The sequence below is a fragment of the Punica granatum genome, chromosome 2 (assembly GCF_007655135.1).
Source record: "Punica granatum isolate Tunisia-2019 chromosome 2, ASM765513v2, whole genome shotgun sequence".
Lineage (NCBI taxonomy): Eukaryota > Viridiplantae > Streptophyta > Magnoliopsida > Myrtales > Lythraceae > Punica > Punica granatum.
This window is the reverse complement of record NC_045128.1, coordinates 43768074-43838188: the sequence shown is the minus strand read 5'-3', so window position 1 is coordinate 43838188 and position 70115 is coordinate 43768074. Positions and strand designations below refer to the sequence as shown.

The 70115-nt window shown below is 38.3% G+C and overlaps 7 protein-coding genes across 9 annotated transcripts in view; 2 read left to right on the top strand and 5 right to left on the bottom strand.

The window, feature by feature from the left end:
- The window catches only part of LOC116195160, a 4451-nt gene extending 2312 nt beyond the window's left edge, over positions 1–2139 (top strand). Inside the window, exon 5 of the mRNA XM_031524142.1 lies at positions 125–2139. Coding sequence (XP_031380002.1) covers positions 125–1581 — 1457 coding nt within the window. The 3' untranslated portion in view covers positions 1582–2139. The remainder of the gene's footprint in view (positions 1–124) is intronic.
- A 14494-nt stretch (positions 2140–16633) lies between these two features.
- Positions 16634–18932, bottom strand: LOC116193635 (gibberellin 20 oxidase 2). The gene is made up of 3 exons (XM_031522378.1): positions 18072–18932; positions 17389–17710; positions 16634–17261 (listed from the first exon to the last, which is right to left on the bottom strand). The coding sequence occupies exons 1-3, from the start codon at positions 18641–18643 to the stop codon at positions 16974–16976; spliced, it is 1182 nt and encodes a 393-aa protein (XP_031378238.1). The 5' UTR covers positions 18644–18932; the 3' UTR covers positions 16634–16973.
- A 10576-nt stretch (positions 18933–29508) lies between these two features.
- On the bottom strand, positions 29509–36280 carry LOC116196475 (phosphoglucomutase, chloroplastic). 2 transcript variants are annotated; one of them, XM_031526215.1, is made up of 22 exons: positions 35679–36274; positions 35489–35554; positions 35035–35079; positions 34860–34952; positions 34675–34727; positions 33989–34040; positions 33797–33865; positions 33496–33564; positions 32960–33082; positions 32818–32870; positions 32577–32655; positions 32414–32478; positions 32265–32332; positions 31900–32018; positions 31731–31805; positions 31532–31647; positions 30804–30945; positions 30623–30704; positions 30499–30545; positions 30301–30378; positions 30094–30199; positions 29509–30007 (listed from the first exon to the last, which is right to left on the bottom strand). In XM_031526215.1, the coding sequence occupies exons 1-22, from the start codon at positions 35886–35888 to the stop codon at positions 29940–29942; spliced, it is 1878 nt and encodes a 625-aa protein (XP_031382075.1). In that variant the 5' UTR covers positions 35889–36274; the 3' UTR covers positions 29509–29939. The 2 variants fall into 2 exon arrangements, 1 of the variants encoding a protein (XP_031382075.1); XR_004154832.1 differs by lacking the exon at positions 30499–30545 and having other exon boundaries at positions 35679–36280.
- A 2804-nt stretch (positions 36281–39084) lies between these two features.
- Positions 39085–41672, top strand: LOC116194250. Its single transcript, XM_031523011.1, has 7 exons — positions 39085–39458; positions 39599–39630; positions 39976–40073; positions 40177–40259; positions 40781–40858; positions 40932–41027; positions 41221–41672. The coding sequence occupies exons 1-7, from the start codon at positions 39375–39377 to the stop codon at positions 41509–41511; spliced, it is 762 nt and encodes a 253-aa protein (XP_031378871.1). The 5' UTR covers positions 39085–39374; the 3' UTR covers positions 41512–41672.
- A 3253-nt stretch (positions 41673–44925) lies between these two features.
- LOC116197782 (MADS-box protein AGL42-like) lies at positions 44926–52389 on the bottom strand. Of its 2 annotated transcripts, XM_031528027.1 has the most exons (9): positions 52160–52366; positions 51855–51918; positions 51551–51750; positions 50347–50428; positions 47767–47828; positions 47568–47667; positions 46054–46095; positions 45908–45949; positions 44926–45461 (listed from the first exon to the last, which is right to left on the bottom strand). In XM_031528027.1, exons 3-9 carry the CDS (start codon positions 51730–51732, stop codon positions 45306–45308), a joined length of 666 nt encoding a protein of 221 aa, XP_031383887.1. In that variant the 5' UTR covers positions 51733–51750; positions 51855–51918; positions 52160–52366; the 3' UTR covers positions 44926–45305. The 2 variants fall into 2 exon arrangements, with proteins under 2 accessions (XP_031383887.1, XP_031383888.1); XM_031528028.1 differs by having other exon boundaries at positions 45320–45456; positions 51855–52389.
- A 2672-nt stretch (positions 52390–55061) lies between these two features.
- LOC116198030 (MADS-box protein AGL42-like) lies at positions 55062–61981 on the bottom strand. Its single transcript, XM_031528337.1, has 8 exons — positions 61553–61981; positions 61247–61446; positions 60239–60320; positions 57686–57747; positions 57487–57586; positions 55978–56019; positions 55832–55873; positions 55062–55381 (listed from the first exon to the last, which is right to left on the bottom strand). The coding sequence occupies exons 2-8, from the start codon at positions 61426–61428 to the stop codon at positions 55232–55234; spliced, it is 660 nt and encodes a 219-aa protein (XP_031384197.1). The 5' UTR covers positions 61429–61446; positions 61553–61981; the 3' UTR covers positions 55062–55231.
- A 2111-nt stretch (positions 61982–64092) lies between these two features.
- Positions 64093–66369, bottom strand: LOC116197022 (molybdenum cofactor sulfurase). The gene has a single exon (XM_031527018.1). The coding sequence runs from the start codon at positions 66142–66144 to the stop codon at positions 64261–64263; it is 1884 nt and encodes a 627-aa protein (XP_031382878.1). The 5' UTR covers positions 66145–66369; the 3' UTR covers positions 64093–64260.
- Between the last annotated feature and the right edge of the window lie 3746 nt (positions 66370–70115).

Here is a 70115-nt window from a genome sequence, read left to right as displayed (position 1 = left end):
TCAGTCGATTGAAAGGATTAGCTATATGTTTATAGTAAAAGTATCTCGAGTTCTTAGAACTTACGTCTATATAGTATATATATCATATATACACCAGACATTGAAGTAAATTGTCATGTTGCAGCGGTTCCTCCATGGGAGTTCCAGGACCCTACTGACTACTATGTGGGCTGCTTGAGGGTCCCGCCCCCTACCCTCCCAAGCCTGTTTGAGCTCTCGTGGTACCTCCAGGAGCCGCCGCCTGAGGAGCTTCGATTTCCTCTACGAAGAGATGTCTATCGAGACCTGCCTCAAGGCAAAGAAACCTTCTTCATCACTTCCCATGAGCCATTGGACTGTCGAGCCTTCACATTCGACATACTAAGCCCTATCATCCGCAACGACCCTGGAATAAGCATTCCCACTGCCTCGAGCCGAGACTCATTTATCGGGCTATGGGATGATTGCATCAATCGGGTTGTATCCAAGTTCTGCCCCATTGAGATTGTTATGATCCGCAAGCCGTCAAGCTTGATTTCCGAGACACTGCAAGACCAATGGCCCAACGTGACAGGATTCTTGCGAAACTTCTGTTTGTGGAGAGGGGAGGAGACGGATCAACTTAGGGATAGCTACATCGAGCCATCTACATCAATCATTGGAAAGTTGTTATGGACTTTCGCGGATCTTCCCTACATTTTGGGCTACTATGCAGTGGCGTACATGGTGACATTCTGCGCATTGAGCCGATCACAGGATCGCATCATTAGAACTGACCTATACTCCCTCGATCTCACCTTGCCATCTGATAGGATGAAGGCACTAATCCCATGCTATCGTATAGCTGGCCTACTAGCCCTGCTAGGCGATCGCTGCTTCAACAATATGGCAAGTTACAAGCTCTCCCCTTATAGCGATTTTGAGAGGATTGACTTGGGTAACGGGAACATCATCGAGATGACACCCAACACTGTCACGAGAGTATTCACATCAAAGCGGAAGTGGGCTGCAGTTAAGGAAATATACGACTTCCTCAACCAGCGAGTGCCACATGCAGAGTTCATAGTCCAATCATCAGAGAAGGATCTAGCTCACGTGTTCAAGCCGAGAGGGATCAAGTCTAAGCCTGTGAGCTTTGAGCAGCTAGTGGAGGCCCTAATGTACGTGACAAAGGCACTGGTGGCGCTCCATGACTTGTGCTTTATGCACCGGGACTTAAGTTGGGATAAGGTGGTGAGGCGGGTTGACAATGAGGGTGAGTGGGTGGTCTGTGGGTTCGACGAGGCAGTGGCATCCCCACAGATATACCCTCGTGGGGGGGAGCTGGTGGCTCGCGGAGCACACGCACCTGAGATGGGGCGAGGCCTGCACAATGTGAAGGTGGACGTATGGGGAGTTGGGTACCTAGTGAAGACGTGTGGGCTGGATGGCGGGGTCCCGAAGCTGCTGAGGGAGCTTCAGAATCGGTGCTTGGACCTTAATCCTGAGCATCGTCCCACTGCTGCTGACTGCTACCACCATCTCCTCCAGTTGCAGTCAGCTTTCCACACGACGGCGGCACCTAGTGGTGTAGGGGGCAGCAGTGGCGGTGGAACATACTGATGATAAGATGGATGCAACGGTCTGGAAGATTTTGCCTTGACTAGCTATACTTGGGCTTTAGCTCTGCCCTAGCTAGCTTCCTAATCGAGAAGCGAAACGGTGATAAATTCTTTAGGGCTTTTCTACTACTTATCTCAAAGGCTGAAGGATCAACACACTCAACTCGCCATATCTGCACATAAATAGCCGGAAGGCGGAAGGTATATATATATATGTTACTACTCTTTATGAGTTTCTGTCGAGAGTAAATCATCATGCAGGTAACACACAGAAGATGTGCTTCCAACTTATTTAGGAAATTAATTTGCTTTGTTACTGGGCAGTATTGTTCAAAATTAATTGTTTTAGGTCACTTTGGAGGCTTTTGGATGATAGAAAGTAAATTTCATTTGCATGTTTGGTGGAGTTAAGAGTTTTAACCAATTTTGGCTTCAAATGTACGAGGATGGAAATTTTTTTGTGGATCTATTGTGTTTTTCGGATAAAAGTAGAGCTAGATGCATCTAATTTTTTAGTGAGATCATAGGTGTCAAATTTATAAATTGAGATTAATTTTTATTCCGACATTGCTTTGCCTTTAGCCTTGAGATGTTTCAAGTAAACTTCAAAGTATTGCACTGCCTGTGAAATCAGAGGTAGGTAGATTAGAGTTTTGATTAGTTAAAATATTGTCGAACAACGGGGAAGATTGCCCTTCTTTATCTGTTATTATAATATATATATATATATATGGTAAATTACATTGGTAGGCTAAAAAATTTTAATAATGTATTAGACTGATTCAAAAAGTTTTTTTTGCTACTTGATGGTACAAAATGTTTCAAAGTTGTAACATGATAGTACAGACCGTCATCTCGCCATTGATGTCGTCAAACTGACGCTGATGGTGCAAAATTAGTTTTTGTGAGGCGGTACATGATGGTATAAAATGTTTTGAAGTTGTAATTTAATAGTACAAAATGTTTTACGTAAGTTATGTGATGGTATAAAATTTACAGTCTTGTAAATAACGATTTAACGGCGTCAATGACGAGACGACGGTTTGTATTATCATGTTATACTTTTAAAATATTTTATACCATCAAGTAACAAATTTTTTTTTTAAAATCACCAGTGTAATTAATCTATATATATGGATTTGCTAAACTAAAACGCATACATATATACATATAGATGCGCTGTAGAATAGATGTATGTACATGATAATTTTGATTTGAAATAATAGAAAAGAAGAAAGAATGGAGGGAAATTTGATGGGAGAAGGGGTCAGGGTCAGGGTCAAAACAGGTCATGGCCAGGGGTCAGGGTCACGTCCGTCAGGAGGGGAGGGGAGGGGAAGGATGAAAATGGCGGCGGTGGCAGGAGCTGCTTACTGGCGGATGCCTTGCCTGTGTGTGCAGATGCAGATTGGGAAAGGGACCTCACAATCACTCGTTTTCGGTCACATCAAAGCCAATGTTCAAACTTGCTGTCCAACAGTGCTTTTCTGTTTTTAGGGTTCCGCTGGGAATATCTCCAAAAAAAAAAATGCGGGTAATTTTTGTGATAAGTATCAAAATGAACTTGCAATTATGAAAAATTGCAGTTAATTTAATTAACCTGCAACCCATGAAAAATTGCAGGTAATTTAATTAACTTTCAATAAAGAACTTGTATTAAAGTTTCATGTTTTATGATTTTCAACTATTTTATTTTCCTAAATATATATTAAGTTCTCTTATTGACGGTGGATCGGGGAGGAAAATTCTACTGCGAACATTTGTTCATCTAGTAGGGGTGTAAGGGAAAACCCAAAAGCCTAAAATTCGGGGGGAAAAAAAACCCTAATATGACTCAAACCAAAAAATCTGTTCATGAATTTGGTCAGGTTTTTTCTTTGTATTCGATTCTCAGGTTTTAGGGAAGTACTCGACGGGGAGCGACCTTACCCAAATTTATATATAATTAATATTATTAGTGATAATATTCATATTATATTATTACAATCTACACCAATTAAATAAATCGAAAACAAATAATACACTATACTCCATAATCCCTAGAATAATCCTATATTTAATTTTGGTTCTATCATATCGGGCCATCTCTAAATATATATTATGATCAAAATTCTTTTTTATTTTGTACTATTTTAAAATGCTTTTGAATTGTACTATCTAATTCATTTTTTTCTTTTCTTTTTGGTAGGAATAACTCTTATCCCTTAACTCTTGTTTGATACGCAGAAACGAAATGGAATAGATTTTATAGAATGAAATGTTAATGGTACTGAGAGATTATAATTCTTTTGTTAATATGTCAATATGAAGTAATATGATGATAACACTGGATATATTTACCAAACTATCACCATGTTAACGAGGCTTGGTGTAGTGACATAAGTCACCGACATAAGTATTGAATTTGATTATCATAAGTTTGATTTTCATGCCCCTTTGTTTAGTTTTTGGCTATTCTTATACCATCGTATAAGCCTTTCTTTTTTATATATATATATATATATATGATACACAATGTAGTTGAAATAAGAGTGACTTTATTTATCTTTTTCAGGAGAATGACCTTTCCTTCAAATTGAGGAGAAAATGTTATCATGAGAGAATGTCCGTTTTTAATTCATGTAAGTGATACCAAATGAGGAAGCCGTTCCCCTTCCTCATTTCGAAGTGGATCTAAGATCATATTTGGTATGTTGCAATGGAGTGAAGTTACTACTGTGAAATGAAATAATATTTTGAGGAAAAATAGTGATTTCTTTTAGCATTGCAATAAATGAATTTATTTATCAACATGAATGTATTTGTAAATATAAAAACTTAAGAGAAAATGTGTGATGATTGAATAAAAAAATTAATTAAGATGATGGAATAAGTATTTCCTATCTTGGAATTATGCCCATTTCAATAAGTTAAAAAGAATAATCATGAGAAAGTGTTCTTTTCAATTCATAAAAGTTATTAAATAAGGAAATGCTGTTGGACGAGAGAATGATCATTTCATGTCGTTCTACGCCATTCAAGTGTATGACTCAACTAAGGGAGAATGAGAAATGAAAAGAATTTTGAAGCTCTTCGTAGTTACATTATTTGGCCTAGTTGATGTATTACTAATTAAGGTGTTCTTTAACTTAGCCAAAAAAAAGAAAGGGTCGTCTTTACAAATTTTTTCTTCCAATTATACAAAGCTCATTATCTTCTTTTTTTTTCCAATTATAAGAGAGATCCATCGTCTAATACGATAAAATGAAAATCTTAAATATATCTAATAAGTTATAATTTGATCTGTTGAAATATATGTGTGTATGTACATGTATATATATGGGTATATTTAGATTTTGATAATGTTTTTCGGAATATTATATAGTCGATGAACTAAATACATTATACAATATTGTTTATTAATTACTATGCGAGAAGTTCAAATTTTAACATATAGAACCCTAATACAGCCTAATTAATAAGGTTGAACTCGAGCTCACTTTCTTTATGTATGAGCGGTAGTCGTTGCTAGCCTATTCATACATAACTAAGAAGCATTTGTCAGTCATTTCGATATATAATTAAGAGCTTCTGGGGCATTTATCTGCGCGAGAAAACAGGAAAAAGAGAGAAGTTCTTTATTATATTCCAAGGATAAAATAAGCCTTTTAATTAAAGGAAGGAGAATTAGGCAGACATAATATATCTGATAGAACCTTCATTGCCTTTGTGCGACATCCTTCAAGAAATCAATAGCAAATGTGAGACATCCTTCGAGAAATTATTCGCAAATGATTATGCAATTAATTAAATATTAATTAATATGGCCAAAAAAAATTAATTAAAGATATGTAAGATTACGGTCTTGTTGTCATCCTGCGGTCTAGGGTTTCTGGTGGAGACAAAGAGGAGCATGATTAATCATGCACTCGGCCTCCTCCAAGGATTGTCAAAGGTAAGGTACAATGTGGTGTCGTGGATATATTCTCCACCATCACCTCCCCAATGCTAGAAAGATATGAATCTTCATGTTGGAGTACTACATATTATATTCGTGTCAATTTTTATCGTTACGTAAAATATTTCAATTCCAAATATATAATAATAATTACTTTTTGTACTGCGAATATTGTTAGTTAAGTTTCGGTTGGTTGTCATGCCACCATCCCTATAATTTTGCAATGTGTAGTAGTTGCCAATCAAAAGCTTGTCATCAAGCATTTTGATGTGTTGAATCTCAGTAATCACAAAGTCATTACATATATTCACCACTAATTTTTTTTAGTTAGAATGGAGACATGTAAGTCTAATATAATGAAATAGAAATCCTAATAACTAATAAAAAATATAAATATAACTTAAAATTTGAAATCTATTACTTATCGAAAGAGGCGTGTGTCATTGCGCTGCATCATCTTTTGATATATTCACTACTAATTTCAATAGCAGAAGATCCTTTCTTAATTAGCCCCAGTCCAATTTGGAGGTTTGATTGATAAATTAATTGTATATATAAAAAAAAAACCGGTATATATTGATATATCGATCTATTATGTCAATATATATATTATAATTAATTATTAAAAAGAGGAAGATGCTGTGTGTCTCAGTGGTGGAGGGCTGGGCCGGGAGACTCTAGCCCTGACTGCATGACACCCACCAGAAAAACACAACAAATATTTTTATTTTATTCATTCATTCTAACTTTCAAGCACCACTCACGAGTCACAGGGAAAAAGGATTGGGGCCCGCAGCAACTCTGTCCTCTCCCTTGTTGCTTTGTGGGTGTTGTGGGCCCCCGGCCTCCCCCTCCCCCAAAACAAATCCCAATGTTCATTCATCGTTCCTCTCTCTCTATTTCCTCCGTCGTGTTTCAAAATTTTATCAATACTAACAATTATATTACCATATATTAATTAGTAATATTACAGAAAAATAATTAAGCACTAATTATGCTCTCTCTTCTCTCATTATTTTTCTTTTTTCTTTAGCTCAGAATTATATACTCTAGAGTTAATGGAACAGAACATGGCAGGAAGACCTGCATCACAAAGAGGCCCACATTCCCACTGGCCCACCACCTCAAATCTAACGAAGCCCAATTAGAAGACAAACTAGGCCCGCATGCCCAAAAAGAAAGCACGGAGGCCCCGAAAAGGATAACACAAACAAGTACGGGGACACAATAGTATACTCTAGATCAGATCAGACCACTCCACTCCCCATCCCTTCCAATAAAACACCCTCATCATCAACTAAAAAAAAAAAAAAAGTGTAGTACAGTAGCGTATATCTTCATTTGGTAACCGAGAGGTCCGAAAGTTGATACTTATTGTGGGACTACCTGTACCTATTTATTAAGATATTGGGAATTCTATTTTATTTTATTAGACTTACGGACCTCTTTTATAACCGAAAAATCTCTTCATCAATGAGTTATTAGCTTAATTGGTAATGCACTAGTATTCGAGTTACAGGATTCCAGCCTCCTTGGGGGCAAATAAGGCAAGGAAGATTCCCTATTTATTGTCTAATCCGCTTACCATAAATAGCACTCTGACTATAGGTAAGAATACTACAAGAAGATACTGCATAATCATTTGCCCAATAAATAGGAATAATCAAGCCAAGAGAAGATATCATATTAGATGCTGGCACAACAACCTCTTGACTCACCTATAGATTACTAATATACTTAAAATTAGTTGTTTTAAATCGGTTGATTACTTTTTTTAAAATGTGTAATTTATTAATATTTATTTTTTTATATCTTCAAGAACTCAAGAAATAGAGGTTCTTCTCTCTTTATTATAGTATAAAGTGCTGCTGCTGCTACCGCTACTACTATCATCATCATCATTATTATTATTTATTTTATTGGTGATGAGCTCTATAGTCTAAACAAGACGGTCTGGACCAGGGCCAGGGTAAGATTAACTCTCAGGCCTATAGAGGCCTAATACTGACTAGGCTCATTATGGGCTCGATTTTTGGCCCACACGGCACCTTTCAATTCACTAGCCCATCCCATATCGGGATAGTTTTTATATGACTATGTTTGCACGAAATTATATTTATTTAGGTTATCAATGAATTAATAACCCAATAGGGTTGGCTTGGTGATTAAAGGGGAAATTTCAGGTTCAAATTACATCTCGAACGCCATGCGGGAGAATATTCCCTATTGGACTACATGTATGGCATGTGACCGGACTTACTTGTTTCGTGGATTTACAGAGTGTTCACGTGAACCGTGAAATTAACTGGGCGAAATCTGGATACCCTTGTTATCAAAATAATAATAATTATTATTATTCAAATATGGAAGAGATTAATATCGATGCCTTCTAAATTTTCAATGGCAAAGAGCCTCGGAGTAATAGGAAGGAAAAAAAAAATCTGAAATTGAACGTTGGAATAAGGGCGAAAGGAAAGAAAGTTGAGAGAATAGGAATGTGAAAGGAGAAAGGAAAGAGAGTGTGGCTAGTGGGTAGTTATTATAAGGATATTTACCCTTATATCCTTAATTTAATGACTCTAATTAGTTAAAATATATATTGCATAATAATCTATATATACACACATTGCATGGGTAATTTAGGAAAGAAAAGTGGGACGTTTTTCGACCTTTATAATAATAAAGATTTCCCAAATGTTTTAATAACAAAGAAATTTTTATTCCTTCAGCATGCATGCCACTATATTCTCTCATTTTTTGACAATAAAATCTGGGAAATAACTCTTTAAATAACCGAAATTACTCTTGGGTAATTGTAGATGATGATTCATGGGTGAGTACGTAATTGATGGTCACAAATTAATTGTTTCTCAATGAAATATAAGTAAGCTATGTAGCCTACGGTATTGTGTAAGTGTTGTGTTGTGTTTCGCATATATATTTTGATAAGTGTTTCACGTATATATTATATGCGTAAGAAAGCACCTCAGCTAGCTTAATTAACAAAAATTAATTATGGTAAAATTTGATTTGGACATCCAACATGCAATTGTTATTTAAAAGAAAAATCAGACTCTTCCAGTCCTTTTCCTATCGTCAATAGATTAATATATATTTAATTCAATAAGCGCTACTGACCAGCTTGCGGTAGCTATTATCACTGAAAGTGGGATTACTACTTAAATATATATTATTTTCATCCCAACAACTTAACGAATATCAATTAATATTGATAAAACAACCGATACTTATTGCTTCATTCATATTAGAAATACTTGAATTTCTCATTATCCTATTTGACCTTTAGGCACGCATTAACAAAAATACTTATGTTGAAATAATTAATATAGGGCTAGCACTCTTGTAATTTTGTGTGTGCGTATAATTACGTACAACATTTAATATTGTTTTGTCTTTTTTTATAAAGGAATCTCATGGACTTAATAAAAGAAAATTGAATCGAAGGACACGAAAATTTTTATTTGAGATACTTTAATTTAAAATCTCTGAGTTACTAATAAATGCGTTTGCTTGGCACTACACCGCCTTCTCTACTTTTAATTAAGATCTTGATTTGTATTTTTATATGTAGTAGGGGGTTGTTATTGACGTGGCGAGAGCTCTAATAATTAATGGTTTTTGTCCAATATGTATATTTTTATTAAGAAAATCTTATGGTAAGACATGACAGTTTTCGTCAGTATGTTTTATATGTGTGTGAGTTTTCTGGAAACGTGATGGATGAGGAGGGGAAATTCGTCGGCTTCAACGCTCCCAAAATGTTTCATCATCAACACAGAGTGCATTGGCCAGAGCAAAAGACAAAGAAATGGAAGAAATTTAGATTTCCCTACAGAGTTTTGAATTAATTAAATAATTAATAATTCACCCTTCCTTTTCTTTCTTACTTCCTTCTTTTTTTATTTCATTTTATTAATCTTTAGACATCCTGGCACGTAATTAAGGGGATAGGATCTTATGCATGATATACTTCTTTAATTATATATATATATATGAAATTTTAAATACATTTATTAAACATAACACAACTTACTCCCATCGTGCTATTTTTGTCCTCACCTTTCAGCACGATTACTTGGAGGATTGCATGCCATTTTCTTCGGATTTGCCAAAGTATATTCATATATCATGATAAACAAATTGGATTTTTACCCGAGGAATTAGAAGATTATATAAATTAGCCATATATCAGTTATAACACTCATAACGTCTACATAATAAATCATATATTGCGATATAAAAATTTTACGAAATATCATACAGAACAACTAGTGATGTTTTAAATTACAATATCTTTTTATATTGACCAGATTTTTATAGCAAAATCTAGTGGTTATAAAATTGACTAAAACTAGAATTTTGAAAGAAAGTGGTGGGGTGCGTTTTTTATGTTACCATCTCACGGATCAAGGGAAAGAATTCATGTTTCTCGGTGAACAAATCCAATATAAAAAACCGAGCAATGTTTGTCAACAACACAAAGGACAAAACCTTTTCCCTAATCGCAAAAAAAAAAGGAAAAAAAAAAGCAGTCCCAGTAGCAGTGATATATAATTATATATATATAAATAGCACTTTATGTATATATTATACTATTTCATGTTCGAAAATTTAATAAATTTCTATTTATTTAGGATTAATTGAATCAGTTTATTAAAGAAAAAAGTTTTAATCTTTAAGGATTTTCTTCATTTGGCAGATTTTTAAATTAAATTTATCAATGAATGACACATCTCTATATGTTTATCGTCGAAACCCACTGAATTTAAATAATCTTATTCGAACTGAATTGATCTACGTAATCATATATCTTTTCCGAGTGGATTTTCAAATATATGGAAAGTGGACATTTCGTGAAATGTCAGTAGCTGATTGGCTACTCAGCCTGCTCTCAAGGTACACTTTCTTTTCTTAATTAATTATATAATTTTTAATTGTAGGTAGGTCAAACAAACAACGCATCCTCCAAAATACGCTGCATCCCCTTAGTTTCGCAATCAAAATTTTTAAATTTTAATTTTAATTCTACTCATTACGTAATAAAAATTAACAATACAATTATTACTTTTTTTTAAAATTTTTTTAATTATTAAATTTAAATTTTAATACTAAATTCTCTCAATTATTAATTACTTTTTACATAATTAAACAATACAATAATTATTTTCTCTCAACTATTCATTACTTTTTTACACTTTTTTTCATAATTTAACAATATAATCATTACAACACAATTAAAATCAAAACGTAACTCTACTTAACTCTAAAACCAAACACGCCATTAATTTTTTGAAGTTTAGGTTTTATGTAGAGTCCAGCGATGAGGAGATAAAGTTATTTATTCCAACTTCAAGTATAATGATACAATTAACAATTAGATCGGGCTGGCAAGAGAAACGCATTTCATGCCGAGTTTTTGCACTGATTACATATAATCTCATATTGAAAAATGACGGGGTCGGGGATTCTTTTTATTTGCTTCCGGAAACTTTTGACATGTAAAGCATTCAAGAGACAGTTTTGGGGAGAGCTATAGCTTAGCTAGCAGATGCAATATAGTAAACTCCACCATGGGTCCATGTCCTCCATATGATGAATACATTCACCATAAAAAAAAAAAAAGATACAAATCTTGGATAGCGACTGATTGATCACGCAAGTGAAGGTTTTCTTTTGTCTCCTTGTGAAATCTTTTTGTTTATTAAGCTGTTACCTCCGATTTCAATTTGATCAAGAGATTTGGTAATAATGAGATATAGATACAAATCTTTGCACTAACCACACGTGTTTCTCTGTACGAAGAGTATCATCACTTCCATTAAAATTGTTCTGGCAACACTGACATACATACATACATATATATATATATATATATATATTTTATCTCTTGTCCCATGTTGCCATATTCTGCCCCCACTTATAAAATCAATTGGCAACCAATTACCATGTGTTATTTCATGTGGTAATAATCATTGTAGCTAGCCTTTGAGTCATAATTAAGAATTAAAAAGAATGCTATTTAACACCCAAAAAAAAAATAGAATGCTTGTTATTTAGTTTTTAGATATATATTTTCTAATCATATTGAATCACTTAATGAATTGTGACCTGACTGATTTGTCTCGTTAATTTGTAGAGTGTTCACGTGAATCATGAAATCAATTGGACGAATTCGAAACACTTTTATTATTAAAAAAAAATCATGCATGACTTATTTATATAAATGCTCTTCCGTATCAAAGGGTATCCAATGACAATTGGATTTCATCATTCCATCTGTCATTTTAAAATATTTAAGTATAAATATGTCTATAGTATATGTGCCACTTTTCTAAGCCGTACGTCGTGCCTCATTACTGAGTGGCTGTTTGACTTGCCATACCTTAGTTAAGGATTTTGCTAATATGACTTCGTATCATCGTGATACGGATCTCCTCATCGTTGGATGCGCGTGAGTCTCACGACCCATTACACAATTCAACGAAAGGGAGACTCCGTGTTACGATGACACGAAGTCATATTAAAATGTTTTCCAAGTTAATTTATTATATCAATAGTGTTATAGCTATGTCCTTTTTATGATATTTTTTTATTGTGAGTTAAGCGGTTTGATGCATGTTTCACTTAAATAAGGTCTCGGTTTCGAATTTTGTGAACATAAAAAATTTGTACTGAAAAAATTTTATTTTTTAGTGAGCCGACCCAAGTCTACTGGATTAAAGGTATCCATTTTCAGATTTGATGATGCACATCAGAAAAATGTCCTTTCTTGGTGATAATATATATCCCAGTAATTATTTGAGAGCAAAACGGCCTAGCTAGCTCTATATATGGTGTCCAAATGAACCCAATATATAATATTACTCACACCCTTCTCAAATTGTCAAAAAGACAAATTAATTATACCTATCGGTATATCGACCAATTCCGATTAGGATTTTGTTTGTCTTTTTTAATATATTTGATTGATATTTATATAGAAATAGAGGAATTATATATTTTACGATTGGGGCCGTGGGATGACATGAAAAACAACAAATAGATCCACGTGAAGTCGGGGTTGAGTTGGAAGAGAGTACGGGAAATTGGACTGTCATTGTCCTTACTTGTGGCGGCTATGCTTGTATTTTCATACCCACAAGACAACACAAACCCAACCTTACGTAATTAACCCCAACACAACCCTTTCTATCTCATCTCATACACAACACATATATAGATTCTTTTTTCTCGTGTATCACACAATGAATCAACCTTTTCAAAAATTAATTATGTCATCAATTGTATATTAGGCCCAGCACCCCTTTCCAATGACATAACTTGGTACAGATACATTAATAATGTTACAGGGTTAGAGAAACATATTTTGTAAAAGAACATCTAGCTACTTGGCATGCGATTTGCAAAGCCTATAGTTACTTCCCTGATTTATTCTTTCTTAAGGTTTTCAAAGTATAAATTATTCGTGTGTGAGCATAACCTATCAATCACATTGTGCATGTACATTTTCTCCCGGATACTGTATATATTAACTTGTGGAATTACTGTTTGATTTTTTACGAAGGATGTCTTCATACCTATAATAAAAACACAGCTGTAAAATTTTGATTGGACTATATTCATTCCAGAAACACAGCTGTACAATTTTGTGGCATCTACTTATAATTTTTTCCTATAGAATTCTAACCTCCAACGCCTGCCCTTGATTGATCGATTACCCACATGTGTCACGTGAACTTCAACGCCCACACCCAATAAGAACTTAGAACCACGAACTGGATTTCTTCTTCCACATTTCAGTGGAGGGTAGATAATTGACTAGCTATGAGTCGAACTCTCTCTTTCGTACTCGCACTTACTGACAGACCATGAGGCAAGCTTCTTCTTCTACACTTGGCTAAACTCATCATGAGTTCACACATTCAGACTAAACATGAGGAGCACTTTGTCTACTCCTGATAATAGATTGAATAAGGCGAGATAGGTTACACGAATGTATAATTTGTTTTGATACCGTGTAAATTTTTTATTAAAATTATAAGAGATTGAGCCTATATTAATTTCAAATGCTCGAGTTTTTTCGTGGTGAACATTGACACTATCACTTGTATCTGCTGTGAAAATTTTATAAGAGGTCATTGTTGTCGTTCGAGAGGCAGGGAATTAGGACTTATCGTGGGTTGTCAGATGAAGTTAACGTGTCGACTGTGGAGGAGGAGCTTTGTGTTTTTGGCCATGGCTAGTCGATGGATGAGACGGCGGAAAATGACAATAATGAATATTAATGGTCTCAGAACCGTGCGCTGAATTCTGACGGTCGATTTCATTCATGTGTACTGCATATGTAAATCCCAACTTTAATAACCCTAAAGGCCCCCTTATTTCATTAAAAAAAATTAAGAAGCCTTTTTTTGTCTTTCCAAAATATAACTAAAATGAAAATTTGTTTGAAATTAAAGCCTATATTTTCAAACTAGCTTTGTTTATAGTCACATGTAACTTCTGTTCACTTTTTTGCTAGATAAATAGTTTTCTTAATTTCAAACAAAAAAATTCTTTTAAAAAATACAAAAAGGAAAAAAGTTGGGAAAAAAAAACAAAAGATGATCGAAAAGGATACGAGGGCCAGCGGTCAGGGATGAGGTCGACGTGCTGATCACCAAGATAGGGGATTTACATAATCGTCTAATGAAGAGACTGATGACAAAATCCCGACATCCACTGCCTAAGTAAGCTCATGCATCCTCAACAAGAGAAATATTCACATGAGCGCCTATCCTTTTTGAAAAAAAAATAAGAAAAAGGAAACATACAGTTTTCAAATTAGAAATAAATTTTAATTTTTTACCTTTTTTAGTGTGTTACATAAATTTAAAATCTATGTGTCACTCGTGTAAATATTTCTCCATCAACATGCCGCCCTGTCTACTCTCTCTTCCTCTCCCTCTATTATTTTGTATTTTTTTATCATTTTAATATTTCTCTAAATTATTTTACTTTTAACAATTAAAAAAAGGAACATGAAGCTAATGAAAAAACCGATGGAAACTGGGAAACTAAACGAAATATTGACAATTGTTATAACTCAACTGAATTAGTCGGAATCTAATTGAGTTTCCGGATATTAGGGTTCACACGAAAAAATAATTTTACAAGTATGTGCTTTAATTTTAATCAATTTGGTTTTTTGCTATATTTAGGAGAAAGATTAAAATTGGAGTTTTTTCTTTAAAATTAACCCTTCAACTTATGAACGCTCAACCCTTTAATCAATAATATATATATATATATATATATATATATATACCGAAACTAAGGATGTGGTTGTGCCACATTATACAAATTTCATAACCCTCGCTTCATAGTTATCACCTTTTCGACTATTCAAATAACTAATATCATCAATGAAATTACGATCACATTTGATGATTATATTGAAATTAAAAAAAAATTGTCTGACTTGTAAGGAAATATTAAAATCTTTTAAGAAATTCCTAATTAACAAATGAATTTTTTTTGGGGTAAATGATTAACAAATGACTATTAAATAAAAACAATCTCAAAAAAATATTTTCATAAATAAAAAAGTTTATCACAACTATTAAGTAAATTAAATTTTATTAATATTTCACATGCTCGTGTAAGGCGCAGACCTAAAACTTAGTTTTCTGGCCAGACCTACACTTAGCTGATATGTATTGGCCAGAGCAAGTGATCAGTTTAGCATAGCATGAGGTCTGCACGCCCTAGTAGCTTTCCCTCAAACTATGTATTTCCCTTTTCTCCTTTTTTCTCTCTATTGGGTTATTAATTATTTTCTCCTTTGTGATTTTATTATTATTAAAAAGAAAAAAGAAAAAGAGCCATTAGAACGGTACACGGGGGGGGGGGGGGGGGGAGAGAGAGAGAGAGAGAGAGAGGAATGTTGGTGCATTATAAGACAAAGGTTGCGACAAAGTCCCAAGTATTCCTTGGCATTCTATATTGCAGTATACAATCCAAATCTCCAGATATATATATATACAACCCATAGCAGCATAAATGCTATATATATATATATATATATATATATTATTAGTTATAAACGAATGAAAACAATAATAAAAACAAAGGAAATTAAGAACAAGACTACATTACAAAGAGAGACCTAGCAATCCCTCTGAATCATTCAATTAGTGGGCCATATGTTTCACTATTTTATTTGGACATAAGTGAAGGGTTTGTCGAGCTATATCCCCGGTTGGTCCCACCTCCCGCCCTGCATGCACCTCATACAAAAATTGAAGAGACATATCGTCAGTTGAGTTTATTCAATTACACTACGACGACGATTCAGTTGTAGTAATTTATAATTAGCTAGATAATGAGATCAATCATACTTAGGAAATAAGTTACTTCTACGTTCATCCATATCGATACCTATAAATCGAAAGGGACTAATTTATTAATCACTTAGTATGTTTTCAATATAATCTTTCTTTTGTGCTTCATTCTCCTTATGCCTTGAGGGATACAATAATGGTTTAAATAACAACCTGACTCCACGAGAATTGTTTTTCTCTTTTTATACCTTTCTTGTTAATAATATAAAATCTTCAGGTTGCATTTAATTAGTGTATATGTGATTTTCCGGGATTATATACATCAAATGTTCCAGCATATTTTCTTAACAAAAAACGAATATATATGAAATGGATGCAGGTATATATATGCTTGTATAAGTTACGGAAATAATTTATTTTTAGTAACTAATATCCGGATCTCCACTCTTAATCTAAGCCAGTTGCTGAGCAATAATTAATAGTGAAAAGCCAGCTTTTACCCCCACTAAATAAAGTTTACTCAATTCGAAGATATAATTTGTTAAGAGTTGTTATTTTATTTTGAAAAATCAATGAGGAAATCATGATTTTTTTTGTGAAAACCATGAATTTATTATATAAAATTGGGCACAATTATCTTATTAATTTGAGTTTTTGAATTAGAATATGCCTGACCTACTTATAAGCGCAACGAAAATTTTACGCTATTTTGATTAGCATTGACTCACTTAACACGACTTCGTTGTCAATATTAGAGAAGGCGGATCTGTATATGTATGAAAATGTGTATATATATATAGTCGTTGTATATATATGGGGAAATCAACTAAACCCTTTAACTTCTACGTAGAATAATATGAAAAGAGAAGAGAAAAATTACAAAACTTAGCTAACCGAGCTATACGTCGTCCAAGCTCCTATTTATATATATGTAGCTCTCCTTCATTACGGACGACTCCTCGGTCTGTCGTTCCTTATATAATCTTATCCCCTGTGCTGCTATAACCTCTTCATCTCAACATCATCAGTTGTATCTGATCTCTCTCTCTCTCTCCATGATGCATGGAGCAAGCGGAACGTGGTCCATGACTTTCCATGTATGGAATGAAACCTTTAATGAACTGAGAGAGCTTTCTCAGATATTTTGTGTTGGTCAATCCAATTTGTGAAGACTTGGAGAGTGTTCATGTCGGCTCTGTATTGTTTCTGAGTGAACTCGAGAAACATAGCCCATGTAAAATCTGGGTATACCCGAGGGCATGCCGGATTCACCAGTTCGCTCGGTGGTCTCACCACTTTATCAACCTTTGGGCACAGGAAAAAGGCCAGCGACTTCCTCGGGGTCTCACTATTTACCACTGCCCTGTGCAGGCAGCTCTTGTATATCCCATTCGAAAGCGCCTGGAGATAAAATGCGTGAAATTATATAGTTAAGATTGAATATGGATTGCCGGCCTCAGCAAGTTCATTACATTGTGGCAAACGGAATTAATCATATTATGATAACTTTGGTAAAGGGAAGGCGTACCATGAAAGTGTCGCCGATGTTGACGACGAATGCATTAAAATTGGGGCTAATGGACCGCCACTGATTGTCCACAAAGACTTGGAGCCCGCCAACATGGTCCTGGTGGAGGATGGTCAAGGATGTAGGATCACAGTGGGGCCCCGTGCCCAGGGTCTGGTCCGGCTTCTGGCAGGGTGGATAGTAATTGAGCCTCATGATCGAATCGTTATCCTCGAAGAACCCCCGGAAATAAGCTCGATCCACCCCCAAGCTCATCCCAAGCAACTCCATTATCCCCAGCGACAGGCGGCTCATTGCCTCGCAGTAGTCCTGATATACCGTCCTGCAAGAATATGCGATGATCAATGCTGTGGCCTTACAAAAACTGTACTTTCTGTAAAATTTTCACTTGAACCTGCACAGACTTGAACCCATTTATAATTCAAAAACTTAAGCTGATAGGATACTGAACCCAAGCCTCGTATAAGCTTGTGATTTCTATTTTAATTTTTTTATGTGGGATAACGTATCTCCACACTTTCACCTGCCGTATCAATCTACTGCTATATATGTGCGGTTATATAATACGTACGCACACCTTCAACATGAATAGCACATGGTGTACTCATTTTTTCATCATCCTCACAATATTTATAATTAAAACTGATGCCTTGGAGGGTCACATAATTAAGTTAATCGCTTACCCAAACTGCAGGAAATCTTTGCCCATGGTGTTCAGAAAGTAATCCTCGACGACATTAGATGAGCTTCTCTCGGCGGAATAGCGGAAGGAGAGGGTCTCCTTCCAAGGTAGCTTGGAGGAGAATCTTCCAGTGAAACTACTGGCGTACCCGCAATGCTCACCAACCTTCCTCTGAGCCCTTTGTTTCTCGCCAAGCGGCAACCCGAAGAAACCATCCATGTAGCGGTGTGCGTTGGAGATGAGCTGCCCGTCAACCCCATGATTAACCACGAGGAAGAAGCCATGCTTCTTGCATGCTTCGCCAACAAGCCTGGAAGCTTCCACGGACGCGACGGGGTCCCCGGAGAGGAAGCCGCCTATATCAATCAGGGGAACCAGAAGTTCTGGGGCATAAGGGGAAGGTTTCTCATCATCGGGCCAAACGAACTGCTTCGGGATGACTGACTGGTACTGGAGGACCGACGCATCGAATGCTACGGGGTTCTGGTGGTGGTCATCTTTGTCCTGGTCATGAGGCGGTCGGTCTTGGTGAGACATCGACGATGCTTTATTGGCGACACGGTCTATTGCCATTGCATGAATTGGCCGAGCTAGGAGGGGAGCAGTATAAGTAGTCCTAGTGGAGAGGATCAGATGCAAGCTGTAGATGAAGTTTGGGCGGTGAGTTTGGGGGGAAGAGGATCAGTGGCATAAGTTTGGGAGTTATGATAAAAGAAAAGCCAAGGCCGTTCATTGGCGAGATGAGGGAACAAATGTTGGAATCTTTTTATAGCCCCTTTCCCAGTCCCAGCTGCTAGGATAAAAGAGGGGTAACTTTTGCAAATAAGGACCACTATACTACTATACCTATACATACATACATATATATATATATATATGTATATACGTGTAAAAAAATCATATACAAGGTGAGTGGGTGCTAGTCAATTTGGAAATTCGAAATTTCCATTGATTCTAGGAGAGTTGTCTTTTCTGTAAATTGCCAAAAAAGCTCTTCCCAATGGCAATTTGGCATTTCATGGGGGCATATATTTAACAATTTGTAATGTTATCTGCGCATTATGAATCGATGAAACTCTAGCTAGTGAAACAATATCATTCGTGATCATCAATTCCAAAGCAGGAGGAGGGGGTGAATTGGAAAATCGAGAAAATATTTCAAACTAGATCGGGGATTGAAAAAGAAGCAAAAGGGCAAATTAATTAAAATTGCTGATCATGGAAAATTGGGAACTCCAAATTACCAAACACGGTGTACAAAAAGTCAGACAAGAAGGAGAGGGGGGGGGATTGGTGTTGTGTGTTATTTGGTTTAGAATTATAAGAAGAAAGTGAGAGGAACTAATGAATCAAAGACTAATTAAATGAGTAAATAAGCAATTTCGTTCATAACTTTCGCAAGTTGTATCAATTTCGTCCCTGAAAGGAAGGGAGGTTGGTGTTGTGTGTTATTTGGTTTAGAATTATAACAAGAAAGTGAGAGGAACTAATCAAACAAAGGCTAATTAAATGAGTAAATAAGCAATTTCGTCTTTGATTTTCGCAAATTGCATCAATTCGTCTATGACTTATTTTTTGTATCAATTTCGTCATTGACTTTGCACTTTTGCATCAATTTCATCCCTAATTTTTTTGTTATATTAATTTGATCCTCGATTTTGCACGGTTACATTAATTTAGTCCCCGAGTTTACAATGTTACATCGATTTAATCCCTGACTACTACTAGTGCACCACAAGTCCCTTAGTTTTGGTGTGACATCAGATCGATCCCCGGTTACATCCTGTAGCAAAGGGATATATGGCATTACTGTCCTGTTAATTTGTTCGGGGACTGAACTGATGTAACGTTTTGACAAATTGATGTAACCCCAAATTATCATTTTCTTCCCATGTCTTCTATATATATCTCTCTCTCCTTCTCCTTCGTCCCACAGTCCCACTTCAAACGAATTTCCTCTCCTCCGTCTTCCTTCTCCTCTTCCTCTTTCTCTCCTTGTGCGAGCTTTCATTTCTCGTTCAGCTTCTCTCCACTCTACCCCTGTGGTGAACTCCTGTTGCTTTTTAGCCCTCACTCCGTCCCATTTTTCTCCAAAAAAAGGAGGAACCTTTCCCTCATCCCAACCCCCCATGCCCCCTTATTCCCCTTTTAGAGATGGAGTTTCAAGGCTTGCTCAGTTACCTCCCCCTCCGACCCTCGGAAATCTACCTCCAGGTATGGACGAAGTGGAGCAGCTTCTGCAAGCCACACACGACGATGTCCTTTTGAAGCTTTCGTTCAACTCCCACGTTGCTCGCTCTGCTTTTCATTCCCTCGATCACGCTGCTTCGAAGCTCACAAATCTTCTCTCCCCGCTCCATCCCTCTCGCGACCAAAACCTTTACTTTCCCCGCCTCAAGTTAACGACGAGCTGAAGGTCGTCCCGGGCGATGATCTTTCTACTTGATTCGCTGCTCTCAGAGGTTCCCTTCATCCCTCCTCGCCTCACCATCTTCTCCTTCTGTGGCTTCCACGAATCTGGTCCCCTCAGGGACATCACGAGGACCAAATAGATGTAATAATTTGCACCATTTAACACCGTCAAGGACCATACTTAATGGCATGACCAAATTGATGTGGCAATGGACCAAATTGATGTCGTATTGGGGCTTGATCGGTGCAACTACACCACACAGGGACCAAATTAATGCAACTGTGCACTAACTGATGTAACTGCGAAAAGTCAAGGACGAAATTGATATAACCGTGCAAAGTCGATAACCAAATTGATGTAACCAAAAGTCATGAACGAAATTGATGAAAAAAATAAGTTATGAACGAAATTGATGCAACTTGCGAAAGTCAGGGACGAAATTAAATATTTAGTAAATAGGCAATTTCGTCCATGACTTTCGCAAGTTGCATCAATTTTGTCCCTGACTTTACACTTTTGCATCAATTCCGTCCCTGACTTTTGCAACACAAGTCCTCGAGTTTTGACGTTACATCAGATCGATCCCCGGTTACATCAATATAGTCCGAGTAGAAAAAGGGCAGACGACGTTATTGTTCCGTTAATTTGTTCAGGGACTGAATTGATGTAATGCCTTGAAAAATTGATGTAACCCCAATTTATCATCTGCTTCCTCTGCCTTATATCTCTCTCTCTCCTTCTCTTTCGTCCCACAGTCTCACTTCAAACGAATTTTCTCTCATCCGTCTTCCTCTTCTTCTTCTTGTGCGAGCTTCCATTTCTATACTCGGCTTCTCTCCACTCAGAGCAATATAAGCTTAAAATCCATCCAAGACCAGTTGAATGGCCCAAGGCTTAATTGGGAAAGAACATATACCACACATGAAACACCAACATGGGAAATGATCAGAGAATAATTCCCTAAGAACATGACAGTGGCTGTTGAACCTGATTTATCTTCCTCTGGCATTGCTTCGAGCCTTAACAAAATGAAAGAAACACCATCTAAACCAAATGATATCTCAATAGAAACTAGGGAGATTTCCGTACTCAGTTGAGAATTCGAACATTGTCCGAGAAACAGGCATCAGCTCACCAAGTCAATAGTTTCGAATCGGCACTGACAAAGGCCTTGTGCAATGCCTCTCTAATGGCACTAATGTCTTTCTTACTTAGGAGCAAATCTCCTTGCAAAGACAGGAGGCATTCTTTAAACAGCTCATCCCTATCAAAGGAGCATCACCCAACATCATGGGAACGAAATTACACAACTTTCCCAACACCATGTGTGAGAAATCAAAGAATATTCAACCCCTAATGAGCCAGACAAAGACGGAAAGTAGAGAACTTTACGCTATCAGACCTTAGGAAATCGATAGCAGAGAAACCACCGTGGCCATCAAAGACAGCGGCAAAGGTGAATCCTTCCAGTCCGTCCGACCGCACGACTACATCGTCCTCCATCTTCTAGCATAGACCTTGCAAGCTCGTATACCCCCACCCGATCCCCGATACCCCTGCCAGGGAAGGGGGAGCATCAATGGCAATGGCAGAGCAGCATAAGCTCCTCGATTTATTGTTGTCGATCGATATGCTTGTCTTGGCGCTTGATTTGGAGCTCGAGTCGTGGCTGAGTCCGATTAGGAGGAACCGCTGCAACTGTTGGCTTAGCAGCGCCATCAGGTTGAGTTTCGGCACTGAGTCGTTGGCTTTGAGCTGAGAGGAGAGTACAGGTGAGAGAGATGGCTAAAAAGCGAGCGGCGGTGAATCAGACAAAATAAAGAACATAGTCGAATTGTTTAGGCATCGATGATGAAAGTGGAGGAGACGGGGATAGAGGTGCAGAGAAGGGAGATGGCATAGTCGGTGATGGAGAGGGACTCATGATCGGAAGGCAGAGGAAGAAGAACTTGAGGACAAAGGCTGTAGAAGGTTTTGATTTTAGAGCAAAAGCCATTGATGGGCTCAAAGTAGGAGGATGGTGATCTCTCTGAGTCTTAAGCTCAGCTCATAGAAAGTGAAATGAAAGAGGGAATGAGGGGCTAATTTGATGTAGCACGAGGATCAAATTGATGTAATAATTTATACCATTTAACACCGTTAGCATTCATATTTAACGGCATGACCAAATTGATGTGGCAGGAGACCAAATTGATGTTGCATTAGGACCTGATCGATGCAACCACCCCACACAAGGACCGAATTGATGCAACTATAGCATTAACTAATGTAACTGCGCAAAGTCAGAGACTAAATTGATGTAACTGTGCAAAGTCGATGATAAAATTGATGTAACCGAAAAGTTAGGAACGAAATTGATGCAAAAGTGCAAAGTCGGGGACGAAATTAATGCAAAAAATAAATCATGGACGAAATTGATGCAACTTGCGAAAGTCATGGACGAAATTGCCTATTTACTCTATGCAATAATGTAATGTAATAGTTAATGTATTTTTTGATGGACCATATGAGATGGGATGAACCATGTGTACTAATTTTATTAAATGTAATAAATCAGATATTACCTCTAATTATGGGCCGATCGAGAAGATTGATCAATAATTGAATTTGTGAGGAAAGCAAAGGATGTGTTGCTGGGCAAATAGCTAGAGAGAGATCGAGATATGCGTAGATCACATAATGGAAGGTCAGTCATGTTGCTGTCTGTTTGACTCTTTGAAATTTACTTTGGGTCAATTCTGTCGTTCAATATCTAAAACCTACTATTTAGGTCAGTCCGGTTACCATTCGATTCACTTGCCAATATCCCGGAGGCTCGTATTCCTTGGTAAGCAAGCTCGAGGAATATCAGGTGGGTGCATCCTTGGTAGAATATTTGGAAGGATTTGGTTCTTAATTAAAATGGAACAAATTCAATCTAACTAATTTTGGTAGAAGGTCAAAATAAATAACTTCGAAATTAAAAAATAAAAGAATAAAAATCCCATTGTTGGCAAGATCAGAAGATCGCAGACAACGTAGATTCGATGGTACAGCCATAAGTGGAAAGAAAGATCAGAAAATTGAAGACAACACTATATGGTTTCAAATCTATCATTATCCAGCAAAAGACTGTTGTTTCCCCGTACAAAACCCTCATTTTATGGTGGGTCAGCTGCTACAGTTCAAGATTTCCTTGAGGAGAAAAAAGAAAAAAGGGACAAAACGTAGTAAAAAGAAACCCGTTTAAAAAAAAAACTTTATTTTGGTTCTTAATTAAAATGGAACAAATTCAATCTAACTAATTTTGGTAGATGGTCAAGAAAATAACTTCGAAAGGAAAAAAAATAACATCCTATTATTGGCAAGATCAGAAGATCGGAGGCAACGTAGATTCGATGTTACAGCCATAAGTGAAAAGAAAGATCAGAAAATTGAAGACAACACTACATGGTTTCAAATCTATCATTATCCAGCAAAAGACTGTTTTGTCCCCGTACAAACCCTCATTTTATGGTGGGTCAGCTGCTATAGTTCAAGATTTCCCTAAGGAGGAAAAAAAAACGAACAAAACGTAGTAAAAAGAAACCTGTTTAAAAAAAAACAATTTTATTAGTCTGAATCTTATCGGTTAAAATTTTCGATACGTTTTATTTTCCCTTTCATTTTTTTATTAGAGGACGTCATTCTAGTAGTAGAAAGATGAAAAATTCAATGGTGTTTGATCTATATGAGTGTATCTGTTGATAGCATTGGATCCATAAGTTTCGAACATAAGTTTATCAGGAAAATAAAACAACTGAAATGTCTGTTCAAATAAAAATCGAGGACTCTTCTCTGTATCTCTTTCTCTAGCCATCAAGATGCATGCAATGCATGCCAAACCGGTGCTTGTACTCGTTATTAGTTTATAATCAAATTCGAAAACTTTCACTTCTTTGTATATGTATATGCCTTGTAATAAGGTCGTCAATACTTAAAGCTGGACAAATATAAGTTTAACGGGCTGAAAAATGTGTTTGGCCCCGTTCCTGTACTACTTTTGTCCGGAGAATCTCTAAAAGAGAGAACGGCCGGGACCTGTATGACCTTTCAACCGCGCATATAGACATTTACATATGTTATAAATATATATATATATGTATTTATCATATCCCATAAATTATTTATTTCCAATAAAAATATATATTTGTCACCTACTTTTTTAACATATATATGCAAGCCTCTTGCTTATCTGGGCTCAAACTAGACGAAGTACCCATTTCTCCTCGTCAATAGCATGCCACCATTTGAGAGGACATGCTTTCTAGCTAGCTAGCTACGGTCTTATATGCATAGTTGCTCGAAACCGAACCTGCCCTCAATGATCACGAGAGATCATCGAGAGGGTGGCGTATAATTTAGAGAGAGAGAGAGAGAGAGAGCATTATAGGAGTGGGAACTAGATCGGTGGCTCAGCTCCGTGTCGGCGATTGGTCAACGATTGATAGGAAGTTATCAACTATATAATTTGAGAAAATATTCAATTGTAAGGCCAATTTTCCACTTTCAAATATTTTAATTGGATGTTACACATCTAGATAAACGAGTAATACTCACCAAATATTTACTTATATAATTTAGTCAATATATTGAGATTAGGGATCAATTGAGGGGCAGATACGAATGCGTGAGATTAAGAAGGCAGTGAGATGGATCTTATGGGAAGTGGGGATGTCTCAGAAAGTGGGAAACGTGTGTAGGAGCACTTGAGTTAGGGGGGATTTTGGTCTTATTATGGGCTTGAAGAAGCACAGAGGGTTAGTGTGTGTGTGTCTCTGTATGTAAAGGTGTCTTTTCCCATCTTTAATTCAGTTGACCTCCATTTTATTCTATTGTATTCTATATTCTATAGTTGCATGGAACTATAAACCCACATGCACACACTCAAATATCCATCATTATCTTTATTTGCAATCAAATTAGCTATTGCTATCTTCCTCCTCCCACGAAGGACAACACACTTCCCGTCGATATTTTGTCATTTTACTTAATACTTTCATATATCTTCAAGGGATTGACCAAAAGGACTGAGAGTGGCAATCATCTTCAAAAAAAATTTGACACTACATGAAAAATTATAAAATTTTCTTTTATATTTTATTAAATTACTTGTATTTGCCATCTCTAATTTGACAAAATCACTTCCCTTTTACCCCCTAAAGACTCCCCCCGACCAGAATCCTGGGTTCGTCATCCCTGTATATGTCCTTTCTTAATTTTCATCTCTTTTCTTCAATTTTTAAATTATTAAAAGCTAATTCATTTACAGATTGGTCTCATTCAGGGACAAGAGTGAGAAAGCGACGACTTGGAGAGGGGGGCAGTGGAGGCTCCAACCCCTACCACCACCATCCAGACGAGGCTGTTGGCAGCTTTAAGAGTTACATGCGACCTCGTCTGGGCGGTGGTGGCCTAGTTTGGAGCTATCACAACATAATCTCCCCATCACTCTTTGATTTCGAAGAGTGAGAGAGAGATTGAGAGGAGCGAATTTGGGCAGTGTGGCTCTGATGCCTAGCACCGCCGCCATAGAGAAGGTTCACGACCACAAAGAGAGGAGATCGGGGATGGTGGAGGCTCCGTTCCTGGCCACCATCCCCCAAAGATGTCACCGTCAGTCTCTGCGCTTGCTGACGACCTCGACGGTGGCCATGGTGTTTGATGACTGAGCCTCGCTGCTCCGTCCCTCCCTCTGCTCAGATCGATCCCGATTTGTCCTTGTTCTAATTTTATTTTTTATCTCTATAAAATTATGAAAATATAATATAACATAAAAAAGTGTTGGGTCCAAATAAATTAAACATATTGTCTGCCATATAAATATATTATCAAAAATTTCAACTTTTGCTTACTCTTTTTTTTTTTAATTTTGTATCTTAATATTCAAAAGTCTTATAAGTAATTCAATTCTAGCCAAGTTTTCTTCATTCACAAAACTTAAACTCGAGAAGTTCAAATTTCGGCACTTAATAATTTTAGGTACAAACAGACACCACCTTAAGATTATGGACTGTTTCCTAGCTCAGGGCATCATCCCACCAGCATCAAGATGGAAATCAACTCGTGGACATGAGAGCTGCTATATACCCAGTAGAATGTATGACCAAAGAAAACAAGTGGAGTTTTCTATCCCGTATTAAGTACATGGATCGCACTATCAAAAGTCAATTAAGAAAGAGAAATCCCCAGTTTGTTTCATCAGTGGACAGCGGAGAAAACAGAGTCGAGGACACACCGACTAAGCGAGACTCATATGTACATGTCTATAATGCACTGATCTCTGACAGCACCAACCTTCTTTCCTTTTCTGTGCCAAATGATTGTCAGCATCAGAAAAAACGGCCACAGTTATAATCAACAACAATAATAATGGTAATACCAAGAAGAAGAAGAAGTTATAATCGGCGATATCTCCAACGGACCAAAACAATCTCCATCATATTAAACAGATAAACAGAGGCATGGGGGTGCTAACTGATGTGATGATCATACTAACACACACACTGAACCCGACAAGATCTTGTGGGGAATATTGATCTCATCATAATATGGAATTCTATTTGCTTTTTTTCTGTTTAGCTGACAGACACAGTGCTCCACTGACCAAAGGCAAAGTAGTCACTCCTCTTCAAAACTCCCACACAAACCCCACAAAAAAAGATAAAAGAGTAAAGAAACAGACATTCTGTTTTCAGTAGGTTCACGGAAAGGAAAGCTGGTGAGTGGCTTTGCGTGCTGTTTTCTATATAGGGTATATACGATCTTGGATATACAAATTTATCATATGTGGATATTGTGTATACATGATTGGGGAAACCTATCCTCAGAACCTCGGCTCAGATAATGTCTGTCTGTCTGTCTGTCTCATATATTCGTCCTGGAAATATCGCAGACACCATACTGACAGAAAGACGCGACGAGCGGAACGTGTGACCAGGGTGGCAACATTGCAACTAATATCGACCGCCAATATCGATCAGTCAGTCAAATGCATGCACGGGAAATTAATGCTATATAGCAGTGAAATCAAGTTTTAAGTCACCTTGTTCTACAAAAATTAAATGTAGTTGTTTTCTAATAGGTTATTACACATGCATAACAGTTATAACTTCCTCCCAAGAAGACAGGTTGGGAAAGGTTGGAGTCGGGGGGAGAGAGGGAGAGAGAGAGAGAGAGAGAGGAGACATCAAAGGTCCACCTCACTAGCTGAGAGACAACTAACATGATGGTGGAGTTGTCACAAATTGCCATGCAAACATAAAGTTAGAGAGATAAGAGAGAACATACCCACTTAATATTTACTGGTAGATAGATAGATAGATAGACCCAACAAGGTTTAGATCTCTTATTTCTCTCTCTTGCTTTGCAGCATTATCGAAATGGACAAACCATGGGTTTCCCCCCTTCTTTTTTTTTTTCTTTTTTCTCCTGAATATTCTGGGTTTCCCTTAGCCCTGTTTTTGTTATCCCTGAAAGTATAATAGATAGAAACACATAATTTGATCAGGAGGGGCCCTGCTACAACACATCCAACTTTTTCACGTGCCTGAGGTGTTGGTTGTTTGGGCTGGTGGGCATATCAGCAGTGGTGGAGCTAGCTTTAAGGGCGACTCAGCAAGCAGCATCAGAAATTGGGGAGCAGATATGATTCCTTATTCGATTTGGTTCTTCAAAGAAACGAAGGCCTGATCTCCTTGTAGGAATTCACACCAATTAAAAAAGCATCGCCGGGAAAAAGATACTATTTCATAGAGCAGCGATACCAATACCATCATCTCGATACTAAGCTCGCACATAAATGAGAAAGGCACCATAATGAGCATCGCACCGCCCATGTGTTATGTTCTCATCTCTCAGTCACATCACCCTCGGTGATGTCAATACTTCTTAAGAATTGTATCGCATACTTCAGCTCTGGAAATCCGACAAAACTCGGATGCCTTCCCGTCTAAATTATTATGGATTGAAAAATGCAGTCCTATAACTCCTGTCCTGCTTGTGTAATCCGTCGATGCCTAAAGAGAACTAATTTGCATAAAGGGTAGTGAGTAGGATAATTGAAGGGTCAAAATTGGATTTTGGCATAACCGTTGAGGAACTGAAAACCGAAGACCTTTTTGCAGAAGAAATCAACTTGCAGGTTGAAAGGGGGTGGATACCATATCCCCAGAAAGAACATTTATCATCTCATGCTGTGTGCAAAGAATGCTGTATTTATTATTATTTTTTATTTTTCGCTGAATGCAAAGAATGCTGTATTGGTCGGAGCAGTTGAAGCCCGAAGGGCAAGTAGAGTAGACAATACGTCATGTCCTGATAAAGAAAAGTAAGGGGACTTTCTGAGGAGCATGACAGATGCTATTTGCTGTCTCCTAAAGGACAAAAACAGTCTCATCTCATGTTATGAAGACTAGCAGTAGTGCGTCCCGGTCAGTGATGTGACTTTGAGCTACAAGAATTGAGATTAAAAGAACTCGTTGAAACAACATATCCACCAGGAATGTGCGGGTTCGAATATATTATTTTTATGATACTCAGATCTTTTTCTGTAAATTACAACTCAAACAGAGACACAGAGAGAGAGAGAGAGAGAGAGACTTACATTTGAGGACAAAAGTCCTTTTGTGGGCATTATTACAAATGGTAGCCCTCTGGCCTTGTCTTAGTTGAACACTCAGCTCCCATATTTTCCGGTCGGGAATCTGGCGATATTGGATTGTTTTCATCATCTTTCGTGATCATGCGGGTTCTTTTGTCTGATCAGTTTCAAGGACTTGAGTTCTACCTTAACATGCTCCTCAACTTCAGCTCGTCTGTTTTTCCTCTTTCTTCCCTCCCTGCAACGATGCCTGAATGAGTCAGTCCAACAACCCTATGGAAAGTCAGTCAGTAGAATCATCTAACACTGACCACCGAACGGAGAACACGACATGATTGAAAGCAAAATGTTCCGTCACAAATCAGAAATTGGGGGAGGGGGAGAGAGAATTTCAAGACAGCTTTATGTAGAAGGTATCCATTCAAAACATTGTATTCCTGATAAGCAATGGCGGCTCGATGCAACCAGTTAAAGAAGGAAGTCTGTTACAGCAGAAAATTCACATGAGATTATTTTACAGCAGACTGCTGATTCTTCTTTTATTCAGCTGCAGAAGCTCCATAACAAGTATGGCTAGATTCTCTAATATTTATAATTTACAGTTGCACAGTTGCTTACATTTTTCTCAAGTAGGTTCATTTACAGCACATTAGGAAATGGAAAGTACTAAATATGCATATCTCAAGGCAAAAATGATGAAACTCCAGCCACTTCCTTTTAACTTCAGCAGGAGACCAACGCCACAGCTCCGTACAAAGGCGTCTTCTTTATGAAAAGAAGCCTTCCTAGAGCTTCAGATGATAACTTTGGAAGGAATTGAACAGGGCTTCCATGGTTTATGTGATAACTGTGGGCTTCTCCCTTCCAGTGAAATCCTTCAGCTTCGATATCGACAAAGCCAGATCTACAAGATGACCACACGAATCATCATAAACTGATCTAATTCTTAAGTTATAAGAAAGTCCTATCTTGGTTGAAATATGTGACTACCTATCAGTGGCTTTAGTGCTATCTGAGCATCCATGTCGTGTTTGGAGACATCAGGCTCGAATTGCTCGATGTATATCCTAACAGTTGCACCTGCTGAACCGGTTCCCTGAATGAACAAGAAACGTGCTTTTTACGAAGCTCTAAACATTCAATCTCCAACCAAAACACGGTAGAGGAAAGAGGTGAATTATACGTGTAAGGACTTACTGATAATCGATAGATGATCCTTGATCCATCTGTAAATACAAACCGCACACCTTGCTTAGATGCTACGCTTCCATCCACCTGAAATAGTTGTATGAATTATCGATATGAGAGGGATCCATGATAACAAAGTCACAGTCCAACATTCATTAACAAAGAACAATCAAGCAAATGACCAAATATAGACGGGACTGGACTCACAGGATCAGTGTATGTGAAATCATCAGCAAACTGAAGGACATAACTACCTGCAAGAGGATGATACTTTCAGTACCTCTTAATTGCGGTAGTGCTTGTAAAGAATGAGAGAAGTCTGGGACCTTACCATACTTTTCACCTGCCTTGCTCTTTGAGACCAGATCTCTAAGATAATCAATCATTTTGTTGGCCCCTTCAGATTCACATTCCTGAACAGCTTACAAAACCCCGTAAGATTCTAACCTTGAGAATTATAGAAATCGGAATCATTATCTAGAATGAATAGAGATTTGGAGCAATGCACTTGCCTCGTAGTCATATCTAGAAAAGAAATTTCTGCCATAAGTTGCCCAGTGCTCCTTCACAACATCAGAGACAGACACTAATTTCTCCCCTGGCTTTTTGTCTTTGTTGCGGAATGCTAAAATTGAAAGCCAAGCCAATACGGCCCTAATAAAAAAAATAAATAATAATAATAATAATAATAAAATGAGTTCTTCTGGACAGTAGCATGATAATAACAAACTTGCATATTAGAAGAAGATGCTACCGTAATCACACCTATGCCAGTCCTTAGCAGCTCTGATCTAAATGCTGGGATAAGTTGAGTAAGGAGTGGGCCCCATGTGACAATGAGATTGCTTTGTTTAGAACATACAATTGCCTCTATGCTGCCTAAATTTATCAGTGGAACCTCATGCTCAAAGCATGTCATTGTTTCACAAACATCCCTGGGGTTATTGTAATTTTGTTTTTTACTAGAAACAGATTCGGCCACTCTTGGCCAGCCATTATACTGTTAAAAATCACAATTTGTGAATTGTAAGATTGACAAGAATGGGATTTTTCATCATGTGTAAACATAATAAGATTTTAGTTCATGATGGAATCTCTAATTTAATAGGCGGCTCTGCTACTTATCCATAAAAGTAAACTCTAGGCAACATGCAACAGGAGTCTTTCAGGGAACAGAGTCAAATGCTAATGAAACAGTTGACTGAAATAATCAGCGAAGAAGCAAAAGCTCACGCATTACCATATACCATCCTTCTCACGTATGTGATCTGAACCAGTTCCGAAACTTTCTTCCCCGCAGATAGACAATTTCCCAGCATCCATCAGATTTCCAAAGAATTTCCAACCTGTCGGAACCTGAACATGCAAATTCAGCATCACATGGATAGAATTTTCCGCTAAATTGCATCTTTATATGACAAAAGGACACGTGGCCAGACCTCAAAGAAAGGAAGATTCAACTTCTGAGTGACCCGATCTAGCGAACCACTAGTTGGCATCGATCTAGCAAGACCCTGTGATCATTTTGTTTTAATTATTTTGCTATCGGGGAATTAGGTTTTCGACTACAAGAGAAACTAAATTTGGAAAAATAGCCAGATTTATTACCTTAGGACCACCCTGAAAGTAAGGAATAGCAGCTTGTGCATTTGCTGCAATAATTGCAACAGAGTCTGAAGGAGTGACAAAAAAACCTTTACCCAAAATCATGTTTCTGTCTCCATCTCCTGTACAAAATTCTCAATTTCAAAACTTGTACTTCATGAAACTCACCCAGATTATTTTCTTCTTTATAATAAACTCCCCCTCCAATCATATGATGATAGATGCTATCTGATAAAAATGTTTTCTTAGCAGAGAATAGATCCTGAACAAAAAATTGCCAGCTGAATAAGAGTTTTGAAACTCCGATAGTTGAATCAAACCACAGATGATGATTGCATCAAAAGACGCTGAAAGACATCTTAACATACCATCACTTGCAGCTCCAAAATCGGGGGCATTATTACCATACATAATATTGACCAAGTCCTTAGCATAACTATCAATACCACATAAATCACAATTAGGTTTTATAATTATAAACAAATGATCTCAAATTTGACCAGGATTGCTTGCTTACGTAAGATTGGGGTCTGGATGACCATGCCCAAAATCTTCCAAAGGAACTCCATTTGAAATTGAATCCTTGATATTGTACAACAGAAACAGTTAGGAACCATAATTTCAATATGTATTTGCCATGAAATGGGATGACCAAATTGCATAGTTCATGGCATAGGTACCGGACTGGCTCCGAGCTTATCCACAAAGATCGGTTTTGCATAAGCACCAGTGACTGCATGCATGGCATCAAAGACAAACCTGAAATAATGTAAACATAAAAGGTCAAAAACCTACATTAATATAAACATAAAGTAGGTTAATGCCAATAGTCTTGATCTCATTCATCAAAATCACAAGCCATATAATATGGGAATCCATTATGATTAAATAAACTAGGACATACTTTCAACATATCAATACCTAAAATCAGGGCGAGAGAGAAGATTCTTGATAAGTGGGAAATCAAATACACTCTGCAATGGTCCAACACTTTGTTAATGATTATCTCACAAAGATTGATGTTACAGGAAATATTAGCCCAAGTTTCGTTCCATAGTTATACCTTCATTAGCTCCAGATAATCAGAGACAGGATCAATCACTTCTACACTGAAATTTCCATATTTTGTGATTCCAGGCAGAGAAAGATTTACGTCAGGAATGTCTGCGATCTTTATCTCAGATATCTGCATGTGTCAGAGAGATATCAATATTTCAACGGACATGCTGCTATAATAGCTGTGATGGAAACAGCATCATATTCACAAGGTGACATCAGATTATTCCATCTTAATTTGATATACAGTCCAAGTCAAAACACTCAAAACAAAAAATATTAGCAGATCATGGAACCTCAAAGCGTCCAGGGGAATTGATACACTGTACCAGGCCAATAATTGATATATAAGTAACAAATTGATCATTATGAAGAGAGAATACAGGTTAGTAAAGACTAAGAACATCATAACTATGTCTTATAAGATTCGAAGTTTACATGAATGTGAAACATATATTCAATTACAGCATAAGTAAAGGAGCTCAAATCAAGAACTGAAAAAAAAGAAAAAGAAAAAGGTTATATATGCTTTCAGATACTCACAGACAGCGTGTTTCCGTAAATCTTGTCTGTGATTGACTCAGGTGCAGGTTGTCCACTACTGTAATTGAACTGGACATAAGAAGCCATAATGATGAGGTTCAGTAATACAACAATAACTGTTGTAGAGAAATATGCTCTCGAAAATATCCAAGTCCCAAGTTATCATGCCACGGTTTACTAGAACTAGTTTAAATACACTGATGCATGTCCAAAAATCAGAAACATAGATGACTCTAAGAAAAGTTATTCAAAGCATCGTTTGTTTATAGATTTTACATACAGTAGAGCATCATGAGTTCACCTTGATACCCCAATCATATTCAGGCCCACCAGGATTGTGGCTGGCACTCATGATAAATCCACCATTGGCCTGCCAAATTGAATGCACAGCACAGGGGGGAAGGGGGGTATCAGGAAAAGATAAGAGCTTTGGAGGGTTTTGGTAGGATATCATGAATAGCATCAGAAGAGGATAACTACAAGACATGATTACCTTTCTATTTCTTATTACAGCAGAAACAGCAGGTGTTGACATAATTCCATCCCTGCATCAATAAAATCAAATATTCAGTTTCCATCATGAGAACGTAACTTAAAAGTGGCATCTAAAGTTTCTTTCTAATCGCATAACTCGAGAGAATCTAATGAAAAAGAAAAGACCAATGTATTTTATCTAGAAACTAAAACTGTTTATCTATTGTCTTTAACGACTGACCCCACTAACTAACCAACTTTCTTGTAAAAGCAGAGCCTAGGGACATCTTCAATTTTTGATGCAGAAGAAAATCGTATTTTCAATAGGCTCAAGCTCAATCTTCACTGATGACAATCAGAAGAGTTCAGGGAAATGTAGGGGTCCTCATTCAAAAGGCCATCAGATCAACTAAGCAGACCCCAGATCGTGTGTATTAACCACCTGGACAAGTTATAGGGCGTGCGTCAAGCATATCTACTAATAATCAGGTATTAACTAAGAACTGAGCCACCCACCAAACATGATCTGAAGCTTATAAACAAATTCTGCACACCATGCATGTGGGGATTAGAAAATCTCACAAAGTTTGATCATCTATCTACAGCAAGTACTCTGATTAAAGAAAGTCAGGGTGGTTCAATCCCCATTCATCCGCCCAAAGTTCCTTCATAAATATCTATATTTTCAGAAGTACAGATACTTACTGCCCAACCAAGATCTTTCCAACGCCGTTGCCTGCAGCAATTTTTATGATTATCTGCATTACACAGACGAAGATTTAATCCTGATGGATAGAACATGACCGAGGAAAAGAGTGAACTAAATCAAAAGCAGGTATGGCTACGTAATTCATAGCAGTGAAAAATGTAAGTAAAAGATGGCTAAGCACCTGCGCTGCTTCCTTATTGAAATATCGGCCATCGCCTCCCAAAACTAACAGCCCATTCTTGTAATCTTCCGGTGCCAGCGAATTGAACAGCGCCTGCAATTAGTCGATCAGGTAAACTGCCACAGGCAAAATGAGGATGAAACTATGGCATTAGGGAAGGAGGAACATGTGTAACCTGGATCCAGTTTGCGAGGTAATTTTCTTGCATAAAAACCTTAACCTGCGATAGAATAACACGAGCATTGTGAATATTTCGGTGGTCAAGGGAGTAAAAGCCGTAAGACCAAGAGCAAGGCACAAGCAGGCAAGGTTTATACAACACTTAAAGAACTGATAATATTGATGGATGCATTCACTTCCCTACTCTACAAAGAAAAGGAGAATAGAAATTTATACTGAACGTGCATTTTGCTCTCATGAGCATGGCCCGACCTAGTAATTATAAGAAGTTATAGAGCTACGCTAGACAAATTTACAGAGTTTATTTATTTATTTTTTTAATGGATAAATTTACACAGAGTTGATAACGCTGATTTCTTCGGGGACACGCGCCCACACAAGGTAAGTAAAATGGGGAAGAAAGTAGTGAATGAAGTCATTAAAAAGGCAGAGTGAGTTTGGGACGGCACCTTCTTCCGGAGACCGCTCGTTCCAGTCTTCTGACCTTCAATTGGCGTCGTCGGAACTGAATTAATCTAATAAATGAAATGACGAGAACAAAGCATATAGCATCAGGTGAATGGCAGCGGCGGCAAAGAACCAAGTGATGAGCTCAGAATGAAGAGAGAGAGAGAGAGAGAGAGAGAATGGAGAGGAGACCTTGATGCCTTCAGGCTCAGCGATGGCAGCGGGAGAGGAAGAGGCCCTGACGATGGAGGAGTGTGTCCTGAGAGCCGGTCCGGTGAGGAGGTGGGGAGAGAGTGAGGAAAGGGGCGGCGGAGTGGATGGATGAAGGAGCTTGTTGAGGCGGGGAGTGGGAGAGCGAGGTAAGAGAGGTGGAGGAGCGTTGAGGCGGAGAGAGAAGGTCATCGTCGGTGATCGTTATAGGTAGCTCAGAGCTCCGACCGTCTCCCGCTGTCACTCTTGTGTGAAGTGCAAGTGGAAGCTGAGAGGAGAGGAGAGGAGAGGGAGTAGTGGAGAGTGGAGGAAAGATCCGAGGCAATGGAAGTTGTTTTGACGAAATCAGGAATCAATCAGCAGCCACCACATCCACAGATTTATTATATCAACTTTGAGTGATGATTGACTGCCCCTCTCTCTCTCTCTCTCTCTCTGAGTCACGGCTTTCGATCATCTTCTTCTTCGACTCGATAGTCGATTCACGAGAGAGAGAGAGATGATGTGAATGGGAACGGGAATGGGAGTGTCATGTGCATCTCGCTTCCAACGTACACTTGGTGCCAAACTACAAGGCCTTGTTTGCTTCCCATCCTTCCTACCTTTGCCTCCCCCCTTAAGATTTTTCTTTTCCTTTTTCTCTTCTTTCTATTTCCAAAGACTATATATATACACAAAAAAAAATTTATATGGCTATCTTCTTTATTTCCGGGAAATTGAAATATTTGTTTAAATTTATTCGAATATTCTGCCTACACTACACACCCATCTATTGCGGGGTCAAATAAGATGATTAATGAAGGATGTTCGTGGGTTTCAGTGAACGGATTTTAATCCTATCGAGACTCTAATGGGTAATAAAAGGATTTTGTCCGTTGGATCATGAAAAAGATTTATGAATTTTTCGTCAAAATCCTGTAAGGTTTAGGAAGGGTTTGATTTTTTGCTTGACAATCGATCCTAAACCCCGTTAACCTTAAAATTAGTAAAGTACCCTGATTAAGGAGCTTGTAGAGGATTAAGTTTATGGATATATATATATATGTGTTTAAATGAGTTTAGTTCTTTTAATGGAGTGAATTGTTCGAAATTATTTTAAATTGTGTTGGAGGAATTTGACTTCTTGAAACTCGTTTAATTTAATCGATGCTTTTATTCAATAGACTCATGCGTTTCGTTTGTTGTGGCTACTATTTAGGTTATATTTAGTTTTTTCTACAATGGATATGGAGTGCCTTAATGGCAAGAGAGTTCTCAGTGAAAACCCATTAAATTATTTGGAATGGTTTGAGATATTTCTCGCGAATTCTTAGAGGGTTTGGGACGGGTTTGAGAATATACCCTCCTTAAAGGGTTTGGATTTGGAAAAAGGATAAAGTCGTCCCAAACTTTACCCACGAACACCGCCGCACGCATATTTTACCAATTAAATTATGGATATCATTGCACTGAACTTTCTCTTAAACTAAAAACAAAGATATTTTTTTATCAAACTAAAAATAGAGCCAAAGAGAAAGGGTACTTAAAAATACTTAAAGCAAAGGAGAGTGAAAGGAAAAAAAAACATGTCGAGAGCTGGAACCTAACCCGCCATATCGAGTCTTGGGTCAGGTTTCTTCTATTCAAATTCCTGTAATGCGACGACTATTTAAAATGTGTTCGGCCCACGTCCCAATGCTCACAGTCACAGCCCAATGAGCTTCTTATCAACGTGGGGGGAATTCCTTAAAAAGAGTCTATCAGACTTTGAAAAGCACGATAAATTAAAGGGAAAAATATGATTTTTGATCCTCTAGATTTCATTATTTTTTTATTTTCATAATTTACCTTTAGATGCTTTTCTATTGTAATGCTTCCGTTATAATACCGTCATATAATGCTAAGTTGGCGCCACATTAGTTGCTACGTATGATGCCATTTTATATCAAGATTAGAATTGGAGAGTTAATAGGGGTGGGGGGTAGAGGAAATTCCTCTACCACATTATGTGATGCCATTGCATATCAATATTAGAAAAAGGAGAGTTAACGCGCGCGCAGGGGCGGGGGTGGGGGGAGGGGAGTGTGGTGGAATGGCTCCTCCTCTGCCCACATTATGTGGCTTTTCAAGCATAGGAGCCAAACCAACATTATGCAGAGTTTTATACTCCTTCATTCTTCTTTGTGAGCTTTGACATGGTCGAAAATTCCAATTCCCTTTGATAAGATGATTTGCTGACCAAAGATACAGCTCAAAACCTCTATTGCTTTCTTCTTCATGCTTGCCATCCTCCATACGGCCTCCTCAAAATATTTGATCGCTCAATCCCTCCTCAAAAAAGATCGAGACATAAGCCCATAGAAAGAGAGATGAAAGCTGAGGCATGTCCTGTTTTGATTCAAATATATCTAAGGATGTAGAATTTGCAGTTAGTAGCCATTATTGAACCAAGACTTGCAATTGTTATAAGTTGATAAGGAGTACAAAGACATAAGAAGACCCACCAAATCAATTGATGCGTTAGAAGTAACAGCAAGTCGCTACCTGAAGAAAAATACGTTTTGACGACCATGTTTTGAGGAAAACGGTCTCAAAAGCACAACTCACTGCCATTGGCTGTGAAATTATGAGATTTAAGGCGAATTCCATCGTTTAGGACCTCAAATAGGCATTTTAATGTTATTATGACGTTTTTGCAATTTTAGGAAAAGTTTATGTTTTTCCTGTAATTTAAGCATTTTAATTCCTATTTAAGATTTGTAAAATCCTAGGGTTAAAGACAGTTATTTTCGGATTATCAATAAAGTTTTGGAGCTACCGTGCTATTTCGTCCAATCTCGGATTTGATTCAAGTTTGATGCATATTCCATGGTATTCGTAGAATTAACATGTGATAGAAGATTGTCTTTTGGTATTCATGCGTGAATCAACAGATTGCAATTAATTCCGTTGCGTCATCAATGAAGCTCGCTATTGGACCAAGACTTGCATGTTGGTGGCATTAGGGCTTTCATTGAATCAACACTCGAGGAGGTCAAGAATTTTTGGACTCAGACACGTCGGAGCCGAAGAAGAAAACAAGAAGATGACTTTGTTGTTACTGTTTGGACTTTAGTAGACTTGCAGAGCTCAAGAGCCCATTTTCCTTTCAGTGGAAGGGTAATTAAATTGACATTATTTTTTTACAAAAATAACTAATAACTAATGTAGCATGGAATCACACTCGGCAGCTAATCCGGCACCAAATCAGCATTATTTAACGGTTTTATATTGGAAGGACTGAAACAGAAAATCATCTAAAGCGAAGGATGAAGACAGAAAAAAAAATGTCTTCAAATTATAAGGACCAAAACCTTCTTTTTTTTTTTACCAAATTAAAGCAGAATAGAATGTCAACGACATCGCGTTCACATAAAAACCGGCGGCACCAAAACCCAGAAGGAAAAAGTAATTAAGGGGGGAAAAAAAGGATGTGGGGGAGGTGATGGTCCGATGGAGCACGACGTATCTCATGTTCATGTCTATGGAAGTCAAATTTAATCAATCACCATCGCCATTAACACCAATGCACAGCGCCATTAGCTTTTAATCGGCGGGCATAGCGCTTCAGTGGCTGCTGCCTTGCTGCATCTCAAATTTTGATCCTGGAGGCTGGCTGTCCAGAGGCATTCCTGAATTGATTGATTCGGTACCGGTGTAATGGCTCGAAATCCTTCCCTCCAGCCGGAGATCGGCCCCGACGGCCTCCCTAGAGAAGCTCCCGTCATCGCCTACACCGAGAAGGTCCCATTTCTCCCTCTCTCTCTCTCTCTCTCTCTCTCTGGCCTTGAATTTTATCTGGCTTTCATCTGTTCCCCCTATATATATATATATATATTTTTGGATGTTCTGGCTGGTGATTCGGTTTTTCCATTCTGTGGCAGATAATCGAGGAAGAACAGCTTCAACTGAAGAAGTACGTCTCGTCATCCCCCGCTCTTTTTTTTTTTTTTTTTTTAATGTAGTTCTCCTAATTTAAGCTCGACTATGATTCGAGTAGTGGAAACATATTGCTGATTGAATTGAAAAGTCTTGTCATTGTTGATTACTTGTGTATTCTATTTTCGCATTTATCTATAATCTGGTGTGCAGCCGCCTTTTATCATCGATGCCTTCTTTGCTGTTCTCATGATATACTATTTCTGGTCTGGTCTGGGACCTCTATTCAATTGCTGAAAGATGCCAAGACTGAATTTGCTAATGCATATGTTCACGTTGAGAGAGAACTCGCCTTTCACATTCCATTGCTTATCTCTTTCAGATACATTCAAGAAAACTACTCTAAGATTCGTGATGTCGAACGGGAGCTGGCGAATCTTTCCATGGAAATGAAGCTGACTGCTGGACCAAAGAAAGCAGGTTGGTCCAACTAACTTCTTGTTCTGATAATATTTGCTTCAATGAGTTTTTGTTCTGATACATATAGAGGAGTGATTTTCTCATCTATGGTTCGCCCATGAAGCACTCGAGCTCTTGAGAAAGAAAATACAGGCTTCAACTGAAAGAATTCGAGTGGCGAAGCAGAAGGAAGAACAGGCACAAAAGGTAATTTGTTGCTTTCAATTGCAGCTCAGCTGGTTCTGCTCTCCCTTGCTCGCTTTTACTCTTTGCAATCTTCTTTGCCCATCATCCAACGATTACCTTGAGGGGTTGGTCTTTTTATGGATTTCCTGTCCGGATTGCCATCATTCAACTAAACCTAGTTGACCGTGGTGTTTGAATTGAAATCTTTTTAGTTTGGACAATGACTTCTTGACGTCCAACTAAGTTATTGGAGCTTCATTCTCAGTCTCAACTGGAAACAAAGCTTTTGCACCTCAAATTTCACTTTCTGAAGAATGGATTCATGTATTCCATCTTTCATGTAACTAGATGTGCAAGAATTATGTTAGAAATAGTTAATTTCCCAGGTTAGCGTTAAGTCTTGCTTAGTAAAGGGAGAGATTAGGTCTTGGGAACATCAACAGGTCCATGGAATGGAATATCTCTTAGTAAGAGTTGTAGCCCCAGATTGTTACCTTGAATCCTCCTTCCCTCTGTTGATATCTTATACTGAAACTTTTTAGGCCTGGGAAGCAGCATCAAAGGTGGTCAAGGAGGAGGAAGCATTGAAGCAGAAGCTGTGCGAAGACCTATCAAATCTGGTACTTGATTTGTTAATGGGATATGTGACCGAAATGCCCATTCCACATCTCTGACAGTGTTTGTGCTTGACAGGTTCAAGAAAGCAGTAACTCTCAGTATTCTAGACTGGAGGAATTGAAAAGACGACTTGCAGCTCTTAATCCAAGTAGATCATCATCTGTCACTCTGGTAAGAATCTTTTACTTCTGCTTTTATGCTTCAAGTCCAGCATAAGTGATTTTCATGATCAAAGTTCTTTCAGCTTGTAGTAGCCAACTCTTATATACAACATGAGATACTCGGTTTATGTGTTTCGACTTTTCTATTTATCTGTGGATCAAATCGGAAATCTCTAATGAGCTTTCTTCATTTTATCTGATAGGATGGGAAACCAGTGCAATCTGTTGAAAGTGGTACCAGCCAGGGTGCTTCCTCAGTTCCTCGCATGTCAGAAGCTAGTGGAATAACTGAAAATACAGATAAAAAAGGAAGTTCTGGGGATTCTAGAGCCACAAACAGACAAAATCAAGAGTCTCCAATTGAGGGAGAAGGCAGGGCAAAGAACAAGATCCAGTTCCATGGAAGAGGGAAGGGGATCGGGGCAGTTCCGAAAGGTAAGAATTCAGGGCCTGGCTGGACTGGGGCTGGGTTTGATGTGGACGGTAGAACTTGAGATTGAGAATGCAAATTCAAAACTTTCTGCCTTCTCTGTTCCGGGATTATGTGTAAGGAAGTTCTCATTCTGTTTAAGAGTGTTCATTATTTCTGCACTGAGCCATCCAATTACTTGGTGTGCATATTCCCGTCTTTGAATGCCACGATAACCTTTTCTGATGACTGCATTAGTCGTAATATGAATAGTCACATGATAATGAGGGAGATGTTGCCTCTGGAGAGATGTTGAGTTCTTTCACGACTATCTTACAACATAATAGCGTGTTAGGATTCAGATGTGGTGGAAACGCAGGGCCATGGTGCTTGTCCTGTCATATGGGCCTCTACAGCTGCAATAATCCCGGCCCACAATAATCGAGACAAGAGTCTCTTGGCCCACGATTAACCCCAATACAATTATTATTATTATTATTATTGTTATTATTACTAAGAAGTGATTATAGGTCCCATTTGGGCTCTTTTTCTTTGTCAACCCTGATATTTGGAAATCCAATTGAGCCATGACTAATCTAATAGAGTCGGGTCGGCCCACTAAAAGTAAAGCTATCCCAATATGAATTTTTTACATTCATAAAGACTCAATCTCAAGAGTTTGCTTAAACGGAACAAGCGTCGAACCGTTTAAATCAATCATACTGTTCTTTTTTCCATTTGTATGAATTTCCTTCCCTTTTTATATTGGGAAAAAGACAAAAATCCCCATTATGGTTTGAGGTCAGGACAAATCGCACCATGTTCTTTTGTTTGGGACAATTAGTCCCCCCTGTGATTTGCTCCGTTAGACATAGGGGGCTACGACATTAATTTTTTCCATTTTCAGTCCTCAATTTTTAGCCTTTTAATCATTTTGGTCTTAAATCTTTTTCTTTCATCATTCCTATCAACTTTCCATTCTGTTTCATTTTAGTTCTATAAAGAAAAATCGAAGGGGGAGGGAGTCGGGGCTGCCAATCGGCGACCCCGAACCCTCCATCGAGGGCGCCGATTGGCGGCCCCAACCCCAAATCAACTGGGGACCCCGAGTCGAAGTCCCCGGTCAATTCGGGATTGGGGCCGCCAATCGGTGATCCTAACTCCCTCCCCCTTCGATTTTTCTTATAGAACTAAAAAAAAACAAAATGGAAAGTTGTGGATATAAATGATAAAAGAAAACGATTTATGACCAAAATGATTAAAAGACTAAAGATTGAGGACTGAAAATGGAAAAAAAATTAACGCCGTAACCCCCTATGTCTAACGAAGCAAACCACAAGAGAGGCTAATTGTTCCAAACAAAAGAACATGGTGTGATTTGTCTCGACTCCAAATCACAATGAGGATTTTTGTCTTTTTTCCTTTTATATTTAAATATGAGCAAAAAGCAATTTGTCCTCGACCTTTGAGGGTGATAAAGGTTTGCCCTTTTCACCTTTCAAAAGTTATACATTACCTCCAAACCACTATGGAAAATAAGCATTGTACCCCCTCAATTAAAATTTTAGCCAAATCCAGATGAAATCATTTATAATAATAATAAGAAGAAAGAAATCGGAGGTTGAGGGTGGGGGAGGCCCGCCAGCCACCCCACCCCTTAATCAGCATTGCTGGCAGGGGCTCCCCCACCCCCGATTATGGGAATCCTAATGGGAATTTTTGAAATTAGATTTTTGGAAATCTCGATTGGGTTTCCCGTAATCGGGGGCAAGGGAGCCCTCGTTGGCTACTTCATCCCCCGATCGATGTCCTCGACTGGAACAAAACCCCCCAAAGACTTTGATCTCGGGGATGGGGTAGCCGACAGGGGTTCTCCATCCCCGATTTTGGGAATCCTAGTTGGCATTTCCATAAACTTAATTTTATAAATTCTAATTGGGATAATTCGTAATTGGGGGTAGGGGAGCCCCTGCCGGCCACCCCACTATCGAGATCGTTGTCGCCAATTCGCCGACGACGCCAATTAGCGGGTGGGATGGCCGGTGGGTCTCCCCCACCCCCAACTTCGATTTCTTTCTTTTTTTTTAAAAAAAAGTTATTATTATTATTATAAATAATTTCGTTATAATTTTAATCGAGAGGGCAAAGTGCCTATTTCCCATAGAGGTTTTTGAAAGGTGAGGAGGCAAATCTTTATCACTCTCAAAACTTGAGGGCAAATTGCTTTTTCCTATTTAAATATGTATAACAAAAACCTAGGCCACAAATGGTAGTGAGTTGAGCTGGTTGGCGTTGACTTTATTTGCCCTTTGGTCAGAAGTTTAAGTCACTCGATTACACTTGCAAGGTTCTCGTTTTTTTAATTGTTTTTAATTTTCAATTATTTTAAAAGAATTCCTATTTTTCGTGGGTTTTTAAACATGTATGGACAATGTAGCGAGTAATCCAATTGACTTGTTCGCTCAACCGGCCCGAACCAATTATTCCAAGAAATTTTTTCCCAAATTTAGGTATATATTGCAAATTGATCTTTGTATAAAAATGATTTTGTAAAATTAAAATCTAGAATATTTGGATACCATTTATCAACGTTATTGTGTTACTTGTGATATATATTTCAGGATCTTTATACCAACAGTCATGCAACTACAATTTCCAAATTTAAATGAATATTATAATTGATGACTTTATTAATTATTCTAAATTTAAATTAAATAATCGTAGAATTCCTTATAATTTATTAAAATAATAATAAACAATAGTCAAACTAGCAGTTGAATCGGTTGTTCTCGACTTGTAATAATTTCATTTTTACCTTTCTCATAATTCTTAATTAATTGATATTTAAGATTCATCTCGGAATACTGTTATTGGTCGGTATTATTTCAAAACAACTTATTGAAACATGCTACGATAATCATTCTTAATGAATTAGTCGATATTTCATCTACGTGCAATGTATAACAACTATTACATGAGAAATTACAAATACTTATATACATTACACAAATAAAAAAATAAAACCTCTAAAATGTATAACTTTATTTTACTTTCACTCCTTTTCTTTTCATTTCTTATTTTTAACATCCCCATCCCAATATTAATTAAGAGACAAAACTCTTACATATTTCTAATATGTGATTTGTCAACTATTGTATTTGTATATACAAAACCCTTCCCTCCTATTTATAAACATCTTCCTTTTAAGAATATATTCTAACATTTTATATCTATTTATACGTACCAATATTTTAATTTATTTTTATTATTAATCATAAGTTTAAAATTGGATATAAAAATTAATGTATTGAAAAACTTCTAAATTTTATTAGTTACTGACAAAAACAAAAACAAACATATATTTGATCAATTTTATAATCTAATAACTAATTTTTTTTATCCCGCGGTATCGCACGGGTAATTGCCTAGTACTACTAATAATAAATTTCAAGAGATATTATTATTATTATTATTATTATAAAGAGCAAGTAGAAGAGGATTGGCGTATAACTCGCGAGAGGTATATTTTGTCATTAATGATCATACGATGCAAAAATCAAACGACAACATTGGTGGAGAACAAACGAAACTAAGAAAAGGGCTGCCTAATTACATGTAGACACATGAACTACATACATACATGACTGAAGTTCAAAGCAGCAAGCGTATGATATACGCATGTATCCTCCCTGAATTATTACGCTCCCTGGCCTCTTATTGCTTATGCCTGGCCAAAACCCTAGCTAGCTAAATTGATATCAGAAAGCTCCATTATTGGTTGAAAGGTGAAATTGGAGAAACGAAAGGTAGCAATCATCAAGTTTTGGTGAAGGTGATTGGTGGGGGCTGATTCCTTTGCTTCTGCGGTTGTTGCTGGTGCTATTGCTGTTGCTGCTGCTTTGAATACCGCATTTCTGGAAGCCCGATGAACAGTTCTGTCTCGACATCGAGCCCATAAGGACCATTGCTGCTCAACCGGTAGATTGCTCCTCTCTCTTGAGACGCTGATCTCGTCTCCCGGTGATTCTCACTGCACTGCCAATTCGCAGAGTACGCAAAAATGTTTATTGCCAAAATAGCCTTAAAAAAGCATTTGCCCTTATTCAGCATATAAGTTAGAATGGAAAGGGAATGTAGTTCCATGACTCTATAATGTGCATGCTATCCCTTTCAATATTCCCTTGTCATCCCATCTTTTACAAATCCTAAACACACCTCGGAGGTAGCAAGAGCCCCGTGGCCTCTTCGTCGATATGTGATGCTAGAGCTTCCAATAATAGCAACATGTGACGAATTAGGAACGCAGTGGAGAATAAAAGGGTTGCATTGCAAATGATGATGCTAAGAGACTTCTATATGCTAGTACCAAACATCGCATAGAAACATATCAAATGGAACATCCCACAATGACTATATACGGGCAACAGACACACACACACACACGCACGCGATTGAACCAGGGAGAGAGAGAGAGGTTTCACCTTTGCATGCAGTCTCGCATTTTCTTCTAGCAGGAGCTTCTCCTAGAGAAAGGGGAAAAATAATGCGCAAAACACGGATTAATGAGAACCAAAAAGCTGCAAACGAAACTTTCAACAGGTCTCATTTGGAGCCCTAAATCACTTACCTTCGCCTCCAATTGTCTCTTTTGCTCATTAAACAACTGAGCCTGCACAACAGACGCACACATTTACAGTTGAGATAGATACCATTAACCTTGTCATCCAGCACCATTCTAATTAAGGCCACGAATATAACTGTACTGTACTTTTGCACTCTTAAAATATCATATTTCAAAAAGTTCCTTATTACATTTGCATGTTGCAATAAAGGTTTTCAAAAAGAGGGTTGTTGGAGACTATATATCTAATATGTAATACGCCTAAGCAATTAACTATAGCTTACTGAATTAGCTTTCAGTAAGCTTCGTCGTATAAATGTAAGACAGTAACGTAAAAATAGTAACTTGCAGTGCTACTGCTTTCTGAAGAAGCCAACAGTCATGGAGGCATTGACCATTGGCCTAATATGGACATCAGCAATGCAGAATTAAGTTAATTATAGGTGTCTCTCTCACAATTGCGGATGCCCAAATGAAAAAGAAACAACTGCCAGCCTACCTCTATGAGTGAAGTGGATATTTGTTTGCAATCTTCGGAGACAAGGATTTTCTAGGGATTGAAAAGGAGGAATTCAGCGAATACATCATTAACTTCTACTGTAAGTTCTCTTCGGAAGCGAGGAGAGATGGAGGACAGGAAGTTGAATGACTACCATGGGATTTTATGCATTCCTATACCATCCAAATTATTATTTTATCTCAAATAACATGAATACATTCTGACTAAGGCCACGTTTGGTATGCCGGAATGATATGAAAAGGAACGGAATGGGTTTTACAATGTGAAATACACTTTTATTGAAAGAAAATTTATTGTTTTCTAATTGAATTTGAAAATGTGGATGTATCTAATTAAAAATAATGAACTTATTTATCAAAATTGCAATTTATACGTATATTAAGATATATGAACCTTAAAAATATATATCATACTTAAATAAAGCGAGTTGAAATGATGGAATGAACATTACTTTAGTTTTTTTAAGGAAATAACATTACATCAAATTAGAAAAGAAATATCATTCTAATAGAATACTCTCTCCAACTCATAAAAGAGATAAAAAAAAAAATTAGAGGAAATGATGAAATATTTATTCTATTCCATTCCTTTCGATTCCATTGCACCAAACTTAACCTAAAATATTTCCAAGCAAGAAAGAGAATTATTTCCTCTCCTTATAAATGAGATGCAACCAAAGAAAGGTGCAAGGGACTCAGGCGAGCAGCGGAAAGAGAGAGCTAGACCTCAAAGTCAAAGTTGCGAGGCTCAAAGTAACCACACTCAGTGAGTGAGGAACAATTATAACTGCTCCAACTTGCCTCAACCATGTCACTAAGGATGTCATTCAGAAAGAGTATCTTTTTCGAATGAACTTAATATCGGTCCTACGTGAATTGTTTCTCATTATAGAGAAAGAGCTCGATATTTCCACTTCGACGGTCATATAAAAGATTATTTCACCAAGAACTTTTTTAAACTACTCATTCAAGAGATTACATCTATGGAAGATTTTATGCACCTTTCTGGCTCTAACACTGCTCAAGCTTCGCTCTAGCTGCGAGTCCATCTCATGGAGCTCCTCCATGGAGCATGACCCCAAACCTTGGCCTAAAAGCTTCCTGAAAAAATAATGTCAAAAAACTTCCAAACTTAGAGTTTAAGAGAGTAAAGAAAATACAGCATTGGAAGAAGTTTATATCCCCGGTCAACGGATGAACCTTTGAGAAACTTCAAGGATCTCGATCTTCCTTTCCATTTCTGCCGTTTCATGCTTCAGATGCTGCATGTAAAGATTTGGTCATTCTATCGGTACTAGTAAAGCGAAATGGAAGACTTGTGAGATATTGATTTGGGCAAGAAAGGAACTTAAGTTGAATCAATAGTGGCGAGGCTCCTAGGCTCTTGCCTCTTGAGCCTTGGACATACTAAAATTCTTCTTTCTTTCCCTCAAAGTATAGGTTATAGTTCAATTACATTCTTTCTCAGCTCTCTTCTAGTTCATTTATGGGGTGCAACTTTAGTTTCTTTCTTTATTTAGTCTTGAAGAGTGATAGGGACAACCAACCGCATGTGTACTTGCAAGAAACTTTTGTCTCTTTACCTTATTCTATAGCTGAAGTCTTTAGGATTCCACATCACAATTTGGAGTTACAACTTATATAAGCATGAAATTGAGAAGAAAAGTTTTGAAATGAAAGATGTTATTCACTTTAGAATCCGTAGTAAAAACACATTTTTTTATGATATATACCAAAGTTGGAATTCACCACCCTATTTCCTCTAACTCCATTTGAAAGGAATTTCTCCTCATATATATGCACAAGAGGAATCACATAAAGCATTTATACAGTATCCAAGTTTGCCTCTAATTGCTATTGCAGTACTTACCAATGAGCTTTAGTCATGTTTGATGCGCGGGAGGAATGAAAAGGAACGGAATGGATCTCATATGTGAATTTTAATTGTGTTGAGAAAAATAATGAATTTTTAGTTGAATTTGAGAATATAAAGAGTGGATTTAAGTATAAAGAACTGATATATCAAAATATCGTTTATATATATATATATATAGTTTTAGATATAAGAAATTGGAAGACAACGTATGATATTTATAAAACTTATTAGAGATGGTGAAATGGACATCGATTAACTTTTTTGAAGGAAAGACTATTCTATCAAGTTGAAGAAAATATTTCCTCTAAATGGAATGGTCCTTCTATTTCTTAAGAGTAACACCATATAAAAAATGGAGCAGAAGGATAAGAAATTCATTTCATTCCATTCTTACTTACCAAACAGGACTTAGCAAAAATAAAGACAAAGACATGTCTAAATACCAAATATAGCAAGGAAATACATACTGATCAAGCAGCAACTATATATCAAAACAAATGCAATTCCTTTAGCCCTCGAGAACTTTCTTATGCATGAAAGTTAAATCTTTTTGTCTTTTAGGTTCTTCGCACTGGAAGATTTTCAAGTTGAACCTTAGCTTTAATTTCGCTTGGATTCAGTTTCCACTTTGCAACCTCTACTACTTCATTTGGATGCAACTCACCGACGAAGGGGAAAGTATAGAAGAGGAGAGAGGTGACCAAAATATTAAAAGGAGAGGAGAATACTCTCCCTTCTTCGACAATGTTACCGAAGGCGAGAAGAGGACAGGAGATGGGACACATTTATATCAATAAATAGATTGAAATACCTATCTTTCGAGGCTTCATCATTATTATGAACAAAAGAAGCCGACCTAACTGTTTTTCATCAATCCAGCTCCAAATTTGGAGGGTTGAGGATATACATTTAATCATGGACAACTTTCCTCTCCTTCTAATTTCCTCTAATCTCCCTCCCACTTGGAAAATCATTCTAATTTCCTCTAACCAAACAAGTTGTAAGGTGATGCCACAGTGTTATGCACCAATGTGAAATCTTCCTTCGGAAAGACCCACTAAGGAGTTCCAAAGTGCACTATCTTCACGTTCTCTACCATCCTCTCATAGAAAGCATCATCTTGAAGAGGATCTCCTAAGTTTGCCAAGACATAGTTGTCTTTGCTGCACTCTCAAACATTTATCTGATCTACAAAATTTTTAATAAGGTGATGTTACTCTAATTGAAGCGAGCAGAGATAGGGCTACATTCACATTGAAAGAGGTTTTGAGGGAGCCTCTAGCAGTGTTACCAAAATAACTATAGTCATTAAACTGATTACTAGAAGGTTGTGTTTGGTATAAGGAAAAGGAAAATGAAATAGCATCAAATTGCTAATAAGGGTCAAGACTCAAGTGGACAGAAATGAAAAGGAAGAAAACAAGAAGAAGCAATTTAGACGTGAGCTCCGCTGACACACGAAGATCAAGCATCGGGACTCGGGGATCTTGAGATTTTTTCTGCATCAGAAAACATTACGGTTCTTACTTCTTATACAGTAGTTGCTTTTCATTTCTTACACGCTAGTTGCATTTCACTTCATTTCCATACCTTCTTTGCAAACATAATGAATTCATCGCAATCAAGTACCTCAGCTAACCAACATAATTCACCAACTCTGGATTGTAGGTTCAATTACTATGGATTCTACCAATTTTCTTGCTTCATATACATATCTTATTTATGAGAACTTTCTCTCATCAAAGGTTCTCTTAACTATATAAATTCAAGCATCACTGCACCAAGCACCACGAACTTCAAGACTCAAGCCATGCAACTAGGAAGCAAAACATGTAGGGATATTGCTCTTAAGAAAGATTGACTTAATGTGCAAAGAGATAAATGTAAAGATAAAGAGCACTAACCAAGACCTGGTATTCCATGTCCCTCTTGTATGTCTGCACATCCTTGGCATATCTACTATAGCGTTCTATTGTTTCTCGTATGCTGATATGTTCACATTATTTGTCAGTATCGCGTAATATAAGCCAAGCAAATACAGATACACTTCAAAAGGGTAAAGAGAATATCCAATTATAGGTCTTAGAATGATTGCAAGGAGGAATTCACTGACGATGTGAAGTTGTTCCAAGTCCTATAGAGCGGTTAAAGGCTTTGTCCACAGTAATTGTTCTTCAATACTAAGTGTATACAGTTCAATAGACTTTTAAACTATTGTGTTCTTTTTGAAGATTAAGTGCTTTCTAATTCCATGAAGGGTTTGAACCTGCAAATTCTATATCTATATACAGAAAGGATCAATAACCTAGCTTCCCACACTCCAAATTAGAATGGAAAACGAACTCCATCAAACCGTAAGTATCCTATGCCAGATGTAGATGAAGTCCCTAAATCTTAGGCATTCACAATTTATCATGAATTAGTACAGCCTCCTACCTACGATTGTCTAATACTCCACGTGTAGTTTATATATGTAAACCGGCTATTGCAGCCTCCAAAGTCAAATTTTCCCCATCAAATGATGGAAGAGAGAGGTTTTGATGGAAACAAAATGCATCATCAAGAGATTATATTTATGTTGTGGTGAAAAAATTCAGTACTATTGGATTGCCTTATTAAAAATGAAGTTCGGTTTCAAGATTCCTCCTTTGATTTTGAATAAGTAATTGACTTGTTGAACCAAAAGAAGAATTCCATCTGTGCCTGCCCTTGACAGTATCGCTATGAATGGATACCAACAACTATAGACCCACCTTCCTAGAGACTGTACTAACACTCCATGTACTAATAATATCCAAGTACTTACTTTAATTATCTAAGTACTTGCCTCAATATTAGATTAGAGATCTAATTGAAGGGGAAAAGAAAAAAGAAGAGATAGCTCATGAAATAATGCAGGAATAAAAAAAATGAAATTACATAAAAATCAAAACAAATTGCTATCGAGAGAGATGGCAGATATATTTCGCATAACATTTGAGGCAGAAATTGACTGAAGTAATCTGCAGCCTGGTGAATGGCGTGTGAGACGAGATATAAGCTGCATAAATACCCCCTTCATTGCATCATATTCATGGGCCGGTCGGTGTTAAGTAAAACGGAGCTTACTCGGAGCTGGCAAACTCGTAAAGCCTTCCCTTTTGCGAGAAGATGATCACGGCGACCTCGGCGTCGCACAGAACGGACAGCTCGTAGGCTTTCTTGAGGAGACCATTCCGCCGCTTCGAGAAGGTGACTTGCCTGCTCGTGGCGTTCTCGATCCTCTTCATCTGAATCTTGCCTCTCACCATCTTCCACGATGATCGATGCTGCCGAGCACACTCCAACACGCGTCAAGGGGGGGAACCATGATCGGGGTATCGCCAAAAAATGCAAAAAAAAGAAAAAAAAATTCAAATGAATAATAACTCACCGGAAAAGTCTCGGCTTCTGCTGCAGGGAAGAAGTGGTCTTGTCGTTCTCGTCGATGGCTTCAACTAAAGAAAAGGAAAGACCAGTAAATAAACCCGAAAGACATGAACTTTCACCACTAGCTGCCAGGAAGGAGAAGGCGGCAGCTGTACGGAACTGGACTTGAGCTTCTGCTAGGTCTAAGACGATGTCTCGTCTCGAGTTCAGGCGAAGAGAGGGGAAAGAAAAGGGGGAAATTTTTAGGAAACCCTAAAGCTTTGCAGCTCCCAGCTCAGTCAAGAAACCCTAGCTAACTCGCCTGCTTACCCCTCGCCTTCGATTCTCGTCGATGGCGACTTTCTCCACACACACACACACACACACACACACACAAAATCTACCATAAAAGGAAAGGAGAGCAGATGGAGAAAAAAAGTTCCAGAATGGGGAGAAGAAGGAAGATAGAGAGAGAGAAAGGAAATATATGGAAATGGCAAAAAAAAAGAGAGAAGAATAAAATAAGAAAATTAGCAAGCCAAGGCCAAGTGAGGGAGGTGATTGGTGAAGGATAGGGGGGAAAAATAAAAAATAAAAAATAAAAAAGGGAAATTATCTCGTTTCGGTATAATTAAGAAAAACGGGTGGGGAAGAGTAAAGTCGGGAAATTAAAAATGGAAATATCATTTGATTGACCGAATTTTGATTTTTATTTTTTACGGTTGAATGATTGACCGAATTTAATTGGAGAAGCAGATGCTTGACGTAGAAAAAACTGCATCCTCCGGGCGCATGCGCTTGCGCACAGAGGCATTCCCCGTCTTTGGGGGGGGGGGGGGGGGGGGGGGGATCTTTCAGGAGGAGGGTGCAGTGCGCCGGGCTCATTTAATTTGATTTTGGAAGACGTACGGTCGACCGGAGAGGGAAGGGGTGAGGTGTATGGGGGCGGGGGAAGGGGGTCGGTTTGTGCTTGTGGCTTTGTGGGGATAGGGGGGAAGTGTGTGCCTGTCCAAAAAACATCATCGTACTACGACGAGCTGACAGAGCCAATCATAAGTGGACACGCCGTCCCGAGCAATCGCACCCCGCTACAATGACCTTCACCAATGGGTTGTGGTCCCGTCACGTGGGCTCGCCCCTCATTGGTGGCCCGCTTCTTAATTCTTTCTAGTATAATAATAATAATAATAATTTATTTTCTTCCTTTTGTCTTTCTCCTCCCTGTATTTTTATGGCTTTAGTAATTAGATAATATTTTGATTTCGAAGGTTGTCGGGCGGGAATTATTAGAATTAAAATATAATATAATTCGGAAAGAAAAGGAGAGTACAAAATATAATGGCTGGTTGGTGACGAGAGGATTGAAAATTGAAGGTGGGATATGTGTCCACGTATATATATTTAGGTGCATCTTATCTGGATGTTATTTATTATTATTGAAAATCATAAGACAACACACATCATCGGTTTATTGAAAGTGGGCCGCACGGTCGCTGGAGGGCGCCGGTGTGGCTCGGGTAATGTAGATTTCGAGAGGACCAAGAATAGCGGGAGGAGCCATCGCTTTTGGTTTTAAGTGTGGTTTGATTGATTTTTCAGCATAAGATCCGTCAGCGGAATATATGAGGGGAGATTTTAACTTGGGAGCAGCATTTGCCTTTTCTCTTATTTTCTTTTCTTGGTATGGTATTCATGCTGGTATATCATACCAAGCCATTCCCATTAATGTTGCTTCAACTCGAAAGCGTGACAGCAAAGTCTGATCAAGGATTGGGCTTGGCTCGACAAATTTGGAGAAAGCCGAGAAAGAGAGCCGAGTAGCTCAATGCTTCCATATAGCTGACAAGTACAGCCATATCTATACAAAGCGGGATCAACGAATTGCCCATTCTCGCCGACAATACATGTCTTATAATTAACCGAAATTAGAACCTTCTTGTCACAAAGGCGAAGACGTATCACTTAAACTGGACTTCTAAACTAATGAAACTGTCCTGATTCCTCCTAACAAATAATGGGTCGAGCAATCTACGGAGATGATGATGATAACATTTCGAAATCTCGCCCATTGTCATCCCACCACCGTCTATAGAAAATTAATTTCCTTTCACGCTTTACTTTGGGATTGATGAAAAGGCCTGCATACTTGGGCCCAACCGAAACGAAAGTACCTTAAATCGAGAGAAGGCCCAATCCATTGGTCCTCTAATGGAGACGAGGCCCAGATAGCATCTGTAAGATGGGCCAACGTCGAGCCCGTATTCCTATTGGAAAAATCCAGATTTGAAACTCAAACTAGAGACGATCGAACCCCTCACTCGAGTCCCCCTTGTGCGCTGTTTTTCTTTTTTGAGCAGTTGAATCGATGAGTTTTTCGGTAGACTAAAATACGAGCATAGTATTATATATGTTGTAATCTCTGGTAACTGTGTTGAGAAGTAAGGGGCCGGGCCGTATGGCGGTGCAACAATGGTGTTCGATGAAATGCCTGTTTTCCCGATCAGTATCATTCCTAACAAGTCCACGTGATCAAGGCCATCGCATTTGATCTCTGTTTTCCCTTTTGTTCTGCCTTTTGTGATCTCATCGGTTTCTTGTGCGGACTTTGCTGCAGAGTTTTCTGGTCTCTCGTGCTCTATGGCCACTTCATGTGATTTGGAGTTCCCAGAATCCATCAACATTGGTATTGGGCCCGAGAAAGAGCTGGAATTGGAGATGTCATCTGACGATTCACTGGGAAGTTGGAGCAGCTTCTTCCCAACTGCCGGAATGAGACTCACAATCCCAAGGCTTGTCGAGGTCTCGAGGATTGGAATGGCTGATTTCTTCACAAACAGGGACCCGAATCCTGACGGGTTTTCCCCAAAAACCTTGTAGAAGGAGCTTACAACAAAGTCAGAGTGAATGAGGAACAGGCTGAAGCTGTCCATGTCCTTCGGACCCAATGCACATGCATCGAGTAGGACGTGCCACCCATTCTCCTGAGCCATATTCATCCACAGATACGGGTACCTAGCTCCAGTCACTCTCGAGTGGACCGGGAACACAAAGAGTCCCCTCTTGTCCCTCTTCTTCTTCTTCCGGACCACCATGTTCTTCAGCTACGAAGTGTGGATCCTCAGCCTTGGCCAGATGAACTCTGCCGTCATCACATGGGCCCCTTTCTTCTCGGAGCTGTTGATCATTGCTTCTACTGCCTCGCTCTCTAAGTCATAGACAATGAGGAGCTTCCTGCTCGACTGGAAGGGGTAGGATTCGGCCATGAGCTAGCCAAATTGATATCAGAAAGCTCCATTATTGGTCGAAAGGTAAAATTGGAGAAACGAAAGGCTGCAATCATCAAGTTTTGGTGAAGGTGATTGATGGGGGCTGATTCCTTTGCTGCTGCGGTTGTTGCCAGTGCTATTGCTGCTGCTTTGAATACCGCATTTCTGGAAGCCCGATGAACAGTTCTGTCTCAACATCGAGCCCATAAGGACCATTGCTGCTCAATTGGTAGATTGCTCCTCTCTCTTGAGATGCTGATCTCGTCTCCCAGTGATTCTCGCTGCACTGCCAATTCGTAGAGTACGCAAAAAAGTTTATTGCCAAAATAGCCTTAAAAAAGCATCTGCCATTGTTCAGCATATAAGTTAGAATGGAAAGGGAATTTAGTTCCATGACACTATAATGTGTATGCTATCCCTTTCAATATTCCCCTGTCATCCCATCTTTTACAAATCCTAAACACGCCTCAGACGTAGCAAGAGCCCCATAGCCTCTTCGTCGATATGTCATGCTAGAGCTTCCAATAATAGCAACATGTGACGAATTAGGAACGCAGTGGAGAATAAAAGGGTTGCATTGCAAATGATGATGCTAAGAGACTTCTATATGCTAGTACCAAACATCGCATAGAAACATATCAAATGGAACATCCCACAATGACTATATACGGGCAACAGACACACACACACACACGCACGCGATTGAACCAGGGAGAGGGAGAGAGAGAGGTTTCACCTTTGCAAGCAGTCTCGCATTTTCTTCTAGCAGGAGCTTCTCCTAGAGAAAGTGGAAAAATAATGCCCAAAACACGGATTAATGAGAACCAAAAAGCTGCAAACGAAACTTTCAACAGGTCTCATTTGGAGCCCTAAATCACTTACCTTCGCCTCCAATTGTCTCTTTTGCTCATTAAACAACTGAGCCTGCACAACAGACGCACACATTTACAGTTGAGATAGATACCATTAACCTTGTCATCCAGCACCATTCTAATTAAGGCCACGAATATAACTGTACTGTACTTTTGCACTCTTAAAATATCATATTTCAAAAAGTTCCTTATTACATTTGCATGTTGCAATAAAGGTTTTCAAAAAGAGGGGGGTTGTTGGAGACTATATATCTAATATGTAATACGCCTAAGCAATTAACTATAGCTTACTGAATTAGCTTTCAGTAAGCTTCGTCGTATAAATGTAAGACAGTAACGTAAAAATAGTAACTTGCAGTGCTACTGCTTTCTGAAGAAGCCAACAGTCATGGAGGCATTGACCATTGGCCTAATATGGACATCAGCAATGCAGAATTAAGTTAATTATAGGTGTCTCTCTCACAATTGCGGATGCCCAAATGAAAAAGAAACAACTGCCAGCCTACCTCTATGAGTGAAGTGGATATTTGTTTGCAATCTTCGGAGACAAGGATTTTCTAGGGATTGAAAAGGAGGAATTCAGCGAATACATCATTAACTTCTACTGTAAGTTCTCTTCGGAAGTGAGGAGAGATGGAGGACAGGAAGTTGAATGACTACTATGGGATTTTATGCATTCCTATACCATCCAAATTATTATTTTGTCTCAATTAACATGAATACATTCTGATTAAGGTCACGTTTGGTATGCCGGAATGATATGAAAAGGAACGGAATGGGTTTTACAATGTGAAATGACACTTTTATTGGAAGAAAATTTATTGTTTTCTAATTGAATTTGAAAATGCGGATGAATCTAATTAAAAATAATGAACTTATTTATCAAAATTGCAATTTATACATATATAAAGATATATGAACCTTAAAGAAATATATCATACTTAAATAAAGCGAGTTGAAATGATACATTACTTAAGTTTTTTTAAGGAAATAACATTCCATCAAATTAGAGAAGAAAGATCATCCTAATAAAATACTCTCTCCAACTCATAAAAGAGATAAAAAAAAAATAGAGGAAATGATGAACTATTGATTCTATTCCATTCCTTTCGATTCCGTTGCACCAAACTTAACCTAAAATATTTCCAAGCAAGAAAGAGAATTATTTCCTCTCCTTATAAATGAGATGCAACCAAAGAAAGGTCCAAGGGACTCAAGCGAGCAGCGGAAAAAGAGAGCTAGACCTCAAAGTCAAAGTTGCGAGGCTCAAAGTAACCACACTCAGTGAGTGAGGAACAATTCTAACTGCTCCAACTTGCCTCAACCATGTCACTAAGGATGTCATTCAGAAAGAGTATCTTTTTCGAATGAACTTAATATCGGTCCTACGTGAATTGTTTCTCATTATAGAGAAAGAGCTCGATATTTCCACTTCGACGGTCATATAAAAGATTATTTCACCAAGCACTTTTTTAAACTACTCATTCAAGAGATCACATCTATGGAAGATTTTATGCACCTTTCTGGCTCTAACACTGCTCAAGCTTCGCTCTAGCTGCGAGTCCATCTCATGGAGCTCCTCCATGGAGCATGACCCCAAACCTTGGCCTAAAAGCTTCCTGAAAAAATAATGTCAAAAAACTTCCAAACTTAGAGTTTAAGAGAGTAAAGAAAATACAGCATTGGAAGAAGTTTATATCCCCGGTCAACGGATGAACCTTTGAGAAACTTCAAGGATCTCGATCTTCCTTTCCATTTCTGCCGTTTCATGCTTCAGATGCTGCATGTAAAGATTTGGTCATTCTATCGGTACTAGTAAAGCGAAATGGAAGACTTGTGAGATATTGATTTGGGCAAGAAAGGAACTTAAGTTGAATCAATAGTGGCGAGGCTCCTAGGCTCTTGCCTCTTGAGCCTTGGACATACTAAAATTCTTCTTTCTTTCCCTCAAAGTATAGGTTATAGTTCAATTACATTCTTTCTCAGCTCTCTTCTAGTTCATTTATGGGGTGCAACTTTAGTTTCTTTCTTTATTTAGTCTTGAAGAGTGATAGGGACAACCAACCGCAAGAAACTTTTGTCTCTTTACCTTATTCTATAGCTGAAGTCTTTAGTGCTCCGTTTGTTTTCGCAATCAAATTTTAAGATTTTAACTTTAAATCTACTCACTACACAATAAAAATAAACTCTTCAAAGTCAAAAAGGTGGAGCCCATACATAAACCTACTTACAACTCTATTATATTCAATTCAATTTTTAATATTAAATTCTCCTAACTATTCATTACTTTTTCATACTTTTTTCTCATAATTCAACAACACAATCATTACAACCAATTAAAATCAAAATTAACCAATTAAAATCAAAATCCAACTCACAAACCAAACGCCCCCTAGGATTCCACATCACAATTTGGAGTTACAACTTATATAAGCATGAAATCGAGAAGAAAAGTTTTGAAATGAAAGATGTTATTCACTTTAAAATCCATAGTGAAAACTCCCTTTTTTATGAAATATACAAAAGTTGGACTTCACCACCCTATTTCCTCTAACTCCATTTGAAAGGAATTTCTCCTCATATATATGGACAAGAGGAATCACATTAAGCATTTATACAGTATCCAAGTTTGCCTCTAATTGCTATTGCAGTACTTACCAATGAGCTTTAGTCATGTTTGATGCGCGAGATGGAATGAAAAGGAACAGAATGGATCTCATATGTGAATTTTAATTGTGTTGAGAAAAATAATGAATTTTTATTTGAATTTGAGAATATAAAGAGTGGATTTAAGTACAATATATGATATTTATAAAACTATATATATAGTTTTAGATATAAGAAATTGAAAGACAATAAATGATATTTATAAAACTTTGTAGAGATGGTGAAATGGGCATCGATTAACTTTTTTGAAGGAAAGACTATTCTATCAAGTTGAAGGAAATATTTCCTCCACATGAAATGCTCATTCTATTTCTTAAGAGGAACGCCATATAAAAAATGGAGCAGAAAGATAAGAAATTCATTTCATTCCATTCTCACTTACCAAACAGGACTTAGCAAAGATAAAGACAAAGACATGTCTAAATACCAAATATAGCAAGGAAATACATACTGATCAAGCAGCAACTATATATCAAAACAAATGCAATGCCTTTAGCCCTCGAGAACTTTCTTATGCATGGAAGTTAAATCTTTTTGTCTTTTAGGTTCTTCGCACTGGAAGATTTTCAAGTTGAACCTTAGCTTTAATTTCGCTTGGATTCTAGTTTCCACTTTGCAACCTCTACTACTTCATTTGGATGCAACTCACCGACGAAGGGGAAAGAAAAGAAGAGGAGAGAGGCGACCAAAATATTAAAAGGAGAGGAGAGTACTCTCCCTTCTTGGACAATGTTATCGAAGGCGAGGAGAGGACAGGAGATGGGACAAATTTATATCAATAAATAGATTGAAATACCTATCTTTTGAGGCTTCATCATTATTATGAACAAAAGAAGCCGACCTAACTGTTTTTCATCAATCCAGCTCCAAATTTGGAGGGTTGAGGAAATACATTTAATCACCTCTAATCTCCCTCCCACTTGGAAAATCATTCTCTAAGATGAAGGGTAATACTCCCGATCCCGCCAAACAAGTTGTAAGGTGTTGCCACAGTGTTATGCACCAATGTGAAATCTTCCATTCGGAAAGACTCACTAAGGAGTTCCAAGTGCACTATCTTCACCTTCTCTGCCATCCTCTCATATACGCAAGCATCATCTTGAAGAGGATCTCCTAAGGTTGCTTAGACATAGTTGTCTTTGCAGCACTCTTAAACATTTATCTGATCTACATAATTTTTAATAAGGTGATGTTACTCTAATTTAAGAAGGTAGAGATTATGGTTCTTACTTCTTATATAGTTGCTTTTCATTTCTTACACGCTAGTTGCATTTCACTTCATTTCCATACCTTCTTTGCAAACATAATGAATTCATCGCAATCAAGTACCTCAGCTAACCAACATAATTCACCAACTCTGGATTGTAGGTTCAATTACTATGGATTCTACCAATTTTCTTGCTTCATATACATATCTTATTTATGAGAACTTTCTCTCATCAAAGGTTCTCTTAACTATATAAATTCAAGCATCACTGCACCAAGCACCACGAACTTCAAGACTCAAGCCATGCAACTAGGAAGCAAAACATGTAGGGATATTGCTCTTAAGAAAGATTGACTTAATGTGCAAAGAGATAAATGTAAAGATAAAGAGCACTAACCAAGACTTGGCATTCCATGTCACTCTTGTATGTCTGCACATCCTTGGCATATCTACTATAGCGTTCTATTGTTTCTCGTATGCTGATAAGTTCACATTATTTGTCAGTATCGCGTAATATAAGCCAAGCAAATACAGATACACTTCAAAAGGGTAAAGAGAATATCCAATTATAGGTCCTAGAATGATTGCAAGGAGGAATTCACTGACGATGTGAAGTTGTTCCAAGTTCTATAGAGCAGTTAAAGGCTTTGTCCACAGTAATTGTTCTTCAATACTAAGTGTATATAGTTAAATAGACTTTTAAACCATTGTGTTCTTTTTGTCCCTAAATCTTAGGCATTCACAATTTATCATGAATTAGTACAGCCTCCTACCTACGATTGTCTAATCCTCCACGTGTAATTTATATATGTAAACCGGCTACTGCAGCCTCCAAAGTCAAATTTTCCCCATCAAATGATGGAAGAGAGAGGTTTTGATGGAAACGAAATGCATCATCAAGAGATTATATTTATGTTGTGGCGAAAAAATTCAGTACTATTGGATTGCCTTATTAAAAACGAAGTTCGGTTTCAAGATTCCTCCTTAGATTTTGGATAAGTAATTGACTTGTTGAACCAAAAGAAGAATTCCAACAACTATAGACCCACCTTCCTAGGGACTGTACTAACCCCTCCATGTAATAATAATATCCAAGTACTTGCTTTAATTATCTAAGTACTTGCCTCAATATTAGATTAGAGATCTAATTGAAGGGGAAAAGAAAAAAGAAGAGATAGTTCATGAAATGATGCAGGAATCAAAAAAATGAAATTACATAAAAATCAAAACAAATTGCTATCGAGAGAGATGGCAGATATATTTCGCATAACATTTGAGGCAGAAATTGACTGAAGTAATCTGCAGCCTGGTGAATGGCGTGTGAGACAAGATGTAAGCTGCATAAATACATCCTCCATTGCATCATATTCATGGGCCGGTCGGTGTTAAGTAAAATGGAGCTTACTCGGAGCTGGCAAACTCGTAAAGCCTTCCCTTTTGTGAGAAGATGATCACGGCGACCTCGGCGTCGCACAGAACGGACAGCTCGTAGGCTTTCTTGAGGAGACCATTCCGCCGCTTCGAGAAGGTGACTTGCCTGCTCGCAGCGTTCTCGATCCTCCTCATCTGAATCTTGCCTCTCACCATCTTCCACGATGATCGACGCTGCCGAGCACACTCCAACACGCGTCAAGGGGGGGGGGACCATGATCGGGGTATCGCCATAAAATGCAAAAAAAAGAAAAAAAAAATCAAATGAATAATAACTCACCGGAAAAGTCTCGGCTTCAGCTGCAGGGAAGAAGTGGTCTTGTCGTTCTCGTCGATGGCTTCAACTAATGAAAAGGAAAGACCAGTAAATAAACCCGAAAGACATGAACTGTCACCACTAGCTGCCAGGAAGGAGAAGGCGGCAGCTGTACGGAACTGGACTTGAGCTTCTGCTAGGTCTAAGACGATGTCTCGTCTCGAGTTCAGGCGAAGAGAGGGGAAAGAAAAGGGGGAAATTTTTAGGAAACCCTAAAGCTTTGCAGCTCCCAGCTCGGTCAAGAAACCCTAGCTAACTAGCCTGCTTACCCGTCGCCTTCGATGGCGACTTTCTCCACACACACACACAAAAAAAAAAAATCTTTCATAAAAGGAAAGGAGAGCAGATGGAGAAAAAAATTCCAGAATGGGGAGAAGAAGGAAGATAGAGAGAGAGAAAGGAAATATATGGAAATGGCAAAAAAAAAGGGAGAAGAATAAAAGAAGGAAATTAGCAAGACAAGGAAAAAAAAGTAAAAAAAGGGGAAATTCTTTGATGAAAAAGACTGGGGAATTATCTCGTTTCGGTATAATTAAGAAAAATGGGTGGGGAAGAGTACCGTCGGGAAATTAAAAATGGAAATAGTATTTAATTGGAGAAGCAGATGCCTGACGTCGAAAAAAACTGCATCCTCCGGGCGCATGCGCCACCGTCCAGAGGCAGATCTGGATTGGATGGATAATCTTTCAGGGGAAGGGAGCAGTGCACCGGGCTCATTTAATTTGATTTCCCAAGACGTACGGCCGACGGGAGAGCGGGGAGAGAAGGTGTATGGGGGCGGGAGAAGGGGGTTGGTTTGTGCTTGTGGCTTTGTGGGGATCGGGGGAAGTGTGCGCCTGTCGAAAAAACATCATCGTACTGCGACGAGCTGAGAGAGCCAATCATAAGTGGACACGCCGTCCCCAGCAATCGCACCCCACTACAATGACCTTGACCAATGGGTTGCGGTCCCGTCACGTGGGCGCGCCCCTCATTGGTGGCCCGCTACTTTAATTCTTTCTAGTATAATAATAATAATAATAATCTATTTTCTTCCTTTTGTCTTTCTCCTCCCTGTATTTTTATGGCTTTAGTAATTAGATAATATTTTGATTTCGAAGGTTGTCGGGAGGGAATTATTAGAATTAAAATATAATATAATTCAGAAAAAAAAGGAGAGTACAAAATATAATGGCTGGTTGGCGATGAGAGGATTGAAAGTTCAAAGTGGAATATCGTGTCCATATATATATATCTTTTTCTGAATGCTATCTGTTGCGATTGAAAATCATAAGATAACACACTTCATCGTTTTTATTGAAAGTGGACCGCACCGAGCAGCATTCGCCTTTTCTCTTGTTTGCTTTTCTTGGTACGGTATTCGTGCTGGTATATCATACCAAGCCACTCCCATTAATGTTGCTTCAACTCGAAAGCGTGACAACAAAGTCTGATCAAGGATTGGGCTTGACAAATTTGGGGAAAGCCGAGTAACTCAATGCTTCCATATCGCTGACAAGTACATCCATATCTATACAAAGCGGGATCGACGAATTGCCCCTTCTCGTCGGCAATACATGTCTTATAATTAACTGAAATTTGAACCTTCTTGTCACAAAGGCGAAGACGAATCACTTAAATTGGGCTTCTAAACTAATGACACCGTCATGATTCCTCCTAACAAATAATGGGTCGAGCAATCTACGGAGATGATGATGATAACATTTCGAAATCTCGCCCATTGTCGTCCCACCACCGTCCATAGAAAATTAATTTCCTTTCACGCTTTACTTTGGGATTGATGAAAAGGCCTGCATACTTGGGCCCAACCGAAACGAAAGTACCTTAAATTGAGGGGAGGCCCAATCAATTGGTCCTCTAATGGAGACGAGGCCCAGATAGCATCTGTAAGATGGGCCAAAGTAGAGCCCGTATTCCCGTTGGAAAAATCCAGATTTGAAACTCAAACTAGAGACGAACGAACACCTCACTCAAGTCCCTCGTTTGTTGTTTATATTTTTTGAGCAGTTGAATGGATGAGTTTTCGGTAGATTAAAATACGAGCATAGTATTATATATGTTGTAATCTTGTGGCCAGAACGTAGTATTAGGCTGTAATCTCAGGTAACCGGTCACTGTGTTGAGAAGTGAGTGGCCGGGCCGTATGGCGGTGCAACAATGGTGTTCGATGAAATGCCCGCGAGAGATTGTTTGCATGTTGGAATTGCCCTGATAGTTAGCGTTGTTGCTTTTAGTTTTATGCATGTTTTTAAAGCAGAGCTGCCATGTGTTTACTGCTAGATGTTGATTTTCCAAGTCCACGTCTACTTTGTTCGGTCCAGAAGAGGTTTTGGCTTGAGTTTTTCTATTGCAAAAACCATGATTCCTGGTATCTGTCTAGTCGACAATGTCTGGTATGATGATAATCACTTTTGTGCTGCTGTCCATGTTTAAGATCGATTTCCATCGGTGTCAGGAGCATATCATTATCTGCTGATGAAAAAGTGAGACTGAAGCAGATCGAATGGACAATTTATCAGAAAGAATGCATTTGTTTACGTGAACCTTTCATTCGTCGGGTAGTTGCGGCATGTGAATAATATTGAGTCGCATCCCATTCCAATTTTTATGGAATGGAACCCATTGATTGAGTAACAGCTGAAAAGGAAAAAAGGCGAGTCGGATATTTGTTGCTAAACTTCCATCATCTTCTGGTTCAGAGCTGTGTATCTCCACCTCTCCTTCTCCACAAAGTCCGCATCCAGAAATTGAGCAACAAACGCCCAGAGCTTGTACACATCCTCAAAGTTGGTCAGGAAACTCAGAGCAAGCGTGACCACCATTACCACTTGATCAGCTTTCTCCTTCCTGATGCCAGTTCCTGTCCCCTTTGATCGTTTCTCCAAGACTTTGGCCTTCTCCTCGTCGTACTTATCGGAGAACCATATGTGGTGCAAGAACCCATAGCTGAGGGAGATGTTGCTCCTATCGGCGAGTTTCTGCACAAGAGGAGGCTCAATCTTCTCTCCTTTCCAGTCAAACACATTGAAAGCTAATGCAGGCCCGCGGTCGAACTTTATCTTTGGCCCGTATATCCTGATGAGACGCGCCCCTTCCCTGTTGGGGTGCTCGAGCTTCATCAGGGCATTCACCAGCCAGTTGATCAGGCACCTTCCCCTGTTCCCGATCAGTATCATTCCCAACGAGTCCACATGATCGAGGCCATCACATTTGATCTCTGTTTTCCCTTTTGTTCTGCCTTTTGTGATCTCATCGGTTTCTTGTGCCATCTTTGCCGCAGAGTTTTCTGGTCTCTCGTGCTCTATGGCCACTTCATGTGATTTGGAGTTCCCAGAATCCATCAGCATTGGTATCGGGCCCGAGAAAGAGCTGGAATTGGAGATGTCATCTGACGATTCACCGGGAAGCTGGAGCAGCTTCTTCCCAACTGCCGGGATGAGACTCACAATCCCGAGGCTTGTCGAGGTCTCGAGGATTGGAATGGCTGATTTCTTCACGAACAGGCACCCGAATCCCGACGGGTTTTCGCCGAAAACCTTGTAGAAGGAGCTTACAACAAAGTCGGGCCGAATGAGGGACAGGCCAAAGCTGTCCATGTCCTTCGGACCCAATGCACACGCATCGAGTAGGACGTGCCACCCATTCTCCTGAGCCATATTCATCCACAGATAAGGGTACCTAGCTCCAGTCACTCTCGAGTGGACAGGGAACACAAAGAGTCCCCTCTTGTCCCTCTTCTTCTTCTTCATCCGGACCACCATGTTCTTCAGCTTTGAAGTGTGGATCCTCAGCCTCGGCCAGACGAACTCTGCCGTCATCACATGGGCCCCTCTCTTCTCGGAGCTGTTGATCATTGCTTCTACTGCCTCGCTCTCGTAGTCATAGACAGTGAGGAGCTTCCTGCTCGACTGGAAAGGGTAGGATTCGGCCACGAGCTTGAAGGCGGAGGTCCTGTTTGCAGTGAGAACCATGCTATAGTCGGTCTCGGAGATGTTAAGGAATCTCATTATCCTCTTCTTCATCAAGGATTCCAATTCCGATTCTTGCCCACCGTGGAGCAGCTGCGTCTGCAGGCTCCCGGTCTTGTAAGATATACTAAAGAAGGGGAAATCCGATCTCGGCACATGGGAAGACGTGGACCCAGCTTCGTCATCTCTCGGCCTCGGGGAGCTTGAGCTGTCGCTGTTATGGAGCTGGGAGTAGGAAAAGAGACCTATGCCAATATAGTCGAGGCAGGTGTAGTTACAAAGTGAGAGGTGGAAGTAGTCTCGGGCTCGAATCTGATCGATCCGGTCGGTCTCGGGATACTGTGAGTAGACAGCGATGAACTCGGAGAAGGCTTGTTGGAGGGAGGGGAGGGACTCGTGGTTCGTGAACTGGGTGTTGGGGAAGATGGAGGAAGTGGCCGTGGACGCGAAGTTCCTCCGGGAAACCGACGAGGAGCTCTGCGGTCTCGAGGCCAAGCTACGGGGATCGGGCAGCCCAAGGAGAGGCGTTGGGCAACAGGCCTCGAGGCAGACCTGCCTTGCCTCTGATCTCCCGTGGGACTGCTGCATATCACTGAGCTGCGTACGGTATTTGTATTCCCCTAATTTTATGGTTCTCTTTGCCTGCCGCTCATATGCTCTCAATCGGTTTTCAAGTATTTGTATTCACTTGCGGGGGTGGGTGAGGATTATTGCTGTGGACAGGGCAACCATTATGAGCGGATGGGGTCCGTCCTCGTCCTGTTTGATTTATCGGGCACCGAAACATATGGAAATGGAAGAGGTCAGTTTCGCTTTGGCTGACCTTTTCCTTTTTCTTTTCAGATTGTTTAAAATGTTCTGCTTTTCTTTCAGGTCCCATTTGTGATTGGGCCGCTCCGTCTGTGCCCATTATGCACGAAAACGCCACGCCTCTCATCGTGTTGGGTAAATGAATGATGATAATTCTCTCTAAACTCGGTCCACACGGTAAATTTTTCCATTTTGCAAGAACGACTGGACTGGATAATGGGGTGGTGCAGTCTCCATTTGGATATGGAAACAATGGAGAGCTTCCATCAAAATAACGGTCCTATTCATACAAGAAACCCAAGTAGCAGGGCGCGAATGAAACAAAGCAAACCGACTACAATGGTAATGGTACTGGGTAGGACTCCACGGAGCCGATCTTGTATGGGGCGAGATCGTTGGATCAATTGGTAGAAGTGGTGAGGATGGCCCGTAGGCCAAGGTAATGATGGTAGCGTTCGGGCCGAAAGAACAAGGATGAGGTGGTTGAGTTGAGGGAGCTGTTGGTGCTGTGGAGGATGGGAAAGAAAGTGACCATAATTGAATCAAAGGGGGGAAGTGGACGACAAAGTGAACTTTTTTATGAGGGCCGGTGTCATCGAAAAAGGCCAAAAAGCAAAAGCCCTCCTCGTTGTCTTTTTTACTTTAGAGGACACACTCTGTCTCAATTTTGCTGTTAAAGCTGTCTAAATATTAGAACCAATTCATTGACTGAGTGTCTGTCTTTCTTGCAAATATAAAACACTTCTTTTTAAGACGCAGCTATCGCTAAGTCTCTCTCTCTCTCTCTCTCTCTCTCTCTCTCTCTCTCTCTTTCTTACGTAATTACAATTAAGCAACAGTCTTGTTGGAAGCAATTGGTCCAGTTTGCGCACGCGAATGTTTCACGGTGGGCAGACCCCCCAATTTTGTGCATCAGCAAGGTCAGGTTGCTTTAAATGAAATCGGGAAAATCGTATGTGGTTGATGTTGAAAGATGATATTACAGGAAAAATAAAAAAGTTTTTGTCGTAAATTATTATCCTCGCCATCCCTTTTCACTCATAAATCCCAAAATAAATAATATCATAATAAGCAATGACGAAAGGGCGAGCTTTGAAAGATTTTACAAAGTGAAAGGACACACATTCGCTGTGTTCCCGACAATGCCAAAAGAAACAAAAGAAAAGGGCGGGAAAAAAATATCTTTCTTTTTTTTTTCCCCCTTAGTAAATTCAAAAAGATTTTGCTCGAGGAAATAAATATAAAGTGGAAACAGCTATTATATTATCGGGAGAAAAGAAATGACAGCTGGGAGCTTCTAGTTCGGTGATTTGTTATTGATGATTAACTTCCATTTGGTAACCATATTATTGTTATCATTATTATTTTATATGTATACATTACATTATTTGACTTGTTGAGTGTGTAGACGTAAGAATTAGGAAATGGCAAACACTGCATAAAGCAGAAAAATGCCATATAGCATAAGCAAACGGTCTTGCTATGTTCGGTAATTAAATTTGATCTTACTTAACTTTATTTTTCATCAATTCAACAATATAATCATTACTTTTTTTATCTTTTTTTTCTCCCTTTTTTTATCTATTATCTAAATTAATTTTTTAATATTAAATTCTCTCAATTATTTAATATTATTCTCTTCAATTTCAATATTTTTTCCTCAACATAAATATTACTTTTTTTTATCACATTCTTCAAATTTTCTCACATACTTTTTCCAACTACTTTTGTCTTTATTTTCTCAAATCAAACTAAATCAAATTAATCAAACTTTAACTTGTTATCAAATCCTATGTTAGGCCTAAATTTAGCTTACTCCCCTAACTGTTTTTTTTTTTCCCTTTTTGCTGGGTAACCCAACTGTTATATCCAATTTTCCTTTTCCACTAGCAGGCCCTCATTAATTCCGTTGAAAACAATGCTTTGAATGGTCTAATCTCGAATCACTTTATTATAAGCGTTAAAGGAGGCATAGGAAGTCATTATAACTGGGCTGGCTTCTTATCGAAATCGAACCAAGTCATCATTAATTTCCAACTCTCATCTTAAACCCCTTTAAATTAATTGTCTTGTCCTGCTGCTTAGTCGATCTGGCCTAGAAAATTTACCCTCGATTTCCCAGTAAAAAACAGGAAAACAAAGTCGATTTGAATGAGTAATGATGCTATGATGATAATTATCTCTGAACCATTAATAGGTCGATATACTGTCATAGAAACTAATTAATAACAATAATAATATATAAGCTTTTGTTTCTGGTCAACGGTCATGACCCAAAGGAAACAAAGAGAAGAACTTCTGCTAGATTTCCAATTTCCTTCAAGTCTCGCTCTTATAAAATAATAAAGCACGCTCGCGCTCGTGTCGGACAATAATAATAATTGTATTGTATAGTGTCTCCAATGGAAAAAAAAAAGAAAAAGATATGACAATAATCTATTGTAAAATGTACGCACTTGTGCCGTAAGTGATTAAAATGATACGTAGGTTAGTTATTGTAATTATTGTTTATATATATATATATATATGTATGTATATTCAGAAAAACAAATATTGTATTTGTATGACACATAACCAGCTGGTTCTCGTTTCTATTTCTATTTATCAGTTATCAATTGTCCTTTTCCTTTAGGAGGCAAAGAGTGATTTTAGCCTTTTTAGACCAAAAGTAAGCCAAAAACTTCATTATCACGTTCATTAATTAATTAATTACTGCCGACCTGGGTTTGAAATGCATATTTGCCTTTTCCTCGGGTAGAATCATATTTATGTATGTACGAAACTTTCAATGTACACTGAGAAGAGTACGATTTTAATTTTCTATTCTCACGGCTAAGATTCTTTTTCATTTATTTTTTATTATAGATTGATTTTACTTATAATATATTATATTCAACTTTTTTATGCATAAACGAATGAAAATAAAAAGTGCATTCACATTGCTATTTTGTTTTATGGTGGTACGATTCGGCCTCTGGGAATGGTGGTTATACTAATTTCTGGGCTTGGCGTATGCAACTGGTCTAGTAGTGGAATTGGTCCACTGGGGTCTGATCGGCCAGAAGCATTTTCCAGTGGCAAGACATATGAGCTGTAGCTAGGAACCTGGTTTAATTGTCGACACCGCCTCAAGTACTCTTTCCGTTCCGGGGGGGGGGGGGGGACAGTTGGTGCCATGCCTAGGTTAAGCTTTAGTTTCTAAACATTGCTTTCTGTGTTATTAGGAACAAAAGATGAATTGCTCGACTGTCTGATCTGATACTTCGTGCAATACCCAGTTTACCTTGACATGGAAAAGAAAATTTGAAGCTACATTGCTTTAAAAAAAGAAAAAGAAAAAAAGAAACCTTGTAAAATTCCATCTAATGTATATTATATAGCCGCATGCAAAGTAATTTGAGTAGGGATCTAATTGATCGAACTTACTAACAATCCATGAGGAATGAAAGAATGGGAAAATATAGAGCATATACATACATGTATAGGTGTATATATATATATATATATATAGGGAGGGAGGGAGAGAGAGACATTACCTCGAGGCAGACCTTCCTCACATGAACTGATGAACACACCTCCACGCATGTTGCTAACAAGTATGTACAGCTAATTATAAGCTGAAGCAGTCACAGGGCAACTCTCCTTTGGCATATTGTCATAGGGGTGATGTCTAATACACTTATGTATACATACATAATAAAAAGAAAACCAAATTAAGAATGCGATAAAATGCATATGCGTGTGCAAAC

What these genes read in the sequence shown, in the direction of transcription:
- LOC116193635 (XM_031522378.1), bottom strand. Translation starts at nt 18,643, where the DNA reads ATGGCAATAGACCGTGTCGCCAATAAAGCATCGTCGATGTCTCACCAA. An exon ending in AAAGATTTCCTGCAGTTTGG is followed by an intron (nt 17,711 to 18,071) that starts GTAAGCGATTAA and finishes ATATTCTTGCAG; the next exon opens with GACGGTATATCAGGACTACT. An exon ending in ACATCGGCGACACTTTCATG is followed by an intron (nt 17,262 to 17,388) that starts GTACGCCTTCCC and finishes TTTTATCTCCAG; the next exon opens with GCGCTTTCGAATGGGATATA.
- LOC116196475 (XM_031526215.1), bottom strand. Translation starts at nt 35,888, where the DNA reads ATGACCTTCTCTCTCCGCCTCAACGCTCCTCCACCTCTCTTACCTCGC. An exon ending in ACCTCGCAAACTGGATCCAG is followed by an intron (nt 34,953 to 35,034) that starts GTTACACATGTT and finishes GACTAATTGCAG; the next exon opens with GCGCTGTTCAATTCGCTGGC. An exon ending in ACTTTCAGGGTGGTCCTAAG is followed by an intron (nt 31,806 to 31,899) that starts GTAATAAATCTG and finishes AAATGATCACAG; the next exon opens with GGTCTTGCTAGATCGATGCC.
- LOC116194250 (XM_031523011.1), top strand. Translation starts at nt 39,375, where the DNA reads ATGGCTCGAAATCCTTCCCTCCAGCCGGAGATCGGCCCCGACGGCCTC. An exon ending in TCATCGCCTACACCGAGAAG is followed by an intron (nt 39,459 to 39,598) that starts GTCCCATTTCTC and finishes ATTCTGTGGCAG; the next exon opens with ATAATCGAGGAAGAACAGCT. An exon ending in GATCATCATCTGTCACTCTG is followed by an intron (nt 41,028 to 41,220) that starts GTAAGAATCTTT and finishes TTTATCTGATAG; the next exon opens with GATGGGAAACCAGTGCAATC.
- LOC116197782 (XM_031528027.1), bottom strand. Translation starts at nt 51,732, where the DNA reads ATGGTGAGAGGCAAGATTCAGATGAAGAGGATCGAGAACGCCACGAGC. An exon ending in TACGAGTTTGCCAGCTCCGA is followed by an intron (nt 50,429 to 51,550) that starts GTAAGCTCCGTT and finishes TGAACATATCAG; the next exon opens with CATACGAGAAACAATAGAAC. An exon ending in ACATGGAATACCAGGTCTTG is followed by an intron (nt 47,829 to 50,346) that starts GTTAGTGCTCTT and finishes CTTTACATGCAG; the next exon opens with CATCTGAAGCATGAAACGGC.
- LOC116198030 (XM_031528337.1), bottom strand. Translation starts at nt 61,428, where the DNA reads ATGGTGAGAGGCAAGATTCAGATGAGGAGGATCGAGAACGCTGCGAGC. An exon ending in TACGAGTTTGCCAGCTCCGA is followed by an intron (nt 60,321 to 61,246) that starts GTAAGCTCCATT and finishes TGAACTTATCAG; the next exon opens with CATACGAGAAACAATAGAAC. An exon ending in ACATGGAATGCCAAGTCTTG is followed by an intron (nt 57,748 to 60,238) that starts GTTAGTGCTCTT and finishes CTTTACATGCAG; the next exon opens with CATCTGAAGCATGAAACGGC.
- LOC116197022 (XM_031527018.1), bottom strand. Translation starts at nt 66,144, where the DNA reads ATGCAGCAGTCCCACGGGAGATCAGAGGCAAGGCAGGTCTGCCTCGAG.